The following is a 67,653-nucleotide window of genomic DNA, read 5'->3' on the forward strand; positions in this document are numbered from 1 at the left end:
GCGACTGGACAGGCAAGCAAAACCAGTGCCATAGACAGAGCCAAAGATGGCTTCACAGGATAGATCATTTCAATGCAGATTTGTCGGGGAAAGCAGTCATTTCATCATCATGACAATGTAACACAGAAGCAAATCTGAAGAAGAAGGAAAAAAAAGTAACAAGGTTCACAATCATGACGATTCTGCATGTTGGTCTTTTTGTGACAGAAAAACTAAGCCCCTCCAGAGAGTTTCTTAATTATTCTCATTTAGATTTTCTTCAGAGTCAACCATTCTCCCTAGCTATGCCCAAGGATGACAGAAAGCATGCATAAAGAAGGTCAAGTGTCTTAGTTTGTGAGCCACATATACACATATATAATTTCTAAATTTGAACAGCACTGAATGAAATTCAAATTATTTTTCTTAAGTCTTGTAATAGGCCTCTCTTTTGCACATAAACACTGTGCTATTGTTCGAAAACACAGAGGAATTTAAACTAGAAACTCATCAACTTCTAGAAAGCAGCATTCAATGAAATCGAAACATAGCAAGATTAAGATGTTGGGGGAAAAATAAAGTCAAGTTAGGTTAAATAATGGTATCTCAGAGAGCATTTGCAAACAATGCTAAAGCTAAATTCCACAGAAGCATGCAATATCCACACTGTCTAGAAAATCAGACTATGTAGTTTTAAGATCCTTCTGGTCCATTACAGTACATTCGTTCATTATGCATCAGCTACTACGTGGCTATTTTAAAATGCCTTTTCGGAAGAACAATCTCTAAACTATGAGAAATTTTCCAGGGTGCTGAAAACAATCAGGCTGTAAAAACCAACACTCTCCTTGAAGTTCACTGCTATCTAAAAACAATTCCAGCTAACAACCTGCATTTCCTAGACAAGATTTTAATTAGGGATTCTGATATTTCTCTAGATACCTTGATAATATATCTTAGTATATATATATATAATGTAGAGGGAAACACTACCTTGCTAGTACATCATAAACATGACTCCCTGTATGTTCAGTTTATGTCAGTACTAAATAAAATATCTAGAAATCAACTCATAAAGTTAGATGTTTCTTAAAATAACACACAATTTTAAAGAAAAAAGGTGCAGTATTAAGAGTTCAGAGCTGAAACAACGTATTAGAGAAGCCATTTAGGTATTTCACACATTAGTCAAGCATTTTTTAAAAACTCAAGAAAAAAAACCCATACCAAACAAAATCCTCCACCTTTTTCAGAAATCTCAATAAAGCAATTCTAGCGTTCAATTTTAGATTGTGACTGAAGAGAGCTCAAATAACACTAATTACTCCTAACTTGGCTTGTTTCCGACACATTTGAGTTATTACAGAAAGTCAATGGCACTAAAATCACACGAAAGTTAACCTGACCCATTGCTTCCCCAAGACTCAAAGCTATCATTTTCCTTGTTTACCCAAGGCAGCTTTGCAAAAGCAAGATGATCCGATGCTCAGACACGTTACCTTGGAGAAAGTGCAGAAGAACTAACCCCACCAAGTAGATACAAAGTGCGTGCTCCACTACTTTACTTACTCAGCATCCTTTAGCCATTTAGCTAGCCACTGGAGTAGTATTTTTACTGATTATACACTGTAACTAAACTTACATCATCACATATATTAACTGCTTTTACAGCTAAGTCTTAAGAAGTCCCCCAAACCATGCTGGCCACCAAACCACACAGTCTTCCTCAATCAAACAACCCTGAAGGCCTCTATACTCCTTCTGAGTAACGAGGTAGCTTCCACACATTGATCTGCCTACGCATACACCTCACTTGATTAAACAAATGTCTTAGTCCTGAATTTTCCCCTCCTTGAATCACCGCAAGACAAATTCCCTGGTACGCATGCACCCTGCACCCATGGAAGCAAAGTGCACACATGTGCTGGTAGAAAAGGCACACCACACTTCCTCACTATCTCCTGTTCTGAACTTCAGTTTCTTGCAGCCAATTTTTAGATTCATAACTCCAAGCATTTTCAAGCGTGTGCCATACACATGAGCATTTGTAACAGCTGCAATATTTTGCAAGGCACTCAAAATAGCTAGCACAGACAGAGGGAGTCTGAAGGGTTTAGAAGACCGTCTCATAAAAGGGATCTGATCGGCAACAGCTTTGATTCACAATACCGGGGAAGGAAAGGGAAGAGAGATGAGCAGTGTTTTCCTGGATGTCCAGCTGTTTTCATGTTTTGACTGCTTGCTGTCCATAACTATTCCTGTAGGACTTAGGAGCTTCTAGCAAACCCCTTCAAACAAGCCTTTTTCTTTTGCCGAAGCAACAATCAAACTAAACTAGAAGAGTCCAACTTCTTGAAATATCTTGGTAAACCTCAATGTAGAAACCAACAGAAATGTTCAGATCAGCTTGTTCTGCATCACATATCAAGAGCACCCAGAGGACCAGCTTTGCAGGTATGAAGCATGGTGCAACTCTGAACCACACAAAATGATAGCGTCTGATCCATCAGCTACTGCTAGAAGAAGGGGATTCACTCCTCTTCCAGGTAAAACTCGCATCTCCAAAAAACCACAGCTTACTCTTGCCACATATACGCGTTGCATTGTACTACAATTACTAAAGCACCTCTGGTGTCAATCAAAACATTAGTACAGCACTATCTACTCTTATTTCTAATATCTCTTAGAAACATGAAAAAGTGCTTTGGAGAGGGAATTAAAGAGACTGAATCTAGGCACACATGTTTCTTTTCATAATTTCTTATTAGCACTGAAATGCATACTAGATTTGGAATGCACAACAGAAATCTTGTTATTAAAAAAGAACAAAAAACCCAAACCAAAGCAACCTACTCCACTGAAACAGGATAATATGCAAGACTCAGCTCAGAAAAACTCAAGAAACAAACATGCACACACAGTGAGGGAAAAAGTATATTTGTGGCAGTAAAAACACAGACTCCGTGGATGGTGTTCCAGAGACCTTTATTGTTAGTCAGCAATAGTCTTTTATACTCCAAGTTACACGCGAAGCGCACACACGTAATTATCTAATTTGATTGGTAGCAATATACTGTTCGCGCGCCTTATGCTTCATTTGGATTGGTTATAGTTTTTGGGTTGTCTTTACTATTTTTGCCTTAGGTATTTCCTCGTCTTGTTCTAGTTGCTGCTTTTTGTTATTGAGCAGGCGGAGTTCAAGGACATAGCCTAAATTTGTCAATGTCAAACAGCTGCGTTGCACTTTCTGCCTCCACATTTCCCCCTTTTTGGTTTTCTGCTATCAATACCTGATGTAGCATTCGCTGTATCATTTTTTTTGTAGGCAGGTGACCAAGTGTGGAATGATAATGGTTATACCTAGTATAATGCCTAGTATAATCACAATTCCGATTTTGACCAAGGATAGCAACCACCCAGTTATGCCACACACATGCTTAGCCAATAAAATTACTGATCACACATTACACATATTCATGATTGCTAAGCAAAACTAAGTTTCACTACCTTCTAGTAATTTTCTACTACCTCATTCTTCTACTATTACAGACATAACAACTCCAGTAACTTTCTTATCTATGTTCTGGTTTTGTTGGGTGAGGGGGTCCTAAGGTGGCAGCTTCTGTAGGAACCTGCTAGAAGTCGCTCTCCTTTGTTCAGTGGACTCGACTGGGCCTAGGGCGGACCTGCTGCTGGCCAAGGCCGAGCCAATCGGTAGCAGAATGTCCTGTGATAACGCCTCTGCGATAACGTATTGAAGAAGGGGAAAACAGAAAAAAAAAAAGAGGGAAGGAGAGAAGATGTGAAGCAGCTGAGCAGGGGTAGAGAGGGGAGGTGCAGGCCTCATGGGCCTTGCAGGCCTCACCCTCTGGCCTCCTGCCGGGCAGCCGACTGGGCCCAACTCGGCCCGGCCTGGCCGCAAGAAGTGGAGAGGAGATGAGAAGTGAATAAGACGTAAAAAGGATCCTGAGAGGCATCTGCCAGCCTGTTGTGAGGAACAGCTGCAGATGCCAAGGTTAGTGAAGAAGGAGGGGGAGGAGAAATGCGGCTCCTGGCCGAGATTCCCCTGCAACCTGTGGTGAAGACCATGGTGGAGCAGGTTGTCCCCCTGCAGCCCATGGAGGTCCACGGAGAGGCAGAGATCCACCTGCAGACTGTGGAGGACTCCACGTTGGAGCAGGTGGAGGCCTGAAGGAGGCTGTGACCTGTGGAGGGCCCACTGGAGCAGCTGTTCTGGAGGGACTGCACCCCATGGAAGAGATGACCCACGCCGGAGCAGTTTCATGAAGGACTGTGGCCCATGGGAAGGACCCCAAGCTGGAGCAGGGGAGGAATGCGAGGAGTTCTTCCCCCGACGATGACGCAGCGGCGTAAAACAACGTGTGATGAACTGACCGCAACCCCCATTCCCTCTCCCCTCTGTGTCGGCTCGCGGGGGGGAAGGTAGTAGAGATAATGTTAAGCCCGGGAAGAGGGAGGGGTGGGGGGAGGTTATCTTGTTCCCTGTCTCATTCTCCTGCTAGTTTTAGAAATAAATGAGTATTTTTCCCCAAGTCGAGTCTGTTTTGCCCGTGACGGTAACTTTAAGGATTTCTCCCTGTCCTTATCTCAAACCTTGACCCATTTTTCTTATATTATCTCCCTCTGTTCTCCCAGAGCGTGGGGGGAGCGAGAGAGAGACTGCGTAGTCTGGTCCCGATCGGGGCTGAACTACGACAGTCTTTTTGGCGCTCAGCGTGGGGCTCGAAGGGGCCTCACTAGATCAGTCGTGAGATCATCAGACCTTAGTCTGAGGATCCAAGGTTCAAGCCCCGGTCAGTCCCAAAGGGTTGAGATAAGGACAGGTTTGTACACAGTGTGTTGAAAACAGATTTGTTACGAGTGTTCATTAAGCTGGTTTGGTCATCGTTGGTCACAATGTTGTTTTATTTGTTCTCGCAGTTGTTTTTAGAGCTGTATTGGATAGCACCCTACTTGCCGTATTTTCTGTTTGTCGGTGTTTGTGCACGCTTTATCAATGATGTGTGTTGGATCAAAGGCATTGTTCTGCTGTGCTATGCGGCACTGATTTGTTTAGTGAGATTGCTGGTAACAGGACCATTTTCCTATCTGTACTGAATGGCAGCGGGCAGTGTGCAGAGTGAGGAGGCAGAAGCAGCTCCACCCGGGTATTTCGGGAGCCATCTTGTGGGTGTTGTTTGGAACTATACCTGCTGTTTTGTTCCAGGAAGCCAGGCCGTAGGGGAACATCTGTTTACAGCTTTCCCCACCTTGCCAAGCTAATTTCAACAGCTTTTGAGAATGCTGAATACCCTTTTGATACCCCTACCACCGTGTTCATGGTGACAAGTCTCTTGCAGCTATCTCAGATCTTGATATTGATTAAGTTTAAACAATTTTTAAAAAGTATTATGGCTCCTCCAACCCCTGCAACAGACACTGTGGCTACTCAAACTCCTGCTACAAATGCTGCAGCTACTTCAGCTGCTACGGCAGGCACCGCAGCTACCCCAGCCCCTGCTACGGGCACTGTGATTGCTTCGGCCCCCATGCCAGACACTGTGGCTACTCAAACCTCGGCAAGCAGTACCAAAGAGAAACCAAAAAACCAATCCACACCAGTATCAGTTGTCCCTGTACATAAGAAATACACCAAAAAATCAGTTTGCAAGGTGAAAGAGGATGATGAACCAGGGCCGTCACATGAACAGGGAGAGGCAGAAGGAGAGGTAGTCACCTGATCCCTATCCCTGAGTGAGCTGCGAGATATGCGAAAAGATTTCAGCCTTAATCAAGGTGAGTAACTTGTCACCTGCTTGCTCTGATGCTGGGACAGTGGGCCAGTAGCCTGGAATTAGAAGGCAGGGAAGCCAGGCAGCTGGGATCCTTGTCTAGGGAAGCAGCCATTGACAGGGCGATTGGAAGAGAGTCAGCAGCCTGCAGCCTCTGGAGGCAACTCCTGTCAGGTGTGAGGGACAGGTATTTCTTTAAGGAAGATATTGTATGCACCCAAGCAAATGGAGGGAGGTATACAGTTTCTGAGGGAATTAGCTGTTCGGGAGCTGATTTATCATAACCTGGATGACCCACGAACATCCGTAGATCCAGATGAAACTGAATGCACCTGACCCACGTGGTGGAAATTTGTACAGAGTGCACCATCATCGTATGCCAACTCATTGGCAGCCATGAGTTGGAAAGATGGTGAGATGCCACCAGTACGTGCAGTGGCTAACCAGCTCCGACAATATGAAGACAATCTCTCTTCCCCGATGCGGGCTATAGAAAGACTGACTGGGAAATCTGAAAGCCAGTTTGAAAAACTGTTAGAAAAAACTGTCTGAGGTGTGTCAGAAACTCGAAGATTCTTGCTCCCCACCTGCACGGACCAATATCTCAGCTATTAGAAGAAGACCTCATCCTCCTCCTGCTCAAGGGAGACGGTCCACCCGACGAGATGACCTATGGTTTACCTTGCGTGACCAAGGAGAGGATATGAGGAAGTGGGATGGAAAGCCTACCTCGGCCCTAGAGGCACGGGTACGTGAGTTGCAAGGTAAAACAATCACAAAGGGAGGTTCTTCCAGGCAATTTGCTGCTCCAGTCTCCAGTGGGCAGCTCCCCAGACAGCGCAGAAGGGCTGATCTCACCTCTGATCCTATGGAAGGAACTTCTGATTCATATTCACAGAAAGTGAATAGAAAATATTATAAACAGGACTAGAGGGGCCCTGCCTCCAGCCAGGCGGAGGAGAGGGACAACAGAGTTTATTGGACTGTATGGATTAAATGGCCTGGCACATCAGACCCACAAAAGTATAAAGCTCTAGTAGAGCTTCTTCTCAGAACAAAATTGGTCCCAAAATGTGAACCAAGTTGCTGCAGTTACCTGTACAGAGTGTGCTTTGGAAATCCTTTTTCTTCAAGGAGCAGTAGAGAGCCTAAAGAGCTTGTAGATGAATGGAGATAATTGAATTAAAAGAAAGCAAAGGAATCAAATTCTCCCCTTCCTTCTCCTTGTAGGAGGTAGTATCAGTCTGTGAGGCCGTTTCTGGGGTAAAGACTAGGCTGAGCTCGGAGAGGGTGGTGCTCCTTCCTGAATCCTGCGTGACCAACGAGGAGAGGCTCACAGTTGTGGGCTGGTTCAGCTGGAGGAGGGAAGACTTTGGAGGGACTCAGTAGCAGCTTTTCAATACCTAAGAAGGAGTTGGCAACAAGATGGAGTCAGGCTACTGAGATCCACAGCCAGACAGCCAGGGGCAATGGTCATAAACTGAAACTCGGGAGTTTCCAGCCAGGGGAAAAAAATCACTGGTATGATAATTAAGCATGAGAAGAGGTTGCCTCAGGAGGCTGGGGAGTGTCTGTCCCTGGAGGCTTTCAGGGCATGACTGCGCAAAGCGCAGAGCAACCTGCTGGGAATTCAGCCTTGACCCTGCTGTGCGCAGGAGGCCGGAGCAAGGACTTCATGGGCGACTCTCTGAGGCTGTGAGTGGGATTCTGCCATCCTGAGCAGAAAGCTTGTATTTACCCACGGCGTGGCGAGGTAAAAGACAGATACCCTCACCCTTGCTGAGAGTAACGCTTTGCTTCTGGTAACCGGGAGCGACGTGCGGAGATGGCAGCGCAGGCTGCCTGAGGAGCAGCCCGGCCCCCGGCGAAGCGTCCGCTGCATGGCACGATGCCGGTGGAAAGGCAACTGTCCTTTAGTGCCGTCTCCTGGGAAAAAAATCAGATTTCCAGCCTTGGCAGCCAGATTCGTTGTTCTGTCACTTCCTGACCTCCCCTGGGCTGGCCTCCGGCTTCGTCTGGACCCTTCTTTGGGCAGGTGGATCTCCACATTCCGGTGTTTGCTACCCAGGTGAATGCTCAGCCTCCTGGTTGCAAGTGCCTCAAATTTGAAGTCATAGGAGCGTTGTTCTTGGTTTTTTTTTGGTTTTGGCTTTTTTTCTCTCTCCCTTCAACAGCTAATCGTGCATTACACTTTGCCCCGAGGTTCTTGCCATGCCCTAAAGACATTCAATATGAAGGCTTTGCTGGAGGAAAGGAGACGAACCACGGCCACTTCTTGGTTTTGAATCTCATCTTTGCTGGAGAGATCACAACTACTTAAAACAGGACATGTAATTTCAAACGCAGGAGGAACAGAGCTCAGCAGACTGGAAGGACTCCCCACCCCAGGAGCTGCCTTGGACCCCAGCTCCAGCACACAATCTGTACTTGCCTCCTGATGCTTTCTGCATTCCCCTGTTTCTGCTGCCCAAAAAGCAAGTTTTGCTCCTTCCTTTCCTGGCACTCTAAGCTAAGCTCAGATTGCTGTTTCAGCTGTGCCTGAATTAGAGTGGGGACTTTCCTGACTCTGGTGAGTCCCATCCTCCCCATGATGGCTGCTAAACCATAGCTGCAGAAGTGCGTTAGTCCCTGTGCTGCAGAGTGAATGCGCTGCCTCCCAGTAAAGCCTCTCCTTGGGTGTTTGCCTGCTCTCCCAGGTGACACACAGGTCCTACCCTGGCTATTCAGATTCCTAAAGCTGCCTGACTGATCCTACACGCACCTGGACAATTACAATTATGGAGCGTGGGGAGAACTTGTAATGCCATTAGCCTGCATGAGTTAATACTGGGCTGAACATTTGCCTGCAACAACCATTTCTGTATTGTCCTGGTGAATTTAGAGAGACTGAAGTTTTTAACATTTGACTGAAGGGAAAAAAAACAATTTTCAATTCATCTTCCTAGATGACTGGACAGTGAACAAAGTAGCTACCGACCCACACTGCATGTATGTATTTATGATTCCCCATGTAGGAAAAGCTTCACCAAAAAAGATCCCTTTTATCTCATTGCTCTGGCTCCATTGAAAGGCATATATCATTAATGACTCTGGTTTTAATTCTGTCATCACCAAGTATTTGCCTGAGATTTTTCCCTCCATGAATTTCACTGAGCTCATTTCTAGTGCATGACTCACTGAACTCTGGTTTCCTTGAAGATTGTAAGAGGGAACAGGAATGCTTTTATCCTCCCCTCTACGAAGGAATCTTTTGAATTTATTGTTTGTTCCAAGTTTGGAAGATGGATATAATTTCTGTCTGTGTGTAGGGGGTGTAATATAATTTTTCTCATATCTTCTTGAGTATCAGAAGCCATGAGAATGAGAAACAAGAAGCCACGGGAATGAGAAACAAGGGACTTTCCGAGAGCAGGAAAACAAGATAAAGGACACCTGGTGGTGGTTGGACGATCGCAGGGTATAGAAGCACATAAGCTGTAACAATAAATGATTTTCGCTTAGCATGCAGCGGGAGTCCGTGACTACGTTCCCACACAAATGGAGCCCAAACAGGGACTTGTTAGAAGCAGTGAAGATTAGAAGACTGTGATTCCAGTGGGAACGCCCGGCCGATTGGTAGGAAGGCTGCGCAGCGAATTCGTTACCTCGTGGAAGGGAGGTAAGCAGCCGGGAATGAGGGGGAGCGCTGCTGCAAAAAGAGACCTAGCCGAACCGGGGAAGTCTGCGCAGTATCCGTTACCTCGACTAAGGGAGGTAATGCGGCTAGGAATGACGAGAAGCACTGCTTCAAAGGAACACAAATCAATTTTAATGATTCTAACAAAAGTGTTAGAGGAACAGAACTGTGCTGTTAGTAACACTGACCTGAAGAGTTTGTTGGTTTGGGTGTCCGCTCACGTATCAGACGCTAACACCTCTAACAGATAGACGGTGGGCACCTGGGACACCATAAGTCTTGAACTATGGGACTGTGCAACGTGGGGTGACCCTGCTGCTCAAAGGTTATTACCGGCGTGGCGTGTAATGTTTGAAGCCTTAAAGAATCACGTGCAGAAAGGGGATCCAACAGCACCCGTTACCCCGTCCGCTCCTCCGCCTGTGGAAACAAAGACTAACAGCGAGCTGGAAAATCCCTTTGATCCAGGTCCCATAGATCCCGAAAAGGAGCCTTCAGTCTTTGGAGCTTCGTCGTTGTAGAGGTGGCGTGTTTGTGTGAGTGTCCTTTGTGCCGACGGTGTCGTGCTTTGTTGTGTGTGTTTGTGTGTCCTTTGTGTCAACGGTGTCATATTTTTGTTACTGCTCAGTGCTGGTCTGGACGTAAGCTTATTCCAGCTGATCGGTATGTGTGCTATAGCTGAGTGTCCTGGTGTGTGCGGTGTCGCAGGCCGACCCCGTTAGAACAAGTGATACATCCAGGTTGATATTGTTGCGTGCAAGGCGCAGCGTTAAGTTGTAAGATCTTTAAGTGGAAACGGACAGGCAGTGCAAACAGAGAAATAAACAGATTACAGTCTGGAGGAAAGTAAAAACTTTCCTAGACAGGTATAAGCAGTCTGTGTGTGTGTGCATATAAGCATGCAGTAAATGGTAGGAAATAAGGGGTGAGTACTGTCTTGGTTTTAGCAGGGATGGAGTTAATTTTCCTCTCAGTAGCTTTGGGTTTTGTATGTGAAGAACGTTGATAAAAACGCTCTGATGATCAGAGTTGTTGTTAATGAGACCAAGGACACTGTCTGGCTTTCCAAGTCTCGTTCACGTGCAGGTGCAGGAAGCTGGGCCAAAGACAGACAGAGTATTGGTCATTTGGACACCGAGCGGTGAGAAATTGTACATTGTTCATTTTCTATATATTCTTATATTTCGTTATTATTGTAGGTGTCCTAGCGACATGTGATGAACTGACCGTAACCCCCATTCCCTCTTCGTGCCCCCCCCGCCCTGTCCCGCGCGAGGCGGGGGAAGGAGGTGGAGATAGTGTGAAGCCTGGGAAGAGGGAGGGGTGGGGAGAGGTTATCTTGTTCTCTTTCTCATTATCCTGCTTTGGTTTTAGTAATAAATGAATAAGTTTCCCCAGGTCGAGTTTGTTTTGCCTGTAACGGTAGCTGTAAGGATCTCTCCCTGTTCTTGTCTCACACCTCAGGCCTTTTTTTTCCTTCTTCTTATGTGCCCGGGGCCACGGCCGCTGCCAGGGGCCCCGCTCATCCGGTGGGGTGGGGGCAGCTTACCCAAAAACGGACATGGTTAACAGATACTCCCATCTGAGTCGACCAGTGGCCTTTAGCAAGAGAAAGGCTGCAACATTTGAATGAGTTAGTTGACGAGCAATTACAACTTGGACACATACAGCCAACAGACAGTTCCTGGAATACACCTGGGTTTGTAATACAGAAAAAATCAGGTGAATGGCGACTCTTACAGGATTTAAGGGCAGTAAATTCGGTAATTGAGGACATGGGACCTTTGCAACAGGGGTTACCATCTCCTTCCATTATACCTCGAGACTGGAATATTATCGTTATTGATTTAAAAGATTGTTTTTTCACTATACCTTTACATCCTGAGGATGCTCCACGAGTCGCATTTTCTGTGCCTTCAATCAATATGGGAGAATCCATTCAGCGATATCACTGGACGGTACTTCCGCAAGGTATGAAAAATAGTCCAACCATCTGCCAATGGTACGTCGCACAGGCCATAGCACCAGTAAGGCGCTTGCATAAGAATCGCCTCATTTATCATTATATGAATGATATCTTAATTGCGGCACCCAATGATTCTCCGGTGGACAGAGCTCTTAATGATATCACCGGTGCATTATCCTGATTTAAATTGGTTATTGCTCAAGAAAAAATTCAAAAGGTATGTCCCTAGGAGTATCTCGGCTGGCAAATTACGGAAAGAACAATTGCGCCGCAGAAGTTAAAAATCCCTCAAACAGTGTTTACCTTAAACGATGTGCAGAAATTGCTGGGAGCTGTCAACTGGGTACACCCAGTTCTAGGCCTCTCTACTGAATTGCTTTCTCCACCATTCCAAATACTTACAGGAGACTCAGATTTAACCTCTCCTAGGAGACTAACTCCAGAAGCACAAGCGGCATTGCAAACAGTTTTGGTACAGATTTCCATTCATTGGCCTAAGCAGCCCATGTTGCAGTTTTTAGGAGAATTACTGTTGTATCCAGCAACTCATCTAAGTTACACTCCCATAAAAAATGCCTTGACAATATTTACAGATGGATCAGGAAAAACGCACAAATCCGTGATTGTGTGGAAGAAAAATGATGAGTGGCATCACGGCGTACAATTGGTAGGAGGTTCAACCCAAATTGTAGAAATTGCGGCGGTGGTACGAGCTTTGTATAAGTGGAAAGATTAATTCCTCAGTATTGTCTCCGATTCTGCCTATGTGGTCAATGTAATACAACGTGCTGAATGGGCAATGTTAAAGGAAATTAATCCTTTGTTGTATGATCGGTTTCAACAGCTATTGTCGGTATTACATGTGCGGGAGCATCCTTACCTTACTGTACAGCTGAGAGCTCACACTTCGCTTCCAGGACCCGTCACAGAAGGTAACAGAAGAGCAGATGCTCTCACTAATGCAGCCCTCGTTTCAAACGCACTCATGCAGGCTAAGCTGTCCCACGAATTTTATTACCAAAACTCTACAGCCCTTCATCGACAATTTAAGCTGACATGGGAACAAGCTCGGGCAATTGTGCGTTCCTGTAGCAGTTGCCAGAACACAATTATGCCACTTCTATGTGGGGTTAATCCGCGCGGTTTCTGCTCTCAAGAATTATGGCAATCCAATATAACTCATGTCCCGTCATTTGGCCGACACAAATATGTACATGTAACTATTGATACCCATTCCAGCTTATTGTTTGCCTCTGCTCATACAGGAGAACGTGCTCGAGATGTTTGCCAACATTGGACGTCAGCGTTTGCTTTCATGGGGGTTCCCATGCATGTTATTAAAACAGATAACGGGCCAGCGTATGCTTCTCGCGCAGTCCAAACCATCCTTGCTCTCTGGGGCATCAAGCATGTTACCGGTATCCCGCAAAACGCCACTGGACAGACCATCAGTGAACATGCCCATGGTACACTTAAAAATATGCTGTTAAAACAAGAAGGGGGAATGGAAGGGAAACCTGCAAACGAAAAGTTAGCAAAGGCAATGTATGTACTCAATTTTCTAAATCCTTGGAGTGACAATTCTTCCCCAATACAGAAACATTTTGGATCATCTACTGTACATGACGCCATCAGAGGGCAAGCTCCGGTGATGGTTAAGAATCTGGAAAGAGGTAATTGGGAAGGACCATTCCCTCTTATGATGTGGGGAAAAGGATATGCTTGTGTCTCTACAGGAGCAGTGAACAAGTGGATCCCTGCATGATGGCTACGACCAGCGCTCCAAGCTGCCTTGCGTTCGTTGGATTGTTCACAAGCTGTGTGGCAGCTCCGTGGACATCAGTCACGGAAAGTACAAACGTGTGGGTAACTATGGCTAATGCCACAGGACAGGACACCACTTGTCTGTCTGTATCATCTGCAAATAAGCCTTTCAGAACACGCTTGGGCAATCTGCCAGATAACGGTAGGACGGCAACTCTGTGTAAAACAACAGCAGCCGCGAGTGCGGACAGCTGAACTACAAGAGATGGAACTTTTGGGATCAGTGAAGATGGACTTCTGTCTATTTATTTATTTTTTTTTAACTATTCAGGAGCTAATGTTATTAGAGGGGTAATGATTGTAAATGCTTTCCGACCTATACATCGCATGGTGTAATCACGCGAGCACTAACATATCAAAATCCAGACAGCATAAAAGACCTAAACGAAGCATACATAGCTTTGAATCTGATTGCCAAAATAATATAGAGTTTTGGAAACCAAGTGAAATTATTGCTGCTGCAATCTTTGCACCTGGTGTGGCAAGTGCCCAGGCGTTAGCTACGCTAAATAAATTGGGCTATTGGCTTGCAAAGCAAATAAATACAACTGCATCGGCACTATTAACGCTGCTAATGGATGCAGAGTCTGTACGCTACGCTACGTTACAAAACAGAACCGCTCTTAGCCTGCAGAGCACATTTGACGGGCCTTGTTGCGTGCGCTGGCCGTGCACGCAGCAACGTCTGGTCAGTACTTTGCTACTGAATCTGCTGAGGGTGTAGATAGAGGTGGCTCGGAGCAGGGAGAAGGGGGGACCCAGAGCGCACTCTACGAACAACAGGGGACGCCCTGAAGGTGCTGCGCCTGCCTCCTTTCTCTGCTCTGACCCGGCTGATCATCATCCTCTTGCTCGGCGTAGTCGGGTTGGTAACAGAATAGATCAGCAATGGATTTTTTTATTATTAGCACAAAATCCTGGTTGTCAGGATTTTGATGGGCTTTGCTGCATGTATCTGATCATTCAGAATCTATTCACAAAAGCATTCAAAACTTGCAAAAAGGAGTACAAAAACTGCCACAAAGTGATGATTTTGACATATTCAGAAATCTTTTTGGTGGATTGATAAAAGCTTATTACAAATAGCTGTAGGATGCTTATTCTACTAGAAAACTATCAGTTTATTCTGAGGAAGGAAAACAGCCTGGCATGAATCACCAGCTGTTTTATAGCAACACTGCTCAGCAGAAGGTGACTCACCAACATGCATCAGGCTTTTCTTTTCTCAGGCTCACACAGAAACAGCATTTACAGATCATTCTTGTTCCGTATGGATGGCAATCAGGTTATTCCCTTAAAGTTGCACCAGGCGAGCTAAGACATGCAAACGCCTTCATTCAAAAAAAAGGCAAAGAAGGCAAATGAACAGCATTTTTTTCCAGAACGTAAGTCAACTCCTCGATTACAAAAACACTATCAAAAAGTAGAAAGATCTAGAATACAGAAAGAGTGCTAGCAGGGAAATCCTTACTGCTACCACAAAAGACTGACAGAAAAAACAAACAAAGCCAAAACCCACAGAATTTTGAAGGCCCATGTTCCTGTGTCATCAATACAAGACTTCTATCCCTGGAGGCGTGACGTGGAAGCCGTTCCATCCACACCACTGAGCTGAGCCATCTGATGTTCGCATTCTCTAGCTACAACTTCCACATGTGGAAATCAAGACGGAGCTGGCAGGTTATCTGGCCCCTTCTGATACAAAATGGTTGTACAGTCTTATACCAAATGCTGTATGTAGTTTTTTTCAGATGCAGCTGGTAATCCATTTTCTTTTCTGGTGGACACCACAGAACTGGGTGTTCTTACAGCCCCAGCTTTCAGAATCAAGTATGTGAGATATAAACGCTGTTCTCAGTAAGAGAAGTATATGCAGCTTGCACAGGAGCACAGGAAAAGCTGAAAATATTAATCACAGTGAACATTTAATGCCCCAAAATCAGAAGACAAAAACACTTCATTTTCTTTCTGGATTTTTACATCAGTCTCAAGATTTAAAGGCCCATGATTTCCAGTGTTTGAGATGAACCATAGTGATGCAGCAAAGCTCACCATGTCTCAGACCACAGTCCTTTTATATCTGAGTATATTTTTAAGTATTCTCATACTCTTAATCCTGTTGGGGGCCCAGGGCAGAGAAAGGACACCAGAAAACCAAAGACTACCTTTTCCTGATCTGTTTCCCCCACTGCTTTGACAATTCCTCTCAGTAGCCAGACTCAGATATCACCTCCCCAGCTGCCCCCTCATCCTCTACTTCCCTTCATTCTTCCTTTCTCTCTCCCTCACCTACTTGCTTTTCCATCTGTCCTTGGTTCCGCTCCACACATAGCCCAAAGCTTCAGAAAACCAACTCATGTTGGAGAACAAATTTCTGCTCAATTAATCCAAGATCATTTCCTCATCCTTGCATTTCTTCAACTCCATCTGATTTTATAAAGCGCTGGAAGTTTTTGCAGAGAAGAGCACTCAGTGCGGGGGAAGGGGCTGGCAGAGGTGCTCGGGGCTGGGACTGTTTGTCCCAGAGGGTTTCTGAGATGCAAGTCTCGGATTTAATCTTAAGAAAGCAGCAATGGCCTCACATCCTCCCCAGTGGGGCGCGTGGAGCTGCGCTTAGCGGACAAAGGATGCCACCTGAGCTGCCACCCCAAAGGGAGCAGAATAGGCTGTCGCTAATCCTTGCGGGCCGACCACCAAGTAGCGGCTTCCCTTCTGCAGAGCTTTGCAGACATTCTGCGGAGAGAGACGGGAGAAGGGGATAAAAAAAGGAGAGGTGATAGAAAATACCTTCATGTAAAATCATTTTGACAGCCAACGTCACTGACCCAGAGAGTGAACTTCTCCCACAGCTGATAAGGGCTGGAGCACGGAGCAACATTTAGCTATCTATTTTTATACAGAAATACACACCCACAGAGTATAGTTAAACTGAATGGATGCAGACTCCACAGGAAGCAATGCTTTTATGTGGGCTTATAGTCAAGAACAAAATTAGTTTAAATTCACAGCTAGTTTGCAGAGGCACGTGTTTCCCACACACACAGGTTCTAAGTATTCTGAGTAACCAAGTGTTCTAAGTAACTCTTAAAAGCACGTGAGCTGTTAAAACTGGTGCTGAACAAGAAGGCAGTAAATCACCGAGAATACTTTTACGGAAGTTTCATTGCTTTTTGTCAAAACAAATTTTTTTTTGGGTCAAAATAAGAATGTTTTGACCCACTTTCATGTCTGTACAAATTTAAGAACTCATCTGTGTACTGCGTTAGAGATAACTTGCTACAGGTTATTGAAACTAAAAACTTGATCGAATTTTAATTTCACTCTTGATAGTTTTTGCTCATATGGCTGGTCACGGCTGGGGAATTAACACACTGCAGTCAGTCTGGCAGGAATATCAGAATTCCCTTGTAGTAACACTTTATGGTTGTGTGGGACTAGATCAAAATCATGTCTTGTAATATGGAAAACACTGAAACAGAGCATACATTTTTAAATCTAATGAAACTGGTGAAATCCAGTCAGTATCTATTTTATTCCTAGGATTTCTTAAAGCTGGATTACAGTGGTACTAGCAGATGAAGACCTTCAGCTGTCACGATGCCACTGCACAGCTGAATTTTGCTGTATTTGCTCCTATGAAAACTTACGCAAAGGGAGTTCAGATGGTAAAATAAAAAGGCAGCTCAAACCCAGGGGTAGAGCCTGGCGACGGAGGAGGAGATGCAGAGCCCTCCCTTCCCACATCTGCCCCTGTCCCACTATCTCGCACTGGCGACTTCTTTCCTCCTTCCTGCACCATATACAACTTACCTACCCGCACCTCACCGACGCCTTCACGAGTTGGTCTTTACTGCCAAAGCTAAACTGGCAAACCTTCTGTCTGACCAACAGAAAAGGGAATATGCAGTGTTCAAGAAGTACCCTGTGCCCTAAATGCTATTGGAAGCGCCCTTATACCAGTGAACTGCTGCGGCATCACCACGCTCGCAAAGCTGCTCTGTATAAATCAAGCCTACGTTGGAAGCTCTTCGGCCTTGAGACTGCTTCACGTTACGCATGTTTACTGTGATTTGGAAATCACTCTGCTGGAAACCTGAAGTAGCAAATCCATCAGGAAAGAATGAAATATTCTATTAATCTCTTCATGAAACAGTAGTATTTGTGAGGCAGCTCATGACTATGCTCTCATCAGTAAATTCTGTGAATGTCAAAATTAAGTAACTTTGCCAAGCTAACTGGCATTTTCTGGATGTCAGACATAGCAAGCATATCCTTAACAAAATCTTTTTCTTTCTTTTTTTTTTTTTAAAGAATGCAGTAGAAAGTCCGGTCTCATACTGACATCTGTTACCTCTCCGGTAGGAAAGAGATTCCAGACAGATTTTTCCTGCTAACAGAAAACTATGTTTTGCTACAAATATACAAGACATATCTAAGCTGTATTTAAGCGACGTGAACAACAGAAAAAGAATCAAATCCTTCCAAATAGCACTTTTGTAATTAAAGGCATCTGCCCTCCGGGGGCGGGGGGGTGTGGGGTGGGAATAATCGCCGGACTGCAGGAGTCGGGAATTTCCACACAGGAAGACCAAAAGAACAATTTTGAGCCAAAACAGCAGTTACACAACGCTGCCGCGCCTTCCCCAGCCGGACCGCCTCCTCCCGGGCAAGGGCTCCAGCACGCCAGCCGGCTCGGCCCCCTCCTCGGACCCAAGCACCGGCGCCTCAGGTGCCCCAGGAGCCCCTCGAGGAAGCCGCTGCCGAGACCCCGCCGCCCGCCCTCCCCGCTGCCCCGGGGGGCGGCGGCCGGTCCTGGGCTGCGGGGGAGGCCCTGCCCTCACCTTCCCGTACTTCTGCCGCGCTCCCACCGTCATGGTGCCGCCGGGCAATTCCTCCGCCGCCGCTGCGCCACAGGTGGGGCCGGAGGCCGGAGGCGGCCGCTGCCCCCTCCCCGGGCCGGGACGGCGGCGGGAAGAGGCGACCCGGCCCCCGCCGCCCTGAGGGAAACCGGCCCGGGACAGGCGGGCGAGGGCTGGCGGGCCAGCGGCGCCGCGTCCCGGCCTCGGCTCCGAAAACTTTCCAAGGGGAAAGTACTGCACAGCCTTCATGGAAAGGCCAAGTTTTTCGCCCAGAGGCAGGGGGCGGCTGACAGCCGTGTGGCTCTGCAGCTGGGTGGGCTGCAGTTGAGGGCTCGCACCTCCTAAGCAGTGCCCGTGCAGCTGGGGCAGATCAAGAAAAGCCAAATTGTAGAGGGAGGATTGGTATCGTCTATTAAACTAGTTGGTGTTTTTATCAACACTGAGAATCCTAGAATGGTTTGGGTTGGAAGAGACCTTTAAAGTCATCTGGTGCAACTCCCCTGCAACCAGATCAGGTTGCTCAGAGCCCTGTCCAACCTGTCCTCGAATGTTTCCAGGGCTGGGGCATCCACCACCTCTCTGGGCAACCCGTTCCAGTGTTCCATCATCACCATTGTAGAATTTTTTTCCTTCTCTGTAGTGTAAATCTACCTCCCTCTATTTTAAAATCAGTAGCCCATGTCTTATCACAACAGGCCCTGCTGAAGAGTTTTTCCCCATTTTTCCTAGAAGCCCCCTTGAGGTACTGGAAGGCCACTGTAAGGTCTCCCCGGAGCCTTCTCTTCTCCAGGCTGAACAGCCCCAGCTCTCTCAGCCTGTCCTTGTAGGAGAGGTGCTCCAGCCCTCTGGTCGTCTTCATGGCAGATACAAATATTTCACGTAAGCAGATGTAATAAGGGGACAAATTAATCCTTCACTGCAGGTTTTTATCTTACTGAGGAACAGAGCCTTGAACCTGTCTCTCCCCAGGATGTGCCCTTAGCTTTTGGCAAGTAAATCCTGCAGCTAAGCGTAGTTATCTGCCCCAGGGACCTTGTTTCACCGTTGTCACGGTTCTGGCCAGAAAGCTGTGCAACGGAGAGCTTGGCCAGTCCTCAGAAGGGTGGAAGACATGAGCCAAGTCTCAGGTCTGTCGCTACCAGGAAAGTGCTCTATCTCTTCCCCTGTTTTATATTAAAGGTGTCACTGCGCCTGCTACCATTGTCAGGTTTTAAATTTAATTTAATTTTTAATTTAAATCTCCAGAAGGTTGAGGTGGGAGCCTAAAGAAGTGTTCTGGTTTTGTTTAGTGAGGGGGGGGCCTAAGGTGGCAGCTTCTGTAGGAACCTGCTAGAAGTCGCTCTCCTTTGTTCAGTGGACTCGGCCAGGCCTAGGGCGGACCCACTGCTGGCCAAGGTCGAGCCGATTGGTAGCAGAATGTCCCGTGATAACGCCTCTGCGATAATGTATTTAAGAAGGGGAAAAACGGGAAAAAAAAAGTAGGGAGAGAAGATGTGAAGCAGCTGAGCGGGGGCAGAGAGGGGGAGGCGTGAGCCTTATGGGCCTTGCAGGCCTCACCCTCTGGCCTCTTGCCAGGTGGCCGACTGGGCCCGACTCTGCCCGGCCCGGCTGCAAGAAGTGGAGAGGAGATGAGAAGTGAATAAGATGTAAAAAGGATGCTGAGAGGCATCTGCCAGCCTGTTGTGAGGAATGGCTGCAGACGCCAAGGTCAGTGAAGAAGGAGGGGGAGGAGAAATGCGGCTCCTGGCCGAGATTCCCCTGCAACCTGTGGTGAAGACCATGGTGGAGCAGGTTGTCCCCCTGCAGCCCATAGAAGTCCACGGAGGGGCAGAGATTCACCTGCAGCCTGTGGAGGACCCCACGCCGGAGCAGGTGGAGGCCTGAAGGAGACTGTGACCTGTGGAGGGCCCGCTGGGGCAGCTGTTCTAGAGGGACTGCACCCCATGGAAGAGATGACCCACGCCGGAGCAGTTTCACGAAGGATTGTGGCCCATGGGATAGACCCCACGAAGGAGCAGGGGAGGAATGCGAGGAGTTCTTCCGCCAACGATGAAGCAGCGGCATGAAACGGCGACCCCCATTCTCTTTTCCCCCCTGTGCTTCTCGGGAGGGGAAGGTAGTACAGATAACGTTAAACCCGGGTAGAGGGAGGGGTGGGGGGAAGTTATCTTGTTCCCTGTCTCATTCTCCTGCTAGTTTTAGTAATAAATGAATAGTTTTCCCCAAGTCGAGTCTGTTTTGCCCATGACGGTAACTTTAAGGATTTCTCCCTGTCCTTATCTCAAACCTTGAGCCGTTTTTCCTCCCCCTATTCTCTCGGAGGGTGGGGGGAGCGAGAGAGAAACTGCTCATGAAAGGCTGTTGATGTGCAGTTGGCCTTCTGGGCCGCAAGGGCGCATTGCCTGTTCATGTTAAGCTTCTCATCCACCAGCACTCCCAAGTCCTTCTCCTCAGGGCTGCTCTCAATCCATTCCCTGCCCAGCCTGTATTTGTGCCTGGGATTGCCATGACCCAGGTGCAGGACCTTGCACTTGGCCTGGTTGAACTTCATGAGGTTGGCATGGGCCCACCTCTCCAGCCTGTCAAGGTCCCTCTGGATGGCATCCCTCCCTTCCAGCGTGTCAACGGCACCACACAACTTGGTGTCGTCGGCGAACTTGCTGAGGGTGCACTCTATCCCACTGTCCATGTCGCCGACAAAGATGTTGAACAGGGCCGGGCCCAGCACGGACGCCTGCGGGACGCCACTCGTGACCGGTCTCTACATGGACATTGTGCCGTTGACCACCACTCTCTGAGTGCGGCCATCCAGCCAACTCCTTATCCACCGAGTGGTCCGTCCATCAAACCCATGTCTCTCTAGTTTAGAGAGAAGGATGTCGTGCGGGACAGTGTCAAAAGCTTTGCACAAGTCCAGGTGGATGATGTCAGTTGCTCGTCCCTTGTCCACCGATGCCGTCACCCCGTCATAGAAGGCCACCAAATTGGTCAGGCACGATCTGCCCTTGGTGAAGCCATGTTGGCTGTCACCAACCACCTCCTTGCTCTCCATGTGCCTTAGCATGGTTTCCAGGACAATCTGCTCCATGACCTTGCCAGGCACAGAGGTGAGGCTGACCGGCCTGTAGTTACCCGGGTCTTCCTTATTCCCCTTTTTAAAAACTGGGGTTATGTTCCCTCTCTTCCAGTCATTGGGGACCTCACCAGACCGCCACGACTTCTCAAATACGATAGCCGGTGGCTTGGCAACTTCATCCGCCAGTTCCCTCAGGACCCGCGGATGGATCTCATCAGGACCCGTGGACTTGTGCACCTTCAGGTGCATGGGGAGTTTCACAGGCCAATCACATTAGGCGTAACCAGTACATTCAAAGTGTAGATCATGTATGACTCTTCCCTGATCCCAAAACATTTAGGTTCTCTTTACAGCTTAAGCTCGTTTGCTATCTTGGATGCAATGTTCTTAAATGCGATAGAAGTCCCAGATATTCTCTTGAAACGAACTCCATTGAGTGACAGTCGTGGCAGGTTGCAGACTTCCATCTCCCACTGAACAAGGCTGTCTTGTCGTGCATCACCATGAACACAGAAGAGCAAAAACCTCTCTTTTTGTTCATAATCACAGTTATTGGCATCTAACACTTTGCGAATCTCTCTCATCATATCATCTGGGTCCATAGAACTAGTGGTCAGGTCTTCATACTCCACGTGAACCGCAAGGAGTGTGGCTTCGAATCTTTGCTATCCTCCTTCTCTCTGTCTTTTGTGTCCCCAGAAACGCTCCTGGAAGAAGCGACATACAGAACAGTCAAACGTAAAAGCTGTACAGCCAAGAGACAGAAGAGAAATACAGTTCTAGAACAGGGGTTTCTAAGCTGTGACTGACACACCACTAGTTACGCGCAAGCTAATTCCAAGCGTTAGACGGATCCTGTTGGAACAGTTGTGCACCTTCTCCTACACTGATGTGCGCTTCGGTGCAGCGCCCAGTGGTGGCACGCAAGCAAGGCAAGTTTGGAAACCCCTGCTCTAAAACGTTCTGATGACATGTGCAATGGTAACTGCAGCAGACACACGGTACTCCATCCTGCTCCAAAGAAAGTGGAATCTATGAAAAAGCATGACGGAAGCTCTGCTGAGTTCACGATCTGGAGCGTGCCATACACCAACAAAACTGAAGTTGAGGGACACAGTCCTGAAGCAGAAATCCTACTGTAAAAGCAGCAGAGGAAGAAACCCCACCCTGCGATTCACAAGTCTTCAGTTAATATCCTCCCCTCTTTTCCACCTTCCCTCCTTTTGCATTTATGATGCATTTTTGACCCCTCTCTGTGTAAAAAGACCTTAAAATAACATTGTTTAACTGATGAGGGAAAATGTTGTGCTGTACTTTGGTCGTAAATCGCTTGTTTCTCAAACAGTGGAGTACACAGACAGCAGCTTTTTTGCAGAAGTAAGAGGGACATGGAGATGCAAAGTGCGTCTTGATGCAATGACTTGCACAAAATTTCAAGGGACTAGTTTCCAATGAATGTTCTTATTCTGATGCTTCCTTACTGAACAGATTATTTATTCCATTGGAGAAAGCATTCTGAGAAACAGCACTAATTATTTGACAGTAATTCCACAGCCAACTATTTCTGTTCTCGTCCCAGGTACTTAAGATGTCTGATGACTCCCCATCCCTCACTGGGGAAAGGTGCTGTTCTCATTTTGATAGTCTATAAAACTTTTGCTATTCCGAGAGGAGTCAAAACAAGCATCTTTAATTTAACTTTCAGTGTGATCCCCAGAGAACCACATTGATATTAAGAGACAGAGCATGGCAGGGATAAGATCTCAAACGACTCTTAGCCCAAAACAGACACTGTAGGATGACAAGAAGTAAAGGAAGCTAGAGAATGAAAGCAAGAGCTAAAAGCAACTTCACACTTCATGTATTTGAACATTTGATTAATCTCTTTTCCCTTTCCAGGTCAAGAATTCGACAGCTAACAGACTTTGAATTGAAAAGGGCCAATGTAAATAAAATGCATTGTCTGTTATACAATGTATCGTGTTAAGAATGTGCTGCCTTTGTTTTTTTTTTTTTAAATAACGGCTTTCTCTTTTGGAAATCTACACTGACAACACAGTTGACTGACTAACTTTGTTGTAAGTTAATTTGCTCTCTGGTTATAAAAAAAATAATCTCCCTACAATTATGTAAGTGCTGGAGATACCAATAATAGAGGATCATAGTCCTGCATCCTCAGGTTTCTGAAAAAAGAAAAGCATTCACCTACTTTTTTTTTTTTTTTTCTCCAGGTCATCATAGGAGGTATGACTTAGACACACACTGACACACTAGCAGCTCATCAGGTTCCATCAATTTTATGAGGAACATCACTACATTTCTAGCTTTCTCTCTTCTTTCCCCTTGTAATACCACCTTATGCAATTAATGATACTTTACTTAGGAATTTGCAACTACTAGCTTAATCTAGCTGTGAATTTATCCTAGTTTTTGTTGTTTGGGTTGTCTTTTTTTTTTAAAAAAAAAACAAAACCTCACACAATTGATAGAATTCAGTACATAACAGCATGATTCTGCAAAGAAAATAGAGGTTTCCAAGATACAATTCTGTTGTAAAACTATCAATAATGCAGTATGGACACATTTATACGTAGATTTTAGAATTCCCTGAGATCATTTGTTAGTACCTACTCCCTCTAAGCACAGCAATCAAATCATTGTAAATATAGCCCTTGCAACAAACTGCACCCAGTTAAAAAAGTAAAATATTGCTAACTTTAAATAATGACTCACTTTTAAAGTCATCACTTTCAGTATTTAAGTTAATTTGATTTGTAGTTAATTGTAGCACCTTTGTATTTTAGCTGTAAGGCATGAGCAAAAAAAACCCTTTTGAGTAGCGTTCTCTTGCTCCTTTAAGATAAAGAAGCAGAATAGCTGGTCAAACACAATGGTTACAATATACACAGACAAGTAAAACAAGGCAGGTTCTGGAAGGAGCACACACAGGAAGCACCATTCTAACTAAATTTACATTTAACTAGAAATTCTCAATGACTTCCCAATTACGGCCCTAGTTACAGGCTGGGCTTTGGTTGGTTGGTTGGTTTTCCTCTCTTAAAAATCGAGGTACTAACCTGCGAACAAACTTGGAAGTTATCTTGCTTATTATACCGGCTGACATTCCTCTTCTAGCATGTGCAAAAGCACCGGTTTCATGTGATGGTGAGGCGGGCGGTCCATTGTAAGTGGCATCACGCCACTCCCTTAGCTGCTCTCCATGGGAAGTGCTTCGACTTGAACTGCCCCGAGGAAAGCGGGTTCGGTCTGGAGGGGTAGTGCTCATACTGTGAGCGGACGGGGGAGCAGCGGGCGCTCTTTGAGCTGCACTGCTGGGAAAACAGAAGCATAAATACAGAGAAAGACTATGCTAGAAACCCTCCTACATGACAACCATTTCTCAAAGATAGCAAAAGAAACCCTGCTCTTGATTTTTTTTTTTAAAATCTGAATCTGCTACTGATTTGTCTTTATGATTCATAGTTGGAAGTAATCAAGAGATATTTTTATGTAAAATCAAATTATCTCAATATTAAGAGCAGTTTGCAAAGTATACACAGATAATAGGACAAAGGAAAAAAGGTGGGAAAGTCTGTAGTATGATCTGAAAGTGTTCCCAGCCCTCCTCTGGAGAAATAAAACCTTTAACAGACAAGCACTCCAAAAACTTAACAGATATTTCTTAAATAGTAATCATCTGGCACAAATAAATGTATAAAGCTATTTGGGCAGTTAATAGTAAGAGCAGCTCTACTATAGTGCTTTTGGACAGAAATGAGCCTAGCAATCTCCAAAACCAAGAGGTTAACATTTCAGTATTTCATTTGAATTTCTGGTGGTCTATGTTGTATGGGCCTGTCTAAATTTGTTAACATTTTTAACTACTTAAGTTTTCCAGAAGCTTCCAGAGGGAGGCAGTCAAGGAACTTCTTTAACTGTATGCAGGCATGTGTGATGAACAGAATCAGGCCTAAATACTCTGTAATACTCACACTACTTGAGTAAGCTACTGTTCTGAAACAGAATGCAACATGACAGCTTTGAACAGACTACCAACATATTGAAGTATAGAATGAACGGAACAACAAGATTTTAAAAGTGCACAGCATTAAAGGAACAATAATAAAGTTATTACCTTGGTCGGTAACCTTCAGTGCCATCTTTGATGGCTGGCAGTGTAACTTTTATGGGACGACCAGAGGCAGACGTAGACTTTTGATGCCGAGGCCGTGTTGGTACAGCAGAAGCTACTGCAGAGCCTGCAGAAGATGGGCTACTCGCAGGCGTTTCTGTTAGGCTTTTACAGTGGCAGCAAGGCAGGAGGGATGGACAAATGAAAAGGGAAGAGAAGGGTTAGTGTAAAAACCCCTAGTAGACAGGGAAAATGACAACTATTTTTTTCTTTTAGAACACGGGAAGTGCTGTTTAAATAAGCAGAAGACGGAGTGACCAGGCTGCCTTGGTCAGCTAATGTAAAGAATATAGAATTCTGAGAAAATTATGTTCATCCATAAATCAAATCAGCATATATGTTACATTAGGCCTTTTCATTCCTCCCAAGATTAGAGACTTCTATTCAAAGTAATGAAGTATAAAGACATATTATTCAAAGTAGTGAAGAAAGATTACAAAGAGTACGTGGAAACAGTAAAAAGTACTGAAACAGAAATTCACAAGACTGAAATAGACTGATTAAATAGACTCTCAGAATAAGATTTACTGCTTTAGGTAAAAAAAAAAAAAAAATCCAGTTTTCAGTACTGCCCATTAAAGCCAATGTTGTATTTTTCAGTCTGGTAAAGGGTTTAACTAACACCAAAGATGAACAAAGAACGTATTTTTCAAAAACGTAATTGTGGCAGTGTTAAATACAACAGTATTTCACAAAACATACTAAACTGAGTGTAATTCTCATCCCATTTACAGGTACCAAGTGGTTTCCAGCACTACTAAAATACTATTATAGGCCAAAACCTGATATCGAAAATGATCGATGAGTGTGAACAATTTCAGCTTTTGGAGTGATTACTAGGAGAAATGAAAAAGAATCAGGCTACACTGCTAAGGCGCTCCACCTGAAGGTCTCCACAGTAGAACTGCCTACTTAGCTGTGAGCACAGTTACTGAACTCGGTGCTGGACGACAACCCAAGCACATTCCATTTTTATGTGATTCCATAAAAAGAGTACAAGGCAGATCTACACATTTAGTTATTAATTTCATCACAAACATAGAAATTGTGGTGGAAGAGAAGACGAAAACCTAGTCAGACTTTATGCATTTCGCACCATGCTTCATAATGGTATTGACTAATTGCACAGCCTGTTTCTTCTATGCTTCCGTTCTTGTACCAAAATTAATAAGCCAGAAAATTTGAAGAATACCTGTTGTCCTTCCCATTCTGTATTGCAGAACAGCGATCTGAAGAACGTTCACAAACATCAGTGTTCCTCCTTGTCATTCCACTACCAGAAAATACATTACTCTAGAAGAAAACGAAGACTAAAATTAAATGAAATACTTTATCCTACTGTGTATTATGTTGTACAAAAATGTAAGCATTGGAAGCAAATACAAGTAGAGTTTCAGCCATTGATGTGTATCCTTAATGTCTTCAAATGTACTAGGTTAATCTTGTTGACACAAATCATTTATATCATCAGCTATTTTTTTCCCAAGAGCTCATTCACCATCTCATTACCGTACCGTTGAGAGTATGCTAAAAGTAAACGTAGGAAAGTTTAATTTTTCTGACACTTGCTTTACTAAGTATTATTCTCCAATTCCCGCATACTGTGTTACGGAATTCTTTGCCTCTGGGATCAAAGAACAAACTGGCATCCCAGGGAATACATCTATCTGACTGGCTGAAAGGCTTCCCTGTGCAGATGAAGTTGCCAACTAGAGCTCCAGCCATTTTTTCAAGAGAAAAATGAAAAGATTATTGATCTGTGTCACTCAACCCAGAAACTATGATGCAGATAAAATGGCAACTAGGTCTTGCAGCAAGAAATACTGATGGGACTGCCTCCACACAGATGGAGCTGCTGAAGGGAGAGGCTGCAGTGCAGACCTCAGGCTGCAGGAAGCACCTGGACATTTCTCCTGGGGCAGGGACAGGCGGCAGCCCTGCCCGCAGAAAGTTTGCTCAGGTGGAGGAGCTGCAGGAGGCGGTGAGAAGGCTATGTAGCATCAGGGAGGCTGAGAAGGAGTTGGATAGCTGGTTCCAAGCGCAGTCTGCACCAGAACCACAGCCCCTGGCCAAACAGCCAAAAACTCCCCCACCAACACATGCAGAAGGGAGGGGAGCCAATGATACAGCAGAATGGGAGCTTGCAAAGGCAAGGGCCAGCAGGAGGAAGAGACTTCCCCTGAAACCTGTGGTGCCCCTGCAGAATCGCTTCACAGCTCTGAAAACTGAAGAGGAACGACCCAGCGCATCAGGAGAGATGCTGGAGCTGAGCAAGGCAAGCCCGACCCTGCTCCCCACATAACGACCAGTGCAACTAAGAAAGGCGATGGGGGATAGTAGTGGGTGATTTTTTTCTGAGAGGTACGGAGGCACCCATTTGCCACTCCAACGCGCTCTCTAGAGAGGTGTGCTGCTTACTGGGGGCTCGTATCAGGGATGTTACCAAGAGACTACCAAACCTCATACAGCCCACTGACTGTTATCCGCTGCCGCTGTTTCACGTGGGCACCAGTGATACAGCCAGGAGCAGCCTGAGAACTGTCAAGAAGGATTACAGAGCCCTGGGAGCAATGGTTAAGGACTCTAGGGTGCAGGCTAGACCCCTTGATCCTCCTGGTCAAAAGGAAGGGGCCTGAAAGAGCCAGTCAAATCCAGCAAATCAACAAATGGCTACAGGAATGGTGCCACAGCCAGGGCTTCAGCTACTTAGACCATGGGACTCCCTTTGAGAAACTTGGTCTACTGGGGGCTGATGGGGTCCACCTGACAGAGCATCTTCAGCCAGAGACTTGCCGACTCATTAAGAGGGCTTTGAACTACCATTGCTTGGGGAGAGGAACCACAATCCATCCCACCACTGTCACTATGGCACCAGTGCCAGCAACACGTGCCCAGAACTTGCAGAAGGATCGCAGGTCAGCAGGAGAGCACCTAAAATGCAGCTGAAGGGAATTCCAGCTGCTCCAGCCAGTAAGTTGGCTTCACTGGGGACCCAGCTCAAGTCCCTCTATGCTAATGCACGTAACATGAGGAACAAAGGAGTGTGCACGCCTGCGGGGCTACGACCTTGTTGGCATCACAAAGTCGTGGTGGGATGGCTCCTGTGACTGGAGCACTGCGACGGAGGGATATAGACTCTTTAGGAAGGGCAGGCAGGGGAGATGAGGAGGGGGTGTCACCCTCTATGTCAACAACCAGCTGGAGCGTATGGAGCTCCGCCTGGGGAGGGATGAGGAGCTGACAGAGAGCTTATGGGTCAGGATTCGAAGAAGGGCAGGGACAGGCAACATTACAGTGGAGTTCTGCTACAGGCCACGTGCCCAGGAGGACCGAGAGGATGAGGCCCTCTATAGACAGACAGGAGCAGCCTCACAGTCACAAGCCCTATTTCTCACGGGGGACTTCAACCACCCTGACATCTGTTGGAAGAACAACACAGCAGGGCACAGGCAATCCGGAAGATTCCTGGAATGTGTGGATGACAACTTCCTCCTGCAAGTGACAGAGGAGCCAACGAGGAGAGGTGCTATGCTGGACCTTGCTTTCACCAACAAGAAGGGGCTGGTGGGGAATGTGGAGCTCAAGGGCAGCCTTGGCTGCAGTGACCATGAAATGGTGGAGTTCCAGATCCCTAGGGCAACAAGGAGGGCACGCAGCAAGCTTTCTACCCTGGACTTCAGGAGAGCAGACTTTGGCCTCTTCAGGGATCTGCTGGGCAGAGTACCATGGGATAAAGCCCTGGAGGGAAGAGGGGCCCAAGAAAGCTGGTTAATATTCGAGGATCAGCTCCTCCAAGCTCAGGAGCGATGCATCCCAACAAAGAGGAAGTCGGGCAAAACCACCAGATGGCCTGCATGGATGAACAAGGAGCACCTGGACCAAATGAAAAACAAAAAGGAGGCCTACAGAGGCTGTAAGCAAGGACAGGTAGCCTGGGAAGAATACAGAGAGATTGTCCAAGTGGCCAGGGATCAGGTTAGGAAGGCCTGACAGTCCTAAATGTGGCCAGGGACATCAAGGACAACAGGAAAAGCTTCTTGAGGTATGTCGGGGACAAAAGGAAGACCAGGCAGAATGGGGGCCCTCTCTGGAAGGAAATGGGAGACCTGGTTACCCAGGACATGGAGAAGGCTGAGGTACTCAATGACTTTTTTGTAACAAGGTTACAGCATTGGTGGATAAGGGACGAGCAATGGACATCATCTACCTGGACTTGTGCAATGCATTTGACACCGTCCCACACAATGTCCATGTCTCTAAACTGGAGAGACATGGATTTGACAGACGGACCACTTGATGATAAGGAATTGGCTGGCTGGCTGCACTCAAAGAGTTGTGGTCAACGGCTTGATGTCCAAATAGAGACCAGTGACAAGTGGCATTCCTCAGGGGTCGGTATTGGGATCGACTCTGTTTAACATCTTTGTCGGTGACACGGAGAGTGGCATAGGTGCACCCTCAGCAAGTTCACTGGCAACACCAAGCTGTGTAGTGTGGTCGACATGCTGGAGGGAAGGGATGCCATCCAGAGGGACCTTGGCAAGCTGGAGAGGTGGGCCTGTGCAAATCTCATGACGTTCAACCAGACCGAGTGCAAGGTCCTGCACATGGGTTGGGGCAATCCCAAGCACAAATACAGGCTGGGTAGTGTATGGATCGAGAGCAGCCCTAAGGAGAAGGACTTGGGAGTGCAGGTGGACAAGAAGCTCAACACGAGCCGGCAATGCGTGCTTGCAGCCCAGAAAGCCAGCCGCATCCTGGGCTGCATCAAAAGAAGCGTGGCCAGCAGGTCGAGGGAGGCAATTCTGCCCCTCTACTCTGCTCTTGTGTGACTCCACCTGCAGTACTGCATCCACCTCTGGAGCCCTCAACATAAGAAGGACATGGACCTGTTGGAACGAGTCCAGAGGAGGCCACAAAGATGATTAGAGGGCTGGAACACCTCTCCTATGAGGACAGGCTGAGAGAGTTGGGGCTGTTCAGCCTGGAGAAGAGAATGTGCCAGGGAGACCTTAGAGCAGCCTTACAGTACCTCAAGGGGGCTTATAAGAAAGATGGGGAGAAACTTCAGCAGGGCCGGTTGCCACAGGACAGGGGGTAATGATTTTAAAATAGAAGGAGGCAGATTCAGACTGGACAGAAGGAAGAATTTTTTTACACTGAGGGTGGTGGAACACTGGAACAAGGTTGTCCAGAGAGGTGGTAGATGCTCCATCCCTGGAAACATTCAAGGCCAGGCTGGACGTGGCTCTGAGCAACATGATGTGGTTGGAGACGTCCCTACTCCTTGCAGAGGGGGTGGACTAGATGACCTTTTGTTGTGGTTTTGTTTAGTGAGGGGGGGCGTAAGGTGGTAGCTTTTGTAGCAAACTGCTAGAAGTCGCTCCCCTTTGTTCAGTGGACTCGGCCGGGCCTAGGGCGGACCCGCTGCTGGCCAAGGCCGAGCTGATTGGTAGCAGAATGTTCCGTGACAACGCCTTTGCGATAACGTATTTAAGAAGGGGAAAACAGAAAAAAAAAAAAAAGAGAAGAGAAGATGTGAAGAAGCTGAGTGGGGGCAGAGGCACAGAGGGGGAGGTGCAGGCCTCATGGGCCTTGCAGGCCTCACCCTCTGGCCTCTTGCCAGGTGGCCGACTGGGCCCGACTCTGCCCGGCCCGGCTGCAAGAAGTGGAGAGGAGATGAGCTGGATGATGTGAAGAGATTCTGAGAGGCGTCTGCCAGCCTGTTGTGGAGAACTTTTCTTGTGAGAGGAACGGCTGCAGATGCCAAGGTGAGTTGGAGGGGGAGGAGTAATGCGGCTCCTGGCCAAGATTCCCCTGCAAGCCTGTGGTGACGACCGTGGTGGAGCAGGTTGTCCCCCTGCAGCCCATGGAGGTCCACGGAGGAGCAGAGATCCACTTGGAGCCCATGAAGGACCCCACACCGGGGGAGGTGGATGCCTGAAGGAGGCTGTGACCTGTGGAGGGCCCGCTGGGACAGCCGTTCTGGAGAGACTGAACTCCGTGGAAGAGATGACCCACGCCGGAGCAGTTTCACGAAGGACTGTGGCGTATGCGTGGCACCCCATAACGGAGCAGGGGAGGAATGCGAGGAGTTCTTCCCCTGACCATGAAGCAGCGGCGTAAAACAACGCGTGATGAACTGACCACAACCCCCATTCCCTCTTCCCCCCTGTGCCGCTCGGCGGGGGGGGAAGGTAGTAGAAATAATGTTAAGCTTGGGAAGAGGGAGGGGTGGAGGGAGGTTATCTTGTTCTCTGCCTCATTATCCTGCTGTTTGTAGTTATAAATGAATAGTTTTGCCCGTAACGGTAACTTTAATGATTTTCTCCCTGTGCTTATTTCAAACCTCGAGCCGTTTTTCCTTACATTATCTCCCCCTATTCTCTTGGAGGGTGGGGGGAGTGAGAGAGAGACTGCGTAGTCTGGTCCCGATCGGGGCTGAACTACGACACCTTTAAAGATCCCTTCCAACCCAAACCATTGTATGATTCTGTGATTCTATGACTGACTTTGTGTTACTAATTTCAGTTTGCACACACTTCATAGAATACCTACAATCATTCTGCTCCTCCCCTTACCACGCACAGATTAGCTGCTGAAGACTTGCTTTCAGTATATGACATACAGTGCTCAATTGGGGTGGTAGAGGTTTTCAAAGTGCTAATATTACGTAGCAATGCATGCTGGCAAAAGATTTCAAATACACTACACTTGGGTACTGTAGGACACCATGAACTCTGCAGGATTTACTGTGTGTTTAGGTCTCCCTCGTCTACAGCTTTTTGGCATTATTATCACCCCACAGAGACTCCTGAATAAACTGTTTCAAAGCCATTTTTGCCAGGAAGATTAACAACTGCAGTAATTGTTTTTGAAATCAACTCTCTTAAGCCACACTGATACGAGTGAAGGTGATAAATATGTTTTTAAGAAATCCTGCCTTCTCTAACACCAATATTTCCTCATTGTGTATCCTAAACATGGACACTGCTGCACATGAACTTCCTCAAGGCAAAGTAGATGCTTTCACATTAGGAGAGACAGACTCCTATTTGGAACAAAGATGTCTGAAGCAGTAATAAGATAGTGGTTTACAAAACTACGAATGATATAACAGAAGAACGAGTAAATGAATCATTTCTTAATACAAGAACGAGGTTGTAACTCATAACACCAAGAGGCACACACACAAGGAAACAAGCAGGTTGGTTCCTCTACACCTCACCCCATTTCTGAAGTCCAAAATGAAGTGGTTTCAGAAAGCCAAATAGACGAAATTAATAATTATAAATTACCAATCACAATTTTTCTTTAAAAAAAAGATGTTACAAAACAGTTCATAAAACATCAACAACCAGAATATTCAACCCAGCCAGAGGTAAAGGCCAAAATCAAAGATGTAAATTAGGTAGCACTTACTTCAGGCGGTTTTCTACCTAGAAGCAGATAAGTAGCCATGACTTCATCGTACTTTTTGTTCACTAAAGATTCGTGGGTTTCTTCTCTTGAAAAGCCCATTTTGACCATAATGTCTAGAAGTAAAGAGAGCTAGATACATTAGCAAAATAAGTGCTTGGGTTTATTGACAACTGAAGAACAGCAAACAGAGAAAAAAATCCTTAGAATGTAACGGGTAACTAGGATTCAACTCAACCAGCATCATCTTTGCTGTGCAGATCAAAAAGCCTACAACTCCCCTCTTTCATTGCTATTTTCTTCTTGAAAACTCTCAACTATGTTATTCAACATAGTTCAACGTGATTCAACAAACAAGTAAAACACTGGCAAACAGAAACTAGGGCCAACGGAGTATCTTTCTCTGACCATGGTGGATAAAAATTGTTGCCCTCACAACAAAATCTGTTTCCTTCTGCCTGTTGAATTCTGTAATCTTATTTGTCTCTTGCTGTGCTTGTAGACTCACGTCAGCTCAGTCAAGTCACAACAGTAGTTATAAGGACAGCACTGTAATGAAATTTCTCATTTAAATAAAAATAAAACATTTTACTTGTACGATGAGACTGTATCTCCAATTCAGTAAGAGTTTCGTTTGACTTACAAGATAAAATTGCCTGCATATATCAGCTGCAACATCCTTGTAAAAGTCTTACCTATTGTCTTAGTGTCAATAAAATCTGGTTCAGGCTCAGGCTTTAGTTCTTCTTCTTCATGGCCAACATTCATCCACCGATCCTTCATAATTTGCTAAGAAAAGAAATGAGCTTTAGGTCAATATGCCATTTACCATACCCAATTAAATCTGTGCTAGCAGGTCAGAGGAAAAACAACTTCAAAATTCATAATAATCTGAATGCTGCTCTTTCCCTCACACCTTTTCACCCCCTCACATCTTATAGTTTCTTCTTTTATCTTTCACGTCCTTTTCTTTACATCAGTTCGTCCTCCCCTAGTAGTCACCCTTGCCCAAAATATCAGAAGAACTACTGAGAGAAAAAGCCTGCAGGTCCAAACACAAGAATCTTTCATTTTGTACCCTTCACTTCCATTCCCTCTTAATCTTATCTTGCCGAGTGCCTGACACTCATGCCCTTATCTTGGTTAAGATCTCTAGATATTTCTGCAACACCAACTCTATCACAATAAATAACTCCTCCAAATAATAACAAAGGAAGTGTTTAGAAACTAAGGAATATTTCAGGAGCGTGCTGATGCTTCTTACAGTCATTTGTTACAAGATCGTGATGCCAACTGGTCATTTTTTCCTATGGATCTTCTCACTGCCCTTGACCTAAATATGTTCACAGCTTGGCTGGAGGGAGAAATGCTTCTTAACTCTCTCTGTGCCATGCAGATATTTACTTTAACAATTTCTCCTGCATTTCTTGGAAAATTTCCTTCTGCTGTAGCCTGGATCTTTTATATCCCTGGAAGACTGATCAGCTGGAATCCCTAACCACCACCACCACAATTGCTCCTTAAGGGCATATTTATTTAGTTATTTATTTATTTTTAAACAGCTAAAATAATTTTCCCTCCTACAGTAACAGGCACACATGCCTCTTTAGGGACAGATGCTAATATTGCTCACTAGGTTGACAGAAGAGCAAAACAAGTGCCAGCAAGTCAAGTTTCCCACAGGCTACAAAGATGCCTCGCAAACACTGAATTCAGTTATTTCTCACAAAGAGCAAAAGACTCAATTTTCCATTGATATAACCAAGTTCTTTGTAGGTAGTGCTGCTGCCAAATTACAGATCCAAATAGCTGTATCCTTCAAAGAACAATACAGAACTTTGTACTTGGGCCAGTTAACATTTTGCTGACAATAAGACTTAAAGATTTGTTCAAAATTCTATCACAGAACCGATTTTTTGGCATTTGAGGGGGAAAACGGGGAAGAGATTGTGAACATGTATTGCTATATGCAATATCTGCAATTCCAATTAAAAAAATACTGTTCATTAAATCTGAAGTTTAAGCACGATGAGGTGTTTGGATGACAGGAATCACACTGCTCAAATCTTTTCTCCCTTTCTTGATCCTTCTTGAATTAATATGCAAACCCAAGAATTCCCACTTAGGGTTTTTCATGCCTCTTCAGTAGGTGGATCTATAGTTCCATGTAATCTGCTCTGGGTATCCATCCGTTCAATACCTGAACTTTTGCTGCTTCTGTTTTTAAATACATGATCTCATAGGCGTACTGAGTTATTGCACAACTCTTAAACAGGCTCTTACAGTCAAGCATTTTGAAGTGACACAAATGATCCAGTTCCAGGATCAATATTACATCTGTGTAAGTTCAGCTGCGCTTCCAGTCAGCTGATTAAACAGCAGCAGCCTCGGTCAGGATATTTAACGATCTGACCCAAACTGTGTTTCTTAAAAGTCAGCCCACTAGATATTGATGAGGTTTCCCACAATTTTCATGAAAACTATCTGATAAAAATCTGTCCTGGCTCAAGACCTATCTGTCTCAAAATTATTTGCTTTATTACTCTTTGTAAGCATAAATCTGCTCTGTGGCAATTTCACACAGTGTTGCTTTGCAAAGAATTGAAAACTGGGGGGTGGAGGAGGAATTTGTTGAAATTGCGATAGTTAAGAGAAATCCACAGAATTTCTGACAACGCATTTTTCCCATCTCTTCCTGCAAAGATTCACTGTTTTACAAAAACATTCTCTTGCTCCTAAAATGTTTTCTCTCTGCTGCAACCATGAAAAAGTCTAGACAAACCATTTTAATAAAAATTTGCCTGGTCCTTACCAGAGGAAGAGTGCTCAGCCTAACCCATACGGTGCTGACCAACATGCTATTGGATGGTCTCGGAAAAACATGCATGGGAACTGAGCGGGCGTATGGCTGGTACTCAGCAAATAATTAAAAGACAAAGCACAAAAAAAAATAAATCCTCCCCACCTAAGATGACATTGTCCTTCCACTTTTAGAAACTTCTAATAAATATATACGTTCATTCCAAATATGTATTTTTAGAAGTGCTCAGACTGAGGAAATATTAATTTATTTCCAAACCATGTACCATAGTTTTCTAATTCAACAAACGTGATTTCAGGAGCATTCATTTCTGAAAGTTTGTGATGTCTCTCTCCCTCAGATTAGCATGGTGATCAGTGCCTGTTACCATCAGTATTTTGGTACTGGCTCAAGACCTGCCGTCACATATAACATCTACTTGCTCTCTTCCACAGAATCTGACAACTATGCCGTTCCCATGAGGCTGCTATCCAACACTTCTCTCCAGGGACAGGAAGGACTTTTGGAAGAACTAGGTAACACTACAATATCTAGAATAAAAGTGAAATTGGATCTGAAGAGAAACTGCTGAAAACCCAGAGGAAAGTTCAATAAAAGGAAAATGGATTTTCCTAAACACGATAAAGGAAAAAAAGCAATCTTTCACCATCTTCGAGTGACTATGCTCTTATTATGTCTCCTGGACAGTCATAAATACAAGATAATGAATATCAAGTAATTAATGTAAAGTAGAAGCCACCATTCACTACTCTCTTCAGCACAGATCTTATTCAAGTTAGAACTATTGATAACAAGTCACAAACCAGCATCAGCCTGAAATAAGTTGCATCCAGACAGAGCTCAGTAAATGCATGCTTCCGCACACAGCTAGCATCCATGCCAGGAAGCATAAGTCATGTCCCTACAAATAAAAAGCTGCTTAAATGGGATGTATTCTCTGCAACACTATCCACTGCTGCACAAGTATGCATAGGAAGATGAAACAAAAGTCACTGGTGATTAACTCATGCAAATACTATTTGAAACCCATTCTATTTATCTTCTGCTCTACTTTCATCTCTATGGTAAGTAGATGCTATTTTTAAAAGCCTCTCTTTGTTACAGAACTCACAAAATAGAACAGAGCAGCATTTAGAGTGAACTCTACACCAAGTGTGCTGAGTATCAGCTCCAGAGTTATCCAGCAAGTACGTGCCAATACAGCAATCCTGAACAAAACAGCCCCTTAAAAACACTGAACCTTTTAGACACCTTACAAGTTATGCACAGATATTCTTTGCATCCCATGAAAAGAAACCCTAATTTACTAACACCAACAACAAAATCATAACTCAGTAGAAATCCTCAAAACAGATTTCAGCTGAGGTATTATTACGTAGGTTAATTTTCCAGCTATTCAGAAACAGAAAGGGGGGGAAGAAAAGACTGAACAGCAATAACTAGTAATTATTAATTTCTCATTCAAAGAGTTCTTGGTGTTTATCTGCATTATGGCATTAAAACAAACAAAAAACCCACATAGCTTTCTATCACAGTTGTGATTCTTTTATCTATCCTTTTTAAGAAGTCATGTGGGAAGTGGGAAGTCAAGTCAAAAATGCTTGTGGGACTTCCTGCTGCTGGTTTTGTTTTTAAAAAAAAAACTCCAAGCAGAAGCTATTTACAATCTTGTCCTGCTTTCTACACATTTTGAACTAGCTCCATCATCTGACCGAAACAAGTGGGAGCAGTTTGCACTTTGAAATGCTCCTAAAATGACAGTCTTTGGTCAGCTGCAATTAAGGTTAGACTTCCCTTTATTAACACTTTCTATTTGCAAGCTGCACTGTTTCTTGGACATTTCCTCATTATTTTATTTTAACCAAAACCAGAAAGAAAGTACCTATCGTGAAAAATAAAGACATTTTAAGCAATTATTGTATTTTGTCCTGTCTTAATCTGAAAATTCGTTCATTCCAAGATGAAATTGCTTACCTCCAAGCTGCCTCGTTTTGTTGGATTTAGTACTAGTAGCTTCTTAAGTAGATTTTCACAGTCTGTGGACATATAGAATGGAATGTGGTACTTGCCCCTCAGTACTTGCTCCCTCAGTTCCTTTAAAAGAAAGTTTTAAAAGGTAAATGCACTAATGACGTACAAGATTTAAAGAAATTAAAAGCCAAGCTTTCATATTTTAACTGTACCTGTAGACTCTGACTATGAAATGGCAATGATCCGCTTACTAGTTCATACAAAATCACCCCAAGGCTCCACACATCCACTTCAGGACCATTGTATTTCTTTCCTTGGAAAATTTCAGGAGCAGCATAAGATGGGCTTCCGCAAAACATGTCCAGTTTATTGCCGACTGTAAATTCCTCGCTAAGTCCGAAGTCTGCAATTTTAATGTTCATGTCTGCATCAAGTAGAAGGTTTTCTGGCTAAGAAAAAAATAAAAGAGGAAAAGGACAATGTAAAACAATAAATTTATGTAAAAAATAAAAAAAATTTAAAAACCCCAATGTAAACATAAATCTAATCCCAGACATCATCTACCATTTTGGTGGGCTAGCGTTAGAAGGGACTGACGACTTTAAAAGAAGATCTCTTCTGCTTACAAGATGAAAAGCTGCAAGCTATGTGCTATATGTTAGCATTCTGTAACAAAAGATTATCTCCCTAGTGTTTGCTTGAGCAAAAAACACCACCAAGGTGTTTAACATTCAAGTATTGCATTATGTATGGAGAAAATGCATGTATTATACACCTAAGAATATTAATGCCTGTGCAGCAATCATCCTGTGAATATAATGCATCACATATGCACAGATGCAAGTATTCAGTTACGTGGAGAGTCAGTAAACAATATCTTATCTTGTATTACAGGGAGGTCAGAAGATTAAAAGAGCGAGGCTAGAGAAATATGAATAAATTACTAAAAAAAAATAAAGTGCATTTCTCAAAATGGAAGGATGTTGTGCAAGGAGTGCAGCAGAACTTGGCAATGTTTACTCGTCTAACTGGGTGCTGGCTCCTGGTCTGCATATCAGCAACACAGGAGCAGCACTGAGCAGTGCAGGAATCATTCCGTTTCCACAGGAGGACAGGCATTAGCCAGAGCAATGATTCACATAATTGCCAAACATCATTTTTACAGCAAACATGGACATCTCTCCTTGGATGCTGTGCTCAGAATTGAGCCCCCCCAAAAAAACCAAAACAGCCTTAGTTCAGGATCAGAGAGGCAGCAATGAATTTCTTAGCTGCTTTGATTAAAAGGATAAACATGATTTTGTTTGTGTGTGTTTGTTGGTTTTGTTTTTAATAATTTCGCTGGCACTCAGTAAACAGAACAGGAGACAATGAACTAGCAGTAGATCAAGCCAATAGCTGTGCAACAGAATTTAGCCTTTATCAGGAGTAAAATACAGGCCATTTTCACAAACTAACTATCCTGGAAAACACTTTATTTTCCAAATTCATGACCTGTAATCTCAGCTGGTTCCAGCTGATGTGCCTGCAGACAGACGCACAGAGATATCTTCCAGATTTGACAGCCTTCTACATCACTGCACAAAGACTTCCTTTTCCTTGTGGTGAAAACATTACTGTCAGGGCAGCTGCTCTGCGATTACAATAGTCTAACTAGTTCAACCGTACTCTGCTACCCAAGCACCCCATGCTTTTAGGTTCCTTAACTTCAAGCAGAAACACCACACCCCTCTTTTTAATATGCCAGACAGAAAGACTATGCTCTTGTTGGTTACACGTTCGGAGCAAAAAGTATTAAGAGTCCCTGAAAAGGTAAGATAAGTTTTGTGCATCGCAGGATGAGCAACGTTGGAATTGGTTATAGCCCTTTCTACGCAAGCTGTTCATAATAACAGAAAATTAAAAGGAGGCCGTTTAAGTAAGTTGCTTCTTTCTTCTCTGCAGCTCCATGAGAAGAGTTTTAAGTGAGACAGAGATGACACATAACGTTTGGAAAGAGAAGAAGGGAGAACATTGCCTCAGAGCCATAATGTTTGGCCCTTTTTTCTTTGGGGAATGTATTTTTCACTGACTAGGCTGACTGGCTCTCAATCACACCTAACGCTGAACTTTTCAAATGAGTCTAGCACAACTCCTTCCAAAAGAAGATGGAGAGAGAAAAGCAAACAAGTTATTTTGGAGCTTGCCTGCCTGTCTTGCAAATAGGACGGAGATCAGCAGCAGAGTACTTGTGACAGATGGTAAAAGGCATCCCGTGCAAACACTGCAAAGCAGTTCTGGATAGCCATTTGAGCCATGCAGTGAGCTGTATGTGCGCTAAGGAACTAGGAAATGAATGAGTGGTGGTGACTGTAATGGGCTCTGGGACAAAGAGCAAGATGCAGGCTGCTGAAGAACTGCAGGGGTTCGTGCAGCGAGACTCAGTAATATAGCTGGGCTGAGCAAGCCAGTGCCAGCTAAGCACAAGAAGGTGGGTGGCTCCCTACTCCCAGCCAAGTACAGGGCAAAGACAACCTGTGAACACAGCTTGTCCAGCAAAGCCAATAGGTCCCTAGGTGCAGCCTTCTGGAAAGCTCAACAACAGTGGCTGCAGTAAGCTCCAGGGAGCTTGACAAAACATTCATGGGCTCCAAACCACCCCAAAAGACGGGGAGGAATTTTTTTTTAGTCAAGATTTCAATGAGATCCAGCCCTTTCCTTCCTTGCATTCTGACTTCAGAGTGCTGGCCAGGCACCTCCATCATCAGAAGAGAATGGTCCCGGGGCAGGGAGGACTCAGCAGAAAAGCATGTATTATCCAGCACCACATGCACATGCAGGACCTGGCAGATCGACCGGTATTAGGGAACAGATTTGAAAGAAAGAGGCTGAGAGCATGCTGCAGTGTATTATAAGAAAGTTAAGACAAAAGATACTGGTTAAAAAAGAGCCCTTAGGAATTATTCAGCCTTCAGCTTTTCACGAGTATTTAGGTAGATTAGTAACCTACACCAATGTTTTCCTTGTAAATGTACAAAGACATCAGCAGCCAGAGCACAAGCCAACTTTTAAGCGGGTGAAGATCTTGTGTCCAAGTCCTATGATACCTAAACGTGGCGTGAAGACAACTTCAGACCGAAGGCTTAGGTTGTACCTGCAATTGCTGAACTCTTTAACAGGGTTTGGTATGTTTAGATAGATAGATTACTAGCAAGCATCAAAACAAGGAATTCAGACTAATTTCTGCTCACCTTCGATTTATTTTTCTGCCTGAATTAATCACAGTATAAACCAGAAGTTCAAATGGATTAAAAACCCAACATATTTCTTATGAAACTAACACATGTTCTATTCTTGTCTCTTCCTTGTTCCAACAGACAAGCTCCATTATTATTGCGCTTCAGAAAACTGAGAATAAAATACAAGTGATAGTTCCCTCATTCACGTGTTTGAGGCATTCAGAGACAGTGACAAGGACAAGTATATAGAATTAAGTCTATACTGTCAACAGCAAAATTAAAAATAAGTAACAGCCTACCTTAAGATCCCGATGAACTATGCATTTCTGATGACAGTACTGCACAGCAGATACAATCTGAAACAGCAAGGTGACCAGATAAATATTTCATTTCAAATCTCAGTATAAGTTTTTGTATATAATTTAGTAATTTGGACTCCTGATATGATTCAGTAGAACATAATAAATTAATAAATAAAGCTTTCATTCTAGAAAATATTAATCTAGGTTTCATTCAAGCTCAAATACTAAAACTAAAAAGTCTCTAAAAGCAGCTCATTTTCTTACTAAAACAGTTTTAAAAAATATTTCTCAAGGTAACAGGCAAAACATCTCTTTTAAAGGCAGATCGCTATGTAATAGAACTATTGCTACAGTTATAGCAACAACTGTAAAAGGAAATGATTCCACCCCCCAAGCCAAGAGCCGGGTGTACCATCCCAGATTTTATCTTCTGAAATACTTGCAGCATACCTCTGCAATTCATCCCTCACATAATAGTTCATTCAACATTTTCATATACATCTTTCACATATGTAGAACAAAAACCAAGTCCGAAACAGCAAGTTAAAAGCAGTTTCTTTACATGTTACTTACATACATTCATTCTGAAAAATACCAAATTTGGTTTATTTATCTAATTAAAGCTTTTCACAAAATAATCACTAAAAATAGATTAAGAAAAAGATTAAGATGAGAAGGTTTGCAATAAGAATATAAAAACCTGTCCCAGAATACCCTTCAGACAAAACAGTGTGACATGACACTGCAATGCATGCCATCATACCAACATCTCTAGACAGAACATCTGTTAAATTCTAAAATATTCAGAAAAGGATTAAAATCTCAAGTGAGTCACAATAAAAAATGTAGCTCTTAGGAACATCCACTAAAAAAGAATGTAAAACAGTCTTACTATTTTTAGATAGGATGTAGGAAGCAGATAGTTTTCTCTTCAGGGATTTTTTCCACTGTATCCCTAATAAACATTATCACAACAACGAATATTTTTTTTTAAAGTAAAGGAAGTATCTTCACACTCATGTCTATCTGAAAACACCATAAATAGAAACAAAAGAAAGAGTGAATGTTCATTTCATACCTGCCTGAATTTTGCACGAGCCTCTTTCTCTTTCACTCTTCCATGTGCAACGAGGTAGTCAAATAATGGTCCTGGCCACGACAAGGACAAAACATCACTCTTATTGCCCAGGTTTTATTTTTGACTGTCATGCACAATTACATAATGTTTGAGAACAACACCCCCCACCCCCCACCTGGAAGGGAAAGGAAAAATTCCCTTTTACTGTTTGCATTGGAGTTCATTTTTAGACATGTAATAGTCAAGAAATACAAAACTTGTACCCTTCATACAAAGGCTTCTTCATTTTCAAAAATAAATTTACTTAAAATGTTGTGAAATAAACAAAAAAAATTACTTCAGTCGTAAAAAAACATTCATATTGCATAGAAGACACACCGGGAAACACGTAACTACTTATGTACCAGGTTTGTTTCGCGCATCTCTAGTGGCTTCACTTAACAGTATCTGTATTAGTTCTGTTTTTCCCTTCTTGTTCTCTTTCTAATAAAGCTGCCTTTCAGATCCTCGCCTTTGCACTGTCTGACAAGCAGCCTTTCCTAGCTGTCACTAGCCCTGTGCTGGAATCTCTTCCCACAAACATTTCCTATTCAGATGCTAAGCAGTTTCTCAAGCAGGCACCCACTCTCCTTCTCACTCTTAGGATCCTGCTGGTCCCTTTTCCCGTGTTCCTTATTCCCATCCCCTGGACCTGCCTCCCTAAGTGCTTTGGCCCACATCCTCAAGATAAAATGAGGCACCAGTGCTTGCCTAAATAGAGCAGATAAATACTGAGTCAAGCTGTTACAGAATCAGCACCAGATTATCTCCTGATATTCCAGCAGAAACCTCAAATCAGTAACTACCCTTAAGCACAAACCTAAGCGGTTTCTCTACAGAATGTGATGCAAGCAAGAAAGTCTGCCCTGGGAGGTCCGTTAGGACTGTTGTGAAGGCCAGATTGGAATAATCCGTGAACCATAAAATCCTTGAATCGTTCCTAGGCATGGAACCTGCATGGCTTTCCGTATTTCAGTTTATCCTTAAAGCAGAATTGAGAATCCACTTACCCCCACTGGCATATTCCATTACCAAATACAATGTCTTTTCAGTTTCAATAACTTCAAATAATTTTACTGCAAGAAAAATGAATGAGAGAGAGATTGCAGCAGGTTAGCATTCTTTTGAAGGGAAAAAAAAGCAAAAATAATTTCTAAATCACAGTCGATAATAAAGCACATTAATTCACAATTTCCTCAGAAGTTGATGCACACTGTACAAACAAGTTCATGCTGAAATTAGTGTTTAATTTGACACAGACATCTTTAAGATCATACAAACCTTCCCTGTTTCACTACTAAACTGCTCCCGGTCGGAAATTTGAGATTCCAACCCACTAAAAACCGAGTGGATACCAGAAACATTGTCTCTGAAAGACTTTCCTCAGATTGTAATAGTAACCACTCATTTAAAACAAACACACCCCCACCACCACCCCCAAGAAAACAAAAACCAGCAGAAGCTAAGAATGCTGGAAAGGCAACAAACAGGTCAAGGGATGAGAAGGGAGTGCCTAGCATCTAATAACTTGTACACCTCATCCATACCTCGTGTGCAACAAGCCCTCTGGCCGATTCAGGACCATAAACTGTCTCTGGAACAAGACTGTCCAGCCCTCCTCAGCCAGAAGAATTGTCATCACAAAGTAGGGCCCTGAAGCTGTGGGGGAGGTGAAAGAACTAAAGCAGAAAGGGAAAATGACATCCTTTGTAATTCTAATTTTCTGGAAATATCAGTCAGCAGGAGTCTTTCCTAGACTGAACTAATGGGCTTGCTAGACTTTCACCTAGGAAACTCATGCTTTTTGGCCTCAAGAGCAATTTCAATGGAAGAGGCAAGTTGGGACCCCCAACAGATCGGAGCGCTCAGCATCTCCTACTTTGTGTTAAGGCTTTCTTGGACCGAGCAGTTTATCTCCTCAGAGGAAAACTCTCATTTCAAGTAGAGTCAATAAAGGAGGTGAGACAATGAAGCATTTACTGAATGTTCTCTCTCCTATTATCTCAAAAAAGTTTAATGAACAAAAGCATAGCAGTAAAGTACACTCAAATAAAGCTAAAGACAGCAAAATGTAAACAGTATAATAAAAAAAAAAAAAAGAAGTTTGCAGAAATGCAGGGCTCCTACCAATATTGGGATGATTCAGTGTCTTCATTATTCTTACTTCTCGAACCAACTGTCAAGGAAGCAAGACAATTTTCTTAGAGTGCGTTTATTAGGCAAGATATCCAATTTTAGATGGCAAAAAGCGGCAGCATAAGCCACAGAAAATAGCATTAGCATAAACTATAGATAAATAGAGTACAGTAAATTCCAGAAAATATACGCCTCACAGATTGTATAAAAATAACCACTACCGACTACATATCAAAACCAGACTAATTTTTAAGCTTTATACAAACAGACACAGAGACGTTTTACAGCCCTTTCTGGAGTTTCATATTGACCAAAACCAGCAGATTGTTCACACAAGTTTTTGTTATCGCTTTGCTCTGGTTTCTTTGGTGCTGGCAAGCTCATCTAACTACCCTGAAAACAAACAGAACTGTGGGTGCAAATACAAGGTGTAGTACCACAGAAAGTGGAACACACAGATGTTAAAATGGAATTAGACACAAGGAGTCCTGACATCCCCCAGTCCTGCCGCTCCACAGAGGGGAAGCAGGTCAGTTTGCTGTTTGTGACCCAGTGTAAAATTTGGGAGCTGTGAGAAAAGTGATGTCTGCTCTCCCCGCAGCAAGGTCTGAAGGTTTATGATTGATTAAAGTCTACTCTACGATCCTGAGTCACACGATTAAAAACAACTGGACAAACTTATAGCACTAAGTGCACATCCTTAAGACAATGGTGCGTTTACCGGTTTTTTTTTAAATCAGAAACAAGAGATCTCCACTCTGAAATGTCTAGCGTTCATGGGTTTATTGATTAAGTGTACGAGGCAAAGCAAGACAAACGTAGGGGCTCAAAGGGAAGAAGGCAAAGGAAAGGAATCCAAAATGACTACATAGTTCTGTTAGTCTGCTTCAGGCTGTCAAGACTAATAAGCTTGCCCTGTTTCACTTCAAGTGAACAGCATCTCCCCCTTGTCAAATCTATTTACTTTAGTCCCGTATTGGGCTGAATTAGGATGCTGAAGTGAAGGAAGAAAAGCTCACTGGCTTCAACGTAATGCTTAGACACTTCGGAAACATCTTAGCGCTACCATCCTCCTTATAGAGAATCTTGGCTCAATGCAGAAGTGCATTGTTGCTGTTACGCTTGTCCGATGTCTCAGAGGACATCTCTCCCTCCATTTTCAAAATTAGTCCCGTTTGTTCAGGTACTGCCTTTGCAAGAGGGCACAACTATGCAAGCCAGAGACCAAACACCTCCTGAAAGAGTAGCACTTTACTTTTTCTTTTATGATGGCTGAGGCTACAAGAGAACAGAAATTAAAATTATTTTGCTTAGACAACACTGATTTTTTTTTTACTCCGTTTGTGCAATTTAGTCATAACATTTCTAAAATTCTGCATTTATTCTGCAAGTTAAAATTACAGAGCAACATCTTTTTGAAATTCAGCTTTTGATCAAGTCACATTACTGCAGTTCTGTATTTACGTTATTTAAGTATTTCAAGCTAGTTACTATCCACTTGCCTTAAAATTGCCATTCAAACAATTTCAGAAGGAAGCAAAGACTATAAAAGCATTTCTCTGAGAAATCATGACCAGTGTGATGCAGTTTGCTTGTGTTCAAGATGTAACACATGGGTATGAAATACTATGCACTAGAATTAGCTTCATAAGGAAACAAGAACATTTGCTAAAGTCAGTTACTCCTATGAAAAAAAATCATACCAGGCTGTTATTTTTGCCTTTTTTTTGGTTTGGTTGGTTTGTTTGTTTTTTGAAGTATTCGAATTTGTTGCACAAGAAAGTTTCTCAGCTAGATCAGTATCAGTTAGTCAGAAGCTAACAAAGCTAAACCAATAGATGGTACAGCTTCAGAAGAACTTCTAAGCAGCTATGTGGAAATTTGCAATTCCTGCCAGAAGATTGGAAAGATATTTCATAACTTAACAGTATTAATGCTGGTGCAAAAGTTACAGCAATGAACGCATGTCTTCATAAGCAGGATTAAAACACTAGACTTCTAGATTTCAAATTATTTCCTTTATAGAAAAAAAAATCATTACGAAACACAATTTTACATGTAATGTGAAGCACATAGATATTGTTAAAAAAAATTTGCATTATTCTATTCAATATTCTCACAGGATTTAGGAGTTTACTAATTGGTTTAAGAGTCAAATTGATTTCACAGTGACATGACATTTTGTTCCACATGTCATTTTTTCTTCTATAAAGGAAAAAGCCGATTAGGAAACAGAAAAGTCTATTTTCCTCCAGACAGAACATTACTGACCTCCAGCCTGATGCAGATACTTTGTTACATGAAATAAACATTTACTTGATGGGGTTCTGAAGAGAAGATACCAGGAAGACACAAAGTATGGGCTTAGGTTTATTCCATACGGATGCCAATAAAGAGTTTTAAATCATCTTGTATTCTATATCCTGATAAATAGATATTTTTCAGAAAACTGAAGCATATGTTCTCATCTACAAGCAGGTACACAGTCCTGGTAGTCACCGTGAGTGTATCAAGAGGAAGTAGTTAGTTTCAATCTTTTGAAAGCAAGCAGCTATTCTAAGGCAAATTCTAAATGAACCGAAAGTCACAAGATGAATCTGGCTATTTTCTTACTGGCTAGTGGCTCTGAGATGCCCTTCTTGCTTGTTTGGGGATTTTTAATCAAAGGCACTTTTAATGTTGGTTGAAATGTGATTGCATGCTTAGAGCAAGAACTGGACATGACGGAAGCAGCTTCGGTGATGCTCATCCACACAAATCATGTTAAGCTGACTGGAAGCTGGCTATTTTATTTTACAGAAGCGATGGTGTCAGCCTTCTTACTAACACATGAAAACAGAGAAAGAGAGAAATCTGCAGAGTAAGAATTGAAAGAATCGTTGAAATCTTGGAATCTACCTGCAGATACTTGCTGACTAAATTGCTTGCTCAGAAAAATATTAAGAATCCCTAAGTGATTGTATTCCATGCAAAACTCCCTCCCAACTGCCTGCCCGCTACTGAAACTACAGCACACAAGGTTGTCTTCTTCATGGGGAGACACACATTCCTCAGAGTTAGTGTTTTGCACTTGTAATCGGCTTCTGACAAGTTTCCAGCAGTTGTTTACCTGGAAACCAACATTTTCAGATCTTTTTCTGAAGTAACTCAGGTATAGGCATCTTGCAAATTAGGCAGATGTCACTTACGTATTCCATAATACTGCTACGTAACCAAGTCAAGCAGCTTTGCTAAAGCTGCTTGGAGTGACAGCTTCCAACGCAAGGAGAGAAAAATTATTTGAAAGGCTGAAAGAACTGAAATAATGGAACAGCACTGTGTAGAGACCGCAAACACAGCCACACGACACCTTGTGATTCCTGGCCCATACAGCCCAAAGGCATGTGTAAGGGTGTCTCAAATGTGGAGTGGAGAGAAAGAGCAGGGAACCTTATTTCAATACAGATGGTCAAAATGGCAGAGCGGGAGCAGGATGGAAATTAGGCAAACAAACTGTTCTCTGGAATCCTGGTGTATATTCAGGATTGTATTTGGTCCAGTAGAAATGCACATTGAACACTTGATAACACTTGAATCCAAGCGTTAACAGTATCCAAGTATTACATTACATTGCAACTCCTCATTCCATGGAGCACTACTTTGGCATCAATCTTCTCCCCACCCTGACTTTCCCCTTGCAGAAGCATGCTGGTCATTAACACTAGTTATGTCAATAACTATGTATTTAGAAACAGAGATATCTTCAAAGAATAGCCTGTACCCCACTCAGTAACACCCAGGATACCACTATGCACAAAGGAAGAAACGTATTAAAGCAACAGACCATAGTTATTTCCTACAAAGCCAAGTTTGTTAATTTTATAGAAATCTAGACAGACAGTGAAATTAGTTCTCCTTTCATGACAAGGTGAGCTGTAGGATTATATAATGATCTACTTTACTGATAAAAAATAGCGCCTTCAGAATTCACAGACACCTCTATTTTCTTGACCAGCAGCGTGCTGCTCTCTTATAAGGTGTAAGTGCTCCTCGACTTCTCTTCCCCTACCCCACCACATATTTATAGGACCGCTCTTAGAATCATAGAATCATAGAATGGTTATGGTTGGAAGGCACCTTCAAAGGTCATCTAGTCCAACCCCCCTGCAAGGAGCAGGGACATCCCTGACTAGGTCAGGTTGCTCAGAGCCTCATCCAGCCTGGCCTTGAACGTTTCCAGGGATGGGGCATCCACCACCTCTCTGGGCAACCTGTTCCAGTGTTCTTTAACTCGCATCGTAAAAAATTTTTTTGGGAACATCCAATCTAAATCTACGTCCCTCTATTTTAAAACCATTACTTCTCGTCCTATTGCAACAGGCCCTACTAAACAGCCTTTCCCCATCTTTCTTGTAGGCCCCCTTGAGGTACTGGAACACCGCTATCAGGTCTCCCCAGAGCCTCCTCTTCTCCAGGCTCAACAGCCCCAACTCTCTCAGCCTGTCCTCATAAGAGAGGTGCTCCAGCCCTTTTATCATCTTCGTGGCCCTCCTCTGGACCTTCTCCAACTCTTCATTCTTAACAAAGTGCTATTGTTCAAAAAAGCTCACAAACAAGAATCTCCTTATTGCATACTGGTTGTAGCCTCACTAGCTTCACTTTAGCCAGCACCAATCTGAAAAACCTGTACCTATGGCAGAAGCACAAGGCTTGAAAATTTGACTTCTGCTTTCCCAGTTTCGTTTTGCAGGGCACAGACTGCAGAAAGTACAAAGATCCTCTGCCACACCATTGCTAACACTTCTACTTGCTGCCAGGCTGACATCTACATTGAAGATTTACTATTTTAAGTCACTACAACCAAACTGAAAATCTTCAGTTAACCAAGGCTCGCTCTTGCTTTGAAAGATGTGCTTGAATGCTTCTCTAGTTTGTACATCATTACTGAGAAGGGATGTTGCAAAAAAAGCATCGTTTTCAATCAACTGAAATTCTTCCAAACCTTCCACTACTTCTTTACTTCTGTTCTGCTCTTCTCAACAACAGAAAGAACCTAGGTCTGAAGCTTTACACATATTTAAAGATTGAAAAGAAGCCAGCTGACCCCTAAAAAGGGAATATCCAAAATGCCACTTGCTGATCAAATCTATTAAGAAAAAAAAAACCAACACCTTTTGCTCCACTAGCAGTTCCCAGAAGAGCAACAGAATGCTATTGCAGAAACATCCTTAGTGAAGCCAGTACAAGACGACACTTTCGATGTAGCAGATATGCAGAAAATAGAACTGCTATTTTGATATAAACTCTAGTTACGACGAAATCCAAATACTTACATTTGGGAGCAAATTACGATCCCGACAGTGGAAAAAGCTAAGCTGTACTAGTGTGTTACTATCAAGACAGCAAGTTCACAAAAAAAAGACAGCTCTGTCTTCTAAACAGGTGCTCACTAAGTAAGATGAGAACTACATACTGAACAGATTGTAAACAAAATAAAAGGCTGAGCCCTTAATTCAACATTGTTTATCTATTTGAAGAGGTAGAGGTTCTGAAGTAAGAAGTGTAATATATCTTAAGCCTATCACATTGCATGCATAAGGATGCAAAATTAAAAATTCACAAGATCAGCTTACTTGTGTCATCTTCCAACATCTGATGGTCTAAGTTAAAACAAGGATGCCTGCAAAGTACCCTGTCCATCCTACATGGCATAAATAACATTGGAGAGTGGCTAAGAACAAACTAAACGCTTTCTCCCAAACAAAAATAGTACAGAAGAGAAATTAAAGCAAATAAATCAAAGAATTAAAAGAAATAAAAGAAAAAAAGAAATTAAAGCCAAGTTGTTTATAACTCCCCATAACCAAAGTTACCCAATAAAATCCATGTAATGGCAGCCAAAGAAGAAAGACCAGCAATAAGCTCTAGCCTCCTTCTCTCATTCTACAGCTACAGACAGCAGCAGTCTAGTATTTGTAAACAAAAAATGTCCCAAATTTTTCTAATGGGCAGCCTCCAGTAGAACAATAGAACAATTCCGTGCTTCAGCCAAAACCAAACATATGTATAGTCAAGGAGCAAAAAAACCCCAAACCAAACACAAAACTCCAGGGTTTTCTTAAAACACTTATCACAATGTTTACGAAGGACTTCTGCATTTCTATCTACAGGCACAAACAAACAAGAATGTCCTGATTACGCCCAGTTATTTTGTCAATTCTATACACAGAACGTAATTGCCAAAGGTCCCTTGAGTTTAACAAATAAAAATGTTAACAAATTAAAGCTGAAAGAATATTTAAAAAAGGTAAAAAAAACCCAAACAACTATTATACCCATAAAAACTGGCACTCTCATAAGTCCGCAGAAAACGATTACTACATTACAGAAAAATCCAAGAAAAATGCTATCCTTTAGAGCATTACATCTTGATTCAGTACCCAGACAAACTACTTGTGTATTTAATTAGATAGAAATGTTACTGTCAGCAAAGAGGAAAGCTGGAGAAGGAAGGAAGAGCAGAGAAGCAATGCTTAGATAGGAACCACATAGAGCAACTGCCCTCAGACAAATAGCACATGCACATTCCAGCAAAGACAGTAGGATACCACTGTGGCCCAGGGTCATACGTACACAAAAATGTTTGTTCAGCAAGATAAAGGGGCCAAATATTTTTGTCAAGTAAATAAAAGATCACAGTTCAACTGTTTATATACTTTCAGATGTTATGGTATATTCTTACCTTTTGCAGACTAGTAGGATCTAGCTGGGTTTTTTCTATTATTTTCACAGCAACCTTGGGAGAAAATAAACAACCAGAGATTATTAAACTCAGAAAAATATTTGAACAAAAATATACCACACCTCTGTAAGCAAAAGCAGAGATGTCTGCTTTTATGCATTTCATCAAGCAAAATTTCCTTACCAATTAGGATCTACCAGCAGGAGCTCAAAACTTTGCCACCAAATGGTTCCACTAAGGAATCAGTTTTATACTTCTGTCATTGCTTTGACAGAACAAGGTTATCCTGCCCACTGCAAAATCAGGCCCTCCAAACACAAGACCTATCTATCAATAGATTTCAATATCAAGGATCTATCTATCTGCCAACAGATTATCAATGTCAATGAAATGTATCTATCAATAGATTTCTCTTCAGTTTTGGAAATGCTTGAGGACGAACAGACGCCCTCCCAGCCCCAAAACAACCCTCCATGTGCAACAGACTTTTTGATCTCTTCACCAAGAAGTTCTATTTTTTAAAAAGGGCAAGTGGTCAGAGGGAGAAAACTTGGGCACCTCAAAACTTTTCCTATATCCTGAAACAGCCTCTTTGCATCTTCCTTTACGTTGACAAAAAAAAAAAAAAAGTATATTTTTTTATTCATAAGAGAAAGGTAAAAGAATAGTAGAAATACTTATTATAAAGACAGCCAAAAAGAACATAAAACACACTTACCTCTCTTCCAGTAAGCACATGCCTTGCCAGATTCACTTTGCCAAAATTTCCTTTTCCTATTGTTTTCAGTAAGCGATAATTTCCAATGTGAGCATGCTCTTCATTGGTAGATGTAATGGAGTTTCTGCATCGGGGGATGTTTTGTCTGCTACTTGACTTGACAGGCTGGACGTGTTGTTCAGTGCATCCATCCACAGAGGTATGCTGGAAGGCAGACAAAATGGTTGGGAATTTCACTACTTGGATTTTGGATAGTTGTAGGAGAACAGACTAAAAGCATACAAAGGTGTAGAAGGGAGTCATTCATTTACTTTGACAATATAATGGATAACTTTCAATGGTAGCCTAAGCAGAACATGCTGTCTTTGGGCAGGCTTCGATGCCCATCTCAAACTCTTTCTGCAGACTCTTTACTTACCAGCTCCAAAAGCAAAACTAGAGACACCTTGGCAGTAATCAACAAACCATGAGAGACTTTTTAAAATATGAAACTATACCAAACTATACACTACACCGCTATGCTGCAAGTAAACTTGCCTAATCATGACCAAATTTAGTCTTTTAAAAGTACACACTACAAAAAAATTGTACTTTAGCATATTTGGAAACAAGGTTTCACTCTGGTTTTTTCTTTACTTTCTTAACTTTTTCTTAACTAAACCTGTTTGCATCTTTTTGTAAGTTACAGAAGTTCTCATTCAATCTACATCTTTATTTAAAAAGAATAACCTAGTCTTTAAAAGAAAACTCGATGATATCTCATAAATATGTTTTAGATCTCAAAAAGCCTGAAGAACTAAAAGGATGTTATTTTTAATGCATGCCAACAGATCATCCCACATGAAGTGTTAGTCACCGAAATGTGCAGTGCTGCTGTACTCTTTAACTTCCAAGTATATAAGGGGCAAGATACAGATGGGGCTTGGAAATGCTCCAAAGAGAAACCAAAGTAACAGAAGATGTCAAAGGGGTGCTAAGAGTTTCAGTCATTAAAATGCTTTCTAACATTAGTGGCAGGTATGTGCAAACGTTCAACAGGTAAACTTTAGCCTCTAACCTTTTAAGTTACAGATTTTAAGGCAGCCAAACACTGTAGGTAGAAACAGTGTCTTCTCAGACTAGTTTTTAGATTTTGTAACAGGAAGGCATGCTTACTCCCAGCTCACTCCGTTCCTGCTAAGCATAAAGCACCAACAAAACTCAAAAGATACGTTAATATTTTCCCATTATTGACTGCTTCCATCAAAAAGTGAGTATCTCGTTCTCTTTGTCCAGAGCACGAACTGAGCCTGTTTCCTTACAGCACAGTGGTTCCTAGATCTTTGACCTTAAGCTGAAAGCAGAGACAGAAGGCAGTGGGAGATTTCGCTGTTTCTCCCAACACGCAACCCAACGCTCCATGCTCATCTCACTCGTAATTCCTTATGTAAGCAATTATTTTCTTATACAAAATGGAATTTAAGGCAGCACTTTCAACTTCAGTGTGCAGTTACTATAGACCGAACTCAGTCCCCTCCTGTAAAAACTCAGGCTTACAAATAGTCCCACTGAGCCGAGCGGAGTTATTTCACGACATAAGCACTAGTAGAATTGGGGAAACTAGCAAACAGCTGCAACGCAACCGGAAAAAACAAGGAGTATATCACAACCAGAAGGTTCTTCCCAAATGTAGCACAGCTCTGCCTACATCACCTCCAGCATTATGAATTATTCACTATGGGCAGGAGAACGGTCATAGAATCATAGAATCATGGAATGGTTAGGGTTGGAAGGGACCTTCAAAGGTCATCTAGTACAAAACCCCTGCAAGGAGCAGGGACAGCCCCGACTAGATCAGGTTGCTCAGAGCCTCATCCAGCCTGGCCTTGAACATTTCAAGGGATAGGGCATCCACCACCTCTCTGGGCAACCTGTTCCAGTGTTCTACAACCCTCATTGTAAAATATTTTTTCCTAATATCTAATCTAAATCTACCTCCCTTTATTTTAAAACCATTACCCCTCGTCCTATCACAACAGGCCCTGCTGAACAGTCTCTCCCCATCTTTCCTGTAGGCCCCCTTGAGGTACTGGAAGACCGCTATCAGGTCTCCCTGGAGCCTCCTCTTCTCTAGGCTGAACAGCCCCAACTCTCTCAGTCTGTCTTCATAGGAAAGGTGCTCCAGCCCCCTGATCATCTTTGTGGCCCTCCTCTGGACCCTCTCCAACTGGTCCATGTCCTTCTTATGTTGGGGGCTCCAGAACTGGACACAGTACTCCAGGTGGGGTCTCACCAGGGCAGAGTAGAGGGGGAGAATCACCTCCCTTGACCTGCTGGTTATGCTCCTCTTGATGCAGCCCAGGATGCGGTTGGCCTTCTGGGCCGCAAGGGCGCATTGCCTGCTCATGTTGAGCTTCTCGTCCACCAGCACTCCCAAGTCCTTCTCCTCAGGGCTGGTCTCGATCCATTCTCCACCCAGCCTGTATTTGTGCCTGGGATTGCCACGACCCAGGTGCAGGACCTTGCACTTGGCCTGGTTGAACTTCATGAGGTTGGCACAGGCCCACCTCTCCAGCCTGTCAAGGTCCCTCTGGATGGCATCCCCCCCTTCCAAAGTGTCATAGACACCACACAGCCTGGTGTCATCTGCGACCTTGCTGAGGGTACACTCTATCCCACTGTCCATGTCGCCAACAAAGATGTTGAACAGGGCTGGGCCCAACACGGACCCCTGAGGAACACCGCTCGTGACCGGTCTCCACTTGGACATCGAGCCGTAGACCACCACTCTCTGAGTGCGGCCATCCAGACAACTCCTTATCCACCGAGTGGTCTGTCCATCAAACCCATGTCTCTCTAGTTTAGAGGGAAGGATGTCGTGTGGGACAGTGTCAAGGTACTTGCACAAGTCCAGGTAGATGATATCTTTTGCTTGTCCCTTGTCCACCGATGCTGTCACCACGTCGTAGAAGGCCACCAAATTGGTCAGGCATGATCTGCCCTTGGTGAAGCCATGTTGGCTGTCACCAACCACCTCCTTGCTCTCCATGTACCTTAGCATGGTTTCCAGGACAATCTGCTCCATGACCTTGCCAGGCACACAGGTGAGGCTGACCGGCCTGTAGTTGCCTGGGTCTTCCTTGTTCCCCTTTTTAATAATGGGGGTTATGTTCCCTCTCTTCCAGTCATTGGGGACCTCACCAGACTGCCACGACTTCTCAAATACGATGGCCAGCTGCTCGGCAACTTCATCCGCCAGTTCCCTGAGGACCCGCGGATGGATCTCATCAGGTCCCATGGACTTGTGCACCTTCAGGTTCCTCAGGTGTTCCCGAACCTGCTCTTCCAGTACAGTGGGCGGTTCTTCATCCTCCCAGTCCATGCTTGTGCCTTCCACAGCTTGGGTGGCGAGACAAGAGCCCTTATCGGTGAAGACTGAGACAAAAAAGTCATTGAGTACCTCAGCCTTCTCCATCTTCTGGGTAACCAGGACACTGGTTTCCTTCCGGAGGGGGCCTGCATTCTCCTTGGACTTTCTTTGGTCCCCTACATACCTATAGAAACCTTTCTTGTTGTTTTTGACATCCCTGGCCAGATTCAATTCCGCCAGGGCTTTAGCCTTCCTCACCTGATCCCTGGCCACTAGCACAGCCTCTTTGTAGTCCTCCCAGGCTACCTGTCTCCGCTTCCACCCTCTATAGGCTTCCTTCTTTACTTTCAGTTGGTCCAGGAGCTCATCCACGCAGACCTCCTGGCCTTTTTGCCTGACTTGCTCTTCATTGGGATGCACCTCTGCTGAGCTTGGAGAAGGTGCTCCTTCAATATGGACCAACTTTCCTGGGCCCCTCTTCCCTCCAGGGCTGCCTCCCATGGCACTTTGCTCATCAGGTCCCTGAAGAGGCCAAAGTCTGCCCTCCTGAAGTGCAGGGTAGAGAGCTTGCTGTGTAGTTTCCTCGCTGCCCCGTGGATCTTGAACTCCACCGTGTCGTGGTCGCTGTAGCCACGGCTGTCCTTCAGTTCCACGTCCCCCACCAGTCCCTTCCTGTTGGTGAGCACGAGGTCGAGCATGGCACCCTTCCTTGTCAGCTCCTCTATCGCCTGCAGGAGGAAGTTGTCATCCACGCGTTCCAGGAACCTCCTGGACTGCCTGTGCCCTGCCGTGTTGTCTCTCCAACAGATGTCAGGGTGGTTGAAGTCCCCCATGAGGACCAGGGCTTGCGACCGCAAGGCTGCTCCTATCTGCCTATAGAGGGCCTCATCTGCTCTGTCCTGCTGGCGAGGCAGCCTGTAACAGACACCCAGCATAACGTCTCCTGTCCCTCCCCTTCCTCTAATCCTGACCCATAAGCTCTCTGTCAGCTCCTCCTGCATCCCCAGGCAGAGCTCACGCACTCCAGCTGGTGGCTGACATAGAGAGCGACACCCCCTCCTCGTCTCCCTTTCCTGTCCTTCCTAAAAAGCCTATACCCCTCCATGCTGATGCTCCAGTCATACGAGACGTCCCACCACGTCTCCGTGATGCCAACAAGGTCGTAGCCCTGCTCGTGTGCGCGCATCTCCAGCTCTTCCTGTTTATTCCCCATGCTGCGTGCATTGGTATAGAGACACTTCAGCTGGGCCCCTGACAAAGCCGACTTGCTGGCTGGAGCAACAGGAGTTCTTTTGGACCGCAGTTTAAGTTCACTCGCACTTATCTGCGATCCTTCCTCGGCTTCTGGACACTCGGTGCTGGCACTGGCGCCGTGCTGACAGCAGTGGGCTGGACTGTGCTCCCCCTCCCCCAGCAACACTAGTTTAAAGCCCTCCGGACGAGCCTGGCAAGCCTTTGTCCAAGCACACTCTTCCCCTTCTCAGTTACGTGCACGCCATCTGCCCCTAGTAGACCAGGCTTCTCAAAGCACGCCCCATGGTCTAGATACACAAAGCCCTGGCTCTAAGCACCACTCCTTGAGCCACGAGTTGACCTGCCAGATACGCCTGGACCTTTCAGGCCCTTTCCCTTCGACCGGGAGGACTGACGAGAATACCACCCGCGCCCCAGAGTCTCTGACTGCTGTACCCAGGGCCCTGGAATCCCTTCTGATGTTCCTCAGGCTGCTGCCAGCTGTGTCGCTGGCACCCAGGAAGGGATAGTAGTCGTGGGCCGTATGAGGCTTGTTATTCTCTGGTGACATCCCTGATCTGAGCCCCCGGGAGACAGCTTACCTCCCGAGAGAGCACATCAGGTCGGCAGATGGGTGCCTCCGTACCTCTCAGGAGGGAGTCACCCACTACTACCACGCGTCTCTTTTTCTTGGTAGCACTAGTTATCACGCGAGCCGGTCGTGCTACCTTGCATGGCTCCAGTGCCTCCCCCGAGGTGCTAGGTCTTACTTCTTCAGCCTGCAGAGCGGCAAAGCGGTTCTGCAGGGGCACCTCGGGGTTCGGGGGAAGCTGCTTCTTCCTCCTGCTGCGCCTTTGCCCTTGCAACTTTCCATTCATTGGCATCTTCTGCCTACTTACTTACCTCGCGTGTCACTGGGGGGGTTTCTGGCTGGGTGACTGCCTGCTGTGGTTCCAGTGCAGACTCCGCCTGGAACCAAGTAGCCAGCTCTCTCTCAGCCTCCCTGATCACCTTCAGCCGCTTGACCTCCTCCTGCAGCTCAGCCACCTGCTGCAGGAGCTCCTCCAGCTGGGCACACCTGCAGCCAGGGCTGCCGCCTGCCCCTGCCCCAGGAGTAGGGGCCAGGCACTGGCTGTAGCCCGAGGTCTGCACCGCAGCCTCTCCCTTGGGCTCCTCCGTCTGCACGGAGGCATCGACCAGCGCCGGGGTAGCCGGTGCCGGCCTCCCGGACGGAGCTACAGGCTCTGCTCTCAGGCAGATGTTTCCCATGTTGCCCTGAGAGTCAGCAACAGGGAACGGCAAATGCCCTGGGTTGGCACCCTCTCTGACGCGCCCTGTCCTCGCGAACTGCCTCGCGAACTGCCTCGCGAGCTGCCGCGCCACACCCTTGCCGACGCGCCACGCCCTGTTTGCTTTATGCCTGCACAGAGGCCGGAACGCCCGTGCCCCCTGGCTCCGCCCAGGGCTCCTCAGCCGCTCTCGCGCGACCTGCGGGCTCCTGGCGCCTCGCTCGGCTGCCCACCGAGCTTCCCCGGTTCGGGAATCCCCTCGCTGCGCTGCGCCGCTGCGGATCGTGCGACTCCGAAGCTGTCGCCTCGGCGACTGGACAGGCAAGCAAAACCAGTGCCATAGACAGAGCCAAAGATGGCTTCACAGGATAGATCATTTCAATGCAGATTTGTCGGGGAAAGCAGTCATTTCATCATCATGACAATGTAACACAGAAGCAAATCTGAAGAAGAAGGAAAAAAAAGTAACAAGGTTCACAATCATGACGATTCTGCATGTTGGTCTTTTTGTGACAGAAAAACTAAGCCCCTCCAGAGAGTTTCTTAATTATTCTCATTTAGATTTTCTTCAGAGTCAACCATTCTCCCTAGCTATGCCCAAGGATGACAGAAAGCATGCATAAAGAAGGTCAAGTGTCTTAGTTTGTGAGCCACATATACACATATATAATTTCTAAATTTGAACAGCACTGAATGAAATTCAAATTATTTTTCTTAAGTCTTGTAATAGGCCTCTCTTTTGCACATAAACACTGTGCTATTGTTCGAAAACACAGAGGAATTTAAACTAGAAACTCATCAACTTCTAGAAAGCAGCATTCAATGAAATCGAAACATAGCAAGATTAAGATGTTGGGGGAAAAATAAAGTCAAGTTAGGTTAAATAATGGTATCTCAGAGAGCATTTGCAAACAATGCTAAAGCTAAATTCCACAGAAGCATGCAATATCCACACTGTCTAGAAAATCAGACTATGTAGTTTTAAGATCCTTCTGGTCCATTACAGTACATTCGTTCATTATGCATCAGCTACTACGTGGCTATTTTAAAATGCCTTTTCGGAAGAACAATCTCTAAACTATGAGAAATTTTCCAGGGTGCTGAAAACAATCAGGCTGTAAAAACCAACACTCTCCTTGAAGTTCACTGCTATCTAAAAACAATTCCAGCTAACAACCTGCATTTCCTAGACAAGATTTTAATTAGGGATTCTGATATTTCTCTAGATACCTTGATAATATATCTTAGTATATATATATATAATGTAGAGGGAAACACTACCTTGCTAGTACATCATAAACATGACTCCCTGTATGTTCAGTTTATGTCAGTACTAAATAAAATATCTAGAAATCAACTCATAAAGTTAGATGTTTCTTAAAATAACACACAATTTTAAAGAAAAAAGGTGCAGTATTAAGAGTTCAGAGCTGAAACAACGTATTAGAGAAGCCATTTAGGTATTTCACACATTAGTCAAGCATTTTTTAAAAACTCAAGAAAAAAAACCCATACCAAACAAAATCCTCCACCTTTTTCAGAAATCTCAATAAAGCAATTCTAGCGTTCAATTTTAGATTGTGACTGAAGAGAGCTCAAATAACACTAATTACTCCTAACTTGGCTTGTTTCCGACACATTTGAGTTATTACAGAAAGTCAATGGCACTAAAATCACACGAAAGTTAACCTGACCCATTGCTTCCCCAAGACTCAAAGCTATCATTTTCCTTGTTTACCCAAGGCAGCTTTGCAAAAGCAAGATGATCCGATGCTCAGACACGTTACCTTGGAGAAAGTGCAGAAGAACTAACCCCACCAAGTAGATACAAAGTGCGTGCTCCACTACTTTACTTACTCAGCATCCTTTAGCCATTTAGCTAGCCACTGGAGTAGTATTTTTACTGATTATACACTGTAACTAAACTTACATCATCACATATATTAACTGCTTTTACAGCTAAGTCTTAAGAAGTCCCCCAAACCATGCTGGCCACCAAACCACACAGTCTTCCTCAATCAAACAACCCTGAAGGCCTCTATACTCCTTCTGAGTAACGAGGTAGCTTCCACACATTGATCTGCCTACGCATACACCTCACTTGATTAAACAAATGTCTTAGTCCTGAATTTTCCCCTCCTTGAATCACCGCAAGACAAATTCCCTGGTACGCATGCACCCTGCACCCATGGAAGCAAAGTGCACACATGTGCTGGTAGAAAAGGCACACCACACTTCCTCACTATCTCCTGTTCTGAACTTCAGTTTCTTGCAGCCAATTTTTAGATTCATAACTCCAAGCATTTTCAAGCGTGTGCCATACACATGAGCATTTGTAACAGCTGCAATATTTTGCAAGGCACTCAAAATAGCTAGCACAGACAGAGGGAGTCTGAAGGGTTTAGAAGACCGTCTCATAAAAGGGATCTGATCGGCAACAGCTTTGATTCACAATACCGGGGAAGGAAAGGGAAGAGAGATGAGCAGTGTTTTCCTGGATGTCCAGCTGTTTTCATGTTTTGACTGCTTGCTGTCCATAACTATTCCTGTAGGACTTAGGAGCTTCTAGCAAACCCCTTCAAACAAGCCTTTTTCTTTTGCCGAAGCAACAATCAAACTAAACTAGAAGAGTCCAACTTCTTGAAATATCTTGGTAAACCTCAATGTAGAAACCAACAGAAATGTTCAGATCAGCTTGTTCTGCATCACATATCAAGAGCACCCAGAGGACCAGCTTTGCAGGTATGAAGCATGGTGCAACTCTGAACCACACAAAATGATAGCGTCTGATCCATCAGCTACTGCTAGAAGAAGGGGATTCACTCCTCTTCCAGGTAAAACTCGCATCTCCAAAAAACCACAGCTTACTCTTGCCACATATACGCGTTGCATTGTACTACAATTACTAAAGCACCTCTGGTGTCAATCAAAACATTAGTACAGCACTATCTACTCTTATTTCTAATATCTCTTAGAAACATGAAAAAGTGCTTTGGAGAGGGAATTAAAGAGACTGAATCTAGGCACACATGTTTCTTTTCATAATTTCTTATTAGCACTGAAATGCATACTAGATTTGGAATGCACAACAGAAATCTTGTTATTAAAAAAGAACAAAAAACCCAAACCAAAGCAACCTACTCCACTGAAACAGGATAATATGCAAGACTCAGCTCAGAAAAACTCAAGAAACAAACATGCACACACAGTGAGGGAAAAAGTATATTTGTGGCAGTAAAAACACAGACTCCGTGGATGGTGTTCCAGAGACCTTTATTGTTAGTCAGCAATAGTCTTTTATACTCCAAGTTACACGCGAAGCGCACACACGTAATTATCTAATTTGATTGGTAGCAATATACTGTTCGCGCGCCTTATGCTTCATTTGGATTGGTTATAGTTTTTGGGTTGTCTTTACTATTTTTGCCTTAGGTATTTCCTCGTCTTGTTCTAGTTGCTGCTTTTTGTTATTGAGCAGGCGGAGTTCAAGGACATAGCCTAAATTTGTCAATGTCAAACAGCTGCGTTGCACTTTCTGCCTCCACATTTCCCCCTTTTTGGTTTTCTGCTATCAATACCTGATGTAGCATTCGCTGTATCATTTTTTTTGTAGGCAGGTGACCAAGTGTGGAATGATAATGGTTATACCTAGTATAATGCCTAGTATAATCACAATTCCGATTTTGACCAAGGATAGCAACCACCCAGTTATGCCACACACATGCTTAGCCAATAAAATTACTGATCACACATTACACATATTCATGATTGCTAAGCAAAACTAAGTTTCACTACCTTCTAGTAATTTTCTACTACCTCATTCTTCTACTATTACAGACATAACAACTCCAGTAACTTTCTTATCTATGTTCTGGTTTTGTTGGGTGAGGGGGTCCTAAGGTGGCAGCTTCTGTAGGAACCTGCTAGAAGTCGCTCTCCTTTGTTCAGTGGACTCGACTGGGCCTAGGGCGGACCTGCTGCTGGCCAAGGCCGAGCCAATCGGTAGCAGAATGTCCTGTGATAACGCCTCTGCGATAACGTATTGAAGAAGGGGAAAACAGAAAAAAAAAAAGAGGGAAGGAGAGAAGATGTGAAGCAGCTGAGCAGGGGTAGAGAGGGGAGGTGCAGGCCTCATGGGCCTTGCAGGCCTCACCCTCTGGCCTCCTGCCAGGTGGCCGACTGGGCCCAACTCGGCCCGGCCTGGCCGCAAGAAGTGGAGAGGAGATGAGAAGTGAATAAGACGTAAAAAGGATCCTGAGAGGCATCTGCCAGCCTGTTGTGAGGAACAGCTGCAGATGCCAAGGTTAGTGAAGAAGGAGGGGGAGGAGAAATGCGGCTCCTGGCCGAGATTCCCCTGCAACCTGTGGTGAAGACCATGGTGGAGCAGGTTGTCCCCCTGCAGCCCATGGAGGTCCACGGAGAGGCAGAGATCCACCTGCAGACTGTGGAGGACTCCACGTTGGAGCAGGTGGAGGCCTGAAGGAGGCTGTGACCTGTGGAGGGCCCACTGGAGCAGCTGTTCTGGAGGGACTGCACCCCATGGAAGAGATGACCCACGCCGGAGCAGTTTCATGAAGGACTGTGGCCCATGGGAAGGACCCCAAGCTGGAGCAGGGGAGGAATGCGAGGAGTTCTTCCCCCGACGATGACGCAGCGGCGTAAAACAACGTGTGATGAACTGACCGCAACCCCCATTCCCTCTCCCCTCTGTGTCGGCTCGCGGGGGGGAAGGTAGTAGAGATAATGTTAAGCCCGGGAAGAGGGAGGGGTGGGGGGAGGTTATCTTGTTCCCTGTCTCATTCTCCTGCTAGTTTTAGAAATAAATGAGTATTTTTCCCCAAGTCGAGTCTGTTTTGCCCGTGACGGTAACTTTAAGGATTTCTCCCTGTCCTTATCTCAAACCTTGACCCATTTTTCTTATATTATCTCCCTCTGTTCTCCCAGAGCGTGGGGGGAGCGAGAGAGAGACTGCGTAGTCTGGTCCCGATCGGGGCTGAACTACGACAGTCTTTTTGGCGCTCAGCGTGGGGCTCGAAGGGGCCTCACTAGATCAGTCGTGAGATCATCAGACCTTAGTCTGAGGATCCAAGGTTCAAGCCCCGGTCAGTCCCAAAGGGTTGAGATAAGGACAGGTTTGTACACAGTGTGTTGAAAACAGATTTGTTACGAGTGTTCATTAAGCTGGTTTGGTCATCGTTGGTCACAATGTTGTTTTATTTGTTCTCGCAGTTGTTTTTAGAGCTGTATTGGATAGCACCCTACTTGCCGTATTTTCTGTTTGTCGGTGTTTGTGCACGCTTTATCAATGATGTGTGTTGGATCAAAGGCATTGTTCTGCTGTGCTATGCGGCACTGATTTGTTTAGTGAGATTGCTGGTAACAGGACCATTTTCCTATCTGTACTGAATGGCAGCGGGCAGTGTGCAGAGTGAGGAGGCAGAAGCAGCTCCACCCGGGTATTTCGGGAGCCATCTTGTGGGTGTTGTTTGGAACTATACCTGCTGTTTTGTTCCAGGAAGCCAGGCCGTAGGGGAACATCTGTTTACAGCTTTCCCCACCTTGCCAAGCTAATTTCAACAGCTTTTGAGAATGCTGAATACCCTTTTGATACCCCTACCACCGTGTTCATGGTGACAAGTCTCTTGCAGCTATCTCAGATCTTGATATTGATTAAGTTTAAACAATTTTTAAAAAGTATTATGGCTCCTCCAACCCCTGCAACAGACACTGTGGCTACTCAAACTCCTGCTACAAATGCTGCAGCTACTTCAGCTGCTACGGCAGGCACCGCAGCTACCCCAGCCCCTGCTACGGGCACTGTGATTGCTTCGGCCCCCATGCCAGACACTGTGGCTACTCAAACCTCGGCAAGCAGTACCAAAGAGAAACCAAAAAACCAATCCACACCAGTATCAGTTGTCCCTGTACATAAGAAATACACCAAAAAATCAGTTTGCAAGGTGAAAGAGGATGATGAACCAGGGCCGTCACATGAACAGGGAGAGGCAGAAGGAGAGGTAGTCACCTGATCCCTATCCCTGAGTGAGCTGCGAGATATGCGAAAAGATTTCAGCCTTAATCAAGGTGAGTAACTTGTCACCTGCTTGCTCTGATGCTGGGACAGTGGGCCAGTAGCCTGGAATTAGAAGGCAGGGAAGCCAGGCAGCTGGGATCCTTGTCTAGGGAAGCAGCCATTGACAGGGCGATTGGAAGAGAGTCAGCAGCCTGCAGCCTCTGGAGGCAACTCCTGTCAGGTGTGAGGGACAGGTATTTCTTTAAGGAAGATATTGTATGCACCCAAGCAAATGGAGGGAGGTATACAGTTTCTGAGGGAATTAGCTGTTCGGGAGCTGATTTATCATAACCTGGATGACCCACGAACATCCGTAGATCCAGATGAAACTGAATGCACCTGACCCACGTGGTGGAAATTTGTACAGAGTGCACCATCATCGTATGCCAACTCATTGGCAGCCATGAGTTGGAAAGATGGTGAGATGCCACCAGTACGTGCAGTGGCTAACCAGCTCCGACAATATGAAGACAATCTCTCTTCCCCGATGCGGGCTATAGAAAGACTGACTGGGAAATCTGAAAGCCAGTTTGAAAAACTGTTAGAAAAAACTGTCTGAGGTGTGTCAGAAACTCGAAGATTCTTGCTCCCCACCTGCACGGACCAATATCTCAGCTATTAGAAGAAGACCTCATCCTCCTCCTGCTCAAGGGAGACGGTCCACCCGACGAGATGACCTATGGTTTACCTTGCGTGACCAAGGAGAGGATATGAGGAAGTGGGATGGAAAGCCTACCTCGGCCCTAGAGGCACGGGTACGTGAGTTGCAAGGTAAAACAATCACAAAGGGAGGTTCTTCCAGGCAATTTGCTGCTCCAGTCTCCAGTGGGCAGCTCCCCAGACAGCGCAGAAGGGCTGATCTCACCTCTGATCCTATGGAAGGAACTTCTGATTCATATTCACAGAAAGTGAATAGAAAATATTATAAACAGGACTAGAGGGGCCCTGCCTCCAGCCAGGCGGAGGAGAGGGACAACAGAGTTTATTGGACTGTATGGATTAAATGGCCTGGCACATCAGACCCACAAAAGTATAAAGCTCTAGTAGAGCTTCTTCTCAGAACAAAATTGGTCCCAAAATGTGAACCAAGTTGCTGCAGTTACCTGTACAGAGTGTGCTTTGGAAATCCTTTTTCTTCAAGGAGCAGTAGAGAGCCTAAAGAGCTTGTAGATGAATGGAGATAATTGAATTAAAAGAAAGCAAAGGAATCAAATTCTCCCCTTCCTTCTCCTTGTAGGAGGTAGTATCAGTCTGTGAGGCCGTTTCTGGGGTAAAGACTAGGCTGAGCTCGGAGAGGGTGGTGCTCCTTCCTGAATCCTGCGTGACCAACGAGGAGAGGCTCACAGTTGTGGGCTGGTTCAGCTGGAGGAGGGAAGACTTTGGAGGGACTCAGTAGCAGCTTTTCAATACCTAAGAAGGAGTTGGCAACAAGATGGAGTCAGGCTACTGAGATCCACAGCCAGACAGCCAGGGGCAATGGTCATAAACTGAAACTCGGGAGTTTCCAGCCAGGGGAAAAAAATCACTGGTATGATAATTAAGCATGAGAAGAGGTTGCCTCAGGAGGCTGGGGAGTGTCTGTCCCTGGAGGCTTTCAGGGCATGACTGCGCAAAGCGCAGAGCAACCTGCTGGGAATTCAGCCTTGACCCTGCTGTGCGCAGGAGGCCGGAGCAAGGACTTCATGGGCGACTCTCTGAGGCTGTGAGTGGGATTCTGCCATCCTGAGCAGAAAGCTTGTATTTACCCACGGCGTGGCGAGGTAAAAGACAGATACCCTCACCCTTGCTGAGAGTAACGCTTTGCTTCTGGTAACCGGGAGCGACGTGCGGAGATGGCAGCGCAGGCTGCCTGAGGAGCAGCCCGGCCCCCGGCGAAGCGTCCGCTGCATGGCACGATGCCGGTGGAAAGGCAACTGTCCTTTAGTGCCGTCTCCTGGGAAAAAAATCAGATTTCCAGCCTTGGCAGCCAGATTCGTTGTTCTGTCACTTCCTGACCTCCCCTGGGCTGGCCTCCGGCTTCGTCTGGACCCTTCTTTGGGCAGGTGGATCTCCACATTCCGGTGTTTGCTACCCAGGTGAATGCTCAGCCTCCTGGTTGCAAGTGCCTCAAATTTGAAGTCATAGGAGCGTTGTTCTTGGTTTTTTTTTGGTTTTGGCTTTTTTTCTCTCTCCCTTCAACAGCTAATCGTGCATTACACTTTGCCCCGAGGTTCTTGCCATGCCCTAAAGACATTCAATATGAAGGCTTTGCTGGAGGAAAGGAGACGAACCACGGCCACTTCTTGGTTTTGAATCTCATCTTTGCTGGAGAGATCACAACTACTTAAGACAGGACATGTAATTTCAAACGCAGGAGGAACAGAGCTCAGCAGACTGGAAGGACTCCCCACCCCAGGAGCTGCCTTGGACCCCAGCTCCAGCACACAATCTGTACTTGCCTCCTGATGCTTTCTGCATTCCCCTGTTTCTGCTGCCCAAAAAGCAAGTTTTGCTCCTTCCTTTCCTGGCACTCTAAGCTAAGCTCAGATTGCTGTTTCAGCTGTGCCTGAATTAGAGTGGGGACTTTCCTGACTCTGGTGAGTCCCATCCTCCCCATGATGGCTGCTAAACCATAGCTGCAGAAGTGCGTTAGTCCCTGTGCTGCAGAGTGAATGCGCTGCCTCCCAGTAAAGCCTCTCCTTGGGTGTTTGCCTGCTCTCCCAGGTGACACACAGGTCCTACCCTGGCTATTCAGATTCCTAAAGCTGCCTGACTGATCCTACACGCACCTGGACAATTACAATTATGGAGCGTGGGGAGAACTTGTAATGCCATTAGCCTGCATGAGTTAATACTGGGCTGAACATTTGCCTGCAACAACCATTTCTGTATTGTCCTGGTGAATTTAGAGAGACTGAAGTTTTTAACATTTGACTGAAGGGAAAAAAAACAATTTTCAATTCATCTTCCTAGATGACTGGACAGTGAACAAAGTAGCTACCGACCCACACTGCATGTATGTATTTATGATTCCCCATGTAGGAAAAGCTTCACCAAAAAAGATCCCTTTTATCTCATTGCTCTGGCTCCATTGAAAGGCATATATCATTAATGACTCTGGTTTTAATTCTGTCATCACCAAGTATTTGCCTGAGATTTTTCCCTCCATGAATTTCACTGAGCTCATTTCTAGTGCATGACTCACTGAACTCTGGTTTCCTTGAAGATTGTAAGAGGGAACAGGAATGCTTTTATCCTCCCCTCTACGAAGGAATCTTTTGAATTTATTGTTTGTTCCAAGTTTGGAAGATGGATATAATTTCTGTCTGTGTGTAGGGGGTGTAATATAATTTTTCTCATATCTTCTTGAGTATCAGAAGCCATGAGAATGAGAAACAAGAAGCCACGGGAATGAGAAACAAGGGACTTTCCGAGAGCAGGAAAACAAGATAAAGGACACCTGGTGGTGGTTGGACGATCGCAGGGTATAGAAGCACATAAGCTGTAACAATAAATGATTTTCGCTTAGCATGCAGCGGGAGTCCGTGACTACGTTCCCACACAAATGGAGCCCAAACAGGGACTTGTTAGAAGCAGTGAAGATTAGAAGACTGTGATTCCAGTGGGAACGCCCGGCCGATTGGTAGGAAGGCTGCGCAGCGAATTCGTTACCTCGTGGAAGGGAGGTAAGCAGCCGGGAATGAGGGGGAGCGCTGCTGCAAAAAGAGACCTAGCCGAACCGGGGAAGTCTGCGCAGTATCCGTTACCTCGACTAAGGGAGGTAATGCGGCTAGGAATGACGAGAAGCACTGCTTCAAAGGAACACAAATCAATTTTAATGATTCTAACAAAAGTGTTAGAGGAACAGAACTGTGCTGTTAGTAACACTGACCTGAAGAGTTTGTTGGTTTGGGTGTCCGCTCACGTATCAGACGCTAACACC

General features: G+C 44.7%; 1 protein-coding gene across 1 annotated transcript; it reads right to left on the reverse strand.

Annotated features, from left to right (window-relative positions):
* Positions 1-21,519: 21,519 nt before the first annotated feature.
* Positions 21,520-57,638, reverse strand: LOC147601453 (serine/threonine-protein kinase MARK1-like). The gene is given in 16 exon segments (XM_086744672.1): positions 21,520-21,786; positions 21,789-21,879; positions 24,250-24,501; positions 25,308-25,469; positions 26,557-26,657; positions 32,781-32,899; positions 33,479-33,572; positions 37,579-37,698; positions 37,788-38,024; positions 41,093-41,149; positions 42,174-42,244; positions 43,223-43,288; positions 44,340-44,388; positions 51,070-51,123; positions 51,788-51,991; positions 57,273-57,638. Coding segments are annotated over 16 exon segments (2,310 nt in total).
* Positions 57,639-67,653: the final 10,015 nt, after the last annotated feature.

This window comes from Chlamydotis macqueenii, chromosome 3 (genome assembly GCF_036417535.1).
Source record: "Chlamydotis macqueenii isolate bChlMac1 chromosome 3, bChlMac1.mat, whole genome shotgun sequence".
Lineage (NCBI taxonomy): Eukaryota > Metazoa > Chordata > Aves > Otidiformes > Otididae > Chlamydotis > Chlamydotis macqueenii.